This window comes from Gavia stellata, unplaced genomic scaffold, assembly GCF_030936135.1.
Source record: "Gavia stellata isolate bGavSte3 unplaced genomic scaffold, bGavSte3.hap2 HAP2_SCAFFOLD_42, whole genome shotgun sequence".
NCBI classification, from domain to species: domain Eukaryota; kingdom Metazoa; phylum Chordata; class Aves; order Gaviiformes; family Gaviidae; genus Gavia; species Gavia stellata.
In genome coordinates, this window is record NW_026776913.1 from 594,470 (window position 1) to 665,044 (window position 70,575).

Genomic DNA, 70,575 nt, shown 5'->3' on the forward strand with positions numbered 1-70,575 from the left:
GTAGCAACAGCACTCCGGCTACAAATATAAAGCTGAGCACCATGAGGGCTGCTATGGGGAACGTTAACTCCACCCCAGCCAGGGCCAGGACATGGCCAAATCTCCAGGTGTGTCAAGGTCTCTCTGGACTGAAGCTCCAACAGTCCAGCTGTTAAAGCACGTGTGCCAATGGTCATCCTGAGTCGTGGTGCCTCCAACGAGATCAGAACACTACAGATGACAAGAAGACTACTAGTGTAATGGAGCTGCTAACCAAGGTAGAAAGTACCGTGGTAACCATCTCAGAACCACCAAAGGAAGGTCCAAAGTGAAGCCAAGGCAGGGCCAGTGGGGAAACGGTGAAAAGGAGTTGGATTTTACATGGGAGGGGATAAGGAGTAGTAAAGAGCAGGAATTGAGAGGTGGGAAAAGAGTGAAAAGGGAATGAAAGGTGAAGCAAAGGGAATGATCAGGGCTGTTTGGGGATAGCTGTCAAGCAGCCCTGCATCTGAGCAACACTGCCTGGAAACGGACAAGCAAGCTGCAGCTGCTCTGACCATACTAACATCTGACTTACTTCCATGGTGGTCATGTGGAACTGAAAACTTTCCCTACTCTCATCAAGGGAAGACCCAGAGGGGAAGGAACTGCAGCATCATTTAGTTTTCCACTCTTCTGAATGGGACTCCAGGGGGTCTCTGCTCTGACCTCCTGCTCATGGCAGAAGCAGCTATGGAGTCAGACCACGTTGCTTAAGGCTTTATCCAGTGGAGGCTGAAAGCATCCAAGGACAGAGATGGCACAATGTCTCTGGGAAACCTGCTCTGATGCTTGGATGCCCTTATGGAGAAAATGTTTTTCCTTATCTCCAGCCTGACTAGTCCTTATTTCAACACTTGACTATTGTTGATTATCCTCTTGCCAAAGGTCATGGTGACAAGACTGGTTCCATCTCCCTGAAAACATACTCACAGTGACTGGCAGGCTGATATTTCTGAGGCCTTCCCTTCTCCAGGCTGAACAAGGACTTGTCCCTCAGTTCCTCCTCCAATGTAAGTCCTCAAGCCCCTGAGCATCTTGGCGGTCTTCCTCTGAACTCGCTCCCAGCTATCAACATGTTCCTTGCTGTAACGGGTTATTTCTGGCCAATAGCCCAGCAGCCAGACAGCCGCTCACTCCCTCCTCCCCTGCCCCACATGAGGCCCAGAAATTTACATGGTAGTGTACAGATGTTCTAATTTGCTTTCTGTCCTCCAGCACCACCAGGGCCATATACGCAGAGCTGATCCCCAGCCAGGCAGTCCTCAGCCCCTACCACTGCAGGGCGTTAGTCTGTCCCAGGCACAGGACCTGCCATTTGGCCACCTTCTATCCCATGAAGGTTCTGACAGGACGGTCCTCCCACCTCTCCAGTTTCCCCTCTATGGCATCCCTAGGGCACAGCAATGGTCCTCCCAATTTAGGGTCATCGACAAACAAGGTGAGAGTTGCCTCCTCCAAGTCATAGCTACACGTATTAAACTGCCCAGGTCTCAGCAGAGTCCCCTGTGCTGCCCCACAATGCCCCAGTATGTCCCAGTGGCCTCCAGGTAGGGTATGACCCCGTCACCACTGCTCTCTCAGCCTGATCATCCAACTGGTGCTTCACCCTCCTGTTTGTCGACCCATCCAGACTGTAAGAACCTAACTTGGGTAGAAGAATATTGAGGGACACTATGCCACAAGTCTTGCTTAAGCTGAGGTAAACAACATCCACTGTTCTCCCCTCATGCACAAATGCAGCTACATCATCATGAAGGCAATCAAGTCGGTGAGGCATGATTCACCCTTGGTGAGTCCATGCTGACTGCTTTTGGACAAATTCTTCTCTTTCAAGGTCCCAGAAATGTCACCCAAGAGGCCTCTAACTGATGGCACACTCCTCACCAAAGGAGTACACCTGTACTCGGCGCTGGTGAGGCCGTACCTTGAATACTGTGTTCAGTTTTGGGCCCCTCAATACAAGAAGGACATTGAGGTGCTGGAGTGTGTCCAGAGAAGGGCGAGAAAGCTCGTGAGGTGTCTGGAGCATAAGTCTGATGAGGAGCGGCTGAGGGAACTGGGGTTGTTCAGTCTGCAGAAGAGGAGGCTGAGGGGAGACCTCATCGCTCTCTACAATGACCTGAAAGGAGGTTGCAGAGAGGTGGGTGTTGGCCTCTTCTCCCAAGTGACTAGTGACAGGACAAGAGGAAATGGCCTCAAGTTGCACCAGGGGAGGTTTAGACTCCATATTAGAAAAAATTTCTTTACTGAGAGAGTGGTAAGACAATGGAATAAGCTGCCCAGGGAAGTGCTGGAGTCACCATCCTTGGAGGTTTTCAAGGAACGTGTGGACGAGGCATTGTGAGACATGGTTTAATGGGCATGGTGGTGTTTGTAGGTTGATGGTTGGACTTGATGATCTTACAGGTCTTTTCCAACCTTAGTGATTCTGTGATTCTGTGGTTCTGTGAAGTGAGCTTGTACAGCCTGGGGTTCCCTGGGGTGCACTTTTGGCCTCCTTCCAAGAGGGGTGCACCATTGCTTTGTCCTCACTCACAAGAGACCTCTACCAATCCCATGACCTTTCAAAAGGCATATTCCAAGGAAATGCTGACCTTCCCCTGTAACAACAGTACCACTCTTCTGCCTGTCCTACGCTGTATTTCATTTCTCTGATCTTTCATTGACTTTCCCCTGCCCTGATACAAAGACCATTTCTAAAGTCATCGTTTCAGATGCAGACTGCCTGGGCAAAGGCCCTTTCCATTATTCTCCAGTTTTCTCCTTCCCTTTCTCTTTGTTCGTTCTGGTACCTCTCACCTACGCTGCTGCTTTGAGCTTCAGGGACTAAAAGCCGGCCTGTCCTTCAGTAGTCTAATTGTCTCTCTTTAAGAGCCGACTCTTTAATTATGTTGATATTTACTTTTTTGTATCTCCCTATCTAAAGCATTTCTCATGAGATTACCCCTTGTAGAAAGTCAGCCTCATGAGACCTAGCTTGTACTTTACGTGTGGCTAAGGAGTGCATTTCAGTGTTTATGAAACTTTTCCTTGCTTTCCTTCTCTTTGCTTGCAAAGAGGAACATTCCCTCTGTGCCGGTGTGCAGGCAGTTCTCTAAGGAAAGCAGGTGGGAGGTGGTGCAATGGCGCTGTAACATTCAGCTCCCTGAGTCCCAAGAAGTCTGACGGAAGGCAAAGTGAGGCAAGTCCCAGGTGGCCAAGGACAGAAATGGTGGGGCTGGGGAGGTGAGGAGCAAGGGTGTCCGTGCAGTGTCAGGCCTCAAGGGACTGCTTTTCCTCCTCGACACTCTGGGTCAATATCAACTGGAGAATGCTGCTGTCACCTCTTCTTTAAAATGAAAGGAATAACATATAACATTTTAAAAAATATATTTTTTATTAGGGGCACTTTGAAATCTTCCTCTTTAACTGCACTATGAAATGATTCCAATTAGCTGCACAAGTCTTGAAGACTTGAAGAAAGTGGCACGCAGGGAAATAGCTCGTTAGGGCTTTCTGTACTTTAATGAGCCCCACGGTGTATTTGGGCCTGTAGTCCATGAATCTCTGATGATGAGAGGAATCAAACCTCTCAAGAAGTCAAAGGCAGAAGCAAAAGCTAAAGAACCTTGAAGCATTAATGGGCCCCACTGAGGGCCGTTACTGACAGAGCCTCCCCAGGGACTCGTTAGAGCCGATAACTGGAGGCTGTGATTGCAGGGAGGCAAAGGCACTGTGCAGGTGGCTGTAATGCTGAGAAAGCCCTTGGATTGTTAGATGAAGCAGAAAGGCCAAACCCTGAGCCCCAGGCCCTGGGCAGGCAGAGCTGGTCCCTCACGTGTGGCTCAGGGCTCTTCCTGGGGGCAGGGGGATGTGAGGATGAGCAATGCCAAGTGCAGAAAAACAGCGCAACACTTCCCGGCCTCCCCAGAAGGGGCGAGGAAGAACCAAAGTCCAGAGCCTCCGGGTTTCTCCTGGTAGGTGTCAGTAGCAGAGGCAACTGCCATAGCCCAGAGGACAAAGACCTTGGCCCTGTTGGGCTTTGGGGAGGGTTTGGTGTTCTGCTGAGGGTGTCCAGTTAGTGCCAGGGGAGGGGCTCGCTTTGTGGATTAGGGTTTGTGTAGGGCTGTGGGGAGGGTGAGGGTCAAGGCTAGCATTTAATGGCAGGGATACAGGCTGGGAATTGGAGTGAGTAACAGGGTAGGAGGAGGAGTTTCTGGTTTGGGGCTTTGGTTTAGAGGTAAGGTTTGAGGTTAGGGATTAGAGCAGTGGGTTCCTGTCAGGGTGAAGGGTGCCATTTTGGGGTAGGGTTAGGGCTTGAGGTTACTGCTTAGAAAGAGGGTAAAGGCCTCACGTGAACGTTTTCTCAGTCAGTATCACGGTGGCATCAAAATTACCCTAACGCATCTTTCCTCTTCAAAACCTTTCATCTTTGTTGGCCAAACCTCTCTGCCCTCCTCCAAATCTTGTCCCAGCTCCCCCTGACCTCCCCAAATCTGTCATCTTGTTGGGGGCAGCATTGCAATGGCTTTTGAGACCTCAGAGTATCTGTCTCCCCACTGCTGGCTGCTCAGACCTGACCTCACAGCCAGCACCCAAGGGGACACAGCGTGCTGCTGTGCTGGAGAGGCCTCGTCACAGCCTACCCAGCAGCGCTGAAGGCGGGCGATGTCTTCCACCACCCCGAGATACCCTGCCTGCCTACCAGCTCAGGCTCCAGAAGGGCTCCCAGACGTCCTGGGATGCATTTCCCACGTGGGTGATTCAGCTCCAAAGGACAGCAACCACCTCTGTGTGGGTAACTGAATCCAGTAGATTTTCAGGAGAAAACTGGAAACCTCTGCAGAAAAGACCTCAATGTAATAGCTGGAAAAATCTTCCTTTCCAGCATGGCTGGCTTTTCATGAAGTTTCATGATTTTCTTCATAGTTTTTTATTAATAGCAGCAAGGGCAGGTACGGGCAAGCTGATTACACTCCCTCGCTTTCTGTGAGTGGTTTTATGCAGCCCCTCAGCAAAATAAATTTTCTTATCATTTCTTCAATTGGAGAAGCATTGCTCAGAAGAACTTCTGTCTTTATACTGGCACATTTCATCTCTACTTCTGCCTCTCTGTCTTTTCTCCTTCCTCTGCCTTTTCTGTCTCCAAGGAAAAGACTCACTGCATGACAGAATAACTCAGGTTGGAAGAGACTTGACCATTGTCTTGTCCATCTCTCCTGCTCGAGGCAGGAGATGCTCACCCTGATGGCTTTGCCCTAGGTATGTCCCTCAGTGACACTCACCATTCCCACTGTCACTAGACACACACAGAGATCAGTTCAAAATCCATCCCTTGGTCTCTAAGAGGTCATAATGTGACAAGGAGGTTTTTGCTCCCAAATCCGTGGATCAATGGGCCCTTTTGGGCTCTTGTTCTGCTTGACAGCAGCTTTGGAAGAAGAGCCAACCATGCAGGAAGCGTTCAGGGGAGACCCCATTTTACTACAGAGCTAGTGTGAGAGAGTCAGATATGAGCCAGAGTTACACAAATTTTTCTGAGGTGGCCAGATGAGAGAGAGCACATTCCTGCCTCAGGTGTAGTGGGACAAATTCAAACAGTCATGCAGGAAAATGACAGGGAGAAATAACAACAACAAAACCAGCAACAGAGTGAATAAACAAAGCTCTAACACATTACAGGATGCACTGGGAATCATGTGTGAAGGAGATGGCAGGTCTCAGCTGTTGAAAAGTGTCTGTGAAAACCATTTCTTGATGGCATCCTTGAGCTCCTGGTTCCTCATGCTGTAGATGAGGGGGTTCACTGCTGGAGGCACCACTGAGTACAGAATTGCCACCACAAGGTCCAGGGATGGGGAGGAGATGGAGGGGGGCTTCAGGTAGGAAAACATGATGGTGCTGAGGAACAGGGACACCACAGCCACGTGAGGGAGGCACGTGGAAAAGGCTTTGTGCCGTCCCTGCTCAGAGGGGATCCTCAGCACGGCCCTCAAGATCTGCACATAGGACAGCACAATGAAAACAAAACACCCAAAATTAAAACAAGCACTAACCACAAGAAGCCCAACTACCCTGAGGTAGGCGTCTGAGCAGGAGAGCTTGAGGATCTGTGGGATTTCACAGAAGAACTGGTCCACAGCATTACCTTGGCAGAGTGGTAGTGAAAATGTATTGCTGTGTGCAGCACAGCATTGAGCAACCCACTGCCCCAGGCAGCTGCTGCCATGTGGACACAAGCTCTGCTGCCCAGGAGGGTCCCGTAGTGCAGGGGTTTGCAGATGGCAATGTAGCGGTCATAGGCCATGATGGTGAGAAGAGAAAACTCTGCTGCACTGAGAAAGAGAAACAGAAATACCTGGGCAGCACATCCTGAGTAGGAAATGGCCCTGGTGTGCCAGAGGGAATTGGCCATGGCTTTGGGGAGAGTGGTGGAGATGGAGCCCAGGTCGATGAAAGAAAGGTTGAGGAGGAAGAAGTACATGGGGCTGTGGAGGTGGTGGTCGCAGGCTATGGCAGTGATGATGAGGCCATTACCCAGGAGGGCAGCCAGGTAGATGCCCAGGAAGAGGCAGAAGTGCAAGAGCTGCAGCTCCCGCGTACCTGTGAATGCCAGGAGGAGGAACTGGGTGATGGAGCTGCTGTTGGACATTTTCTTCCTCCGGGCATGGGGAACTGTGCAAGGAGAAAAAGGCAGTGACAAGTTGAGAAGGACTTCTCTGACTTCCCCCTCCCTCAGCTGAACGATGAGTGAGTCAGCTCACTCCCCAACCCCACCAACTGAGCGACATGGTGCCTCACAGTTTAAAAAAAAACTGAGGCATCTACCTGCCATGAAGACACACCTGGCGCTGTGTCCCCAGACTTGAAGTCAAAACAGAAGCTGACCTTCACCCTCCACACCAACTCCTGAGATTGAGAGCACCACAGGCAGGTGTGGAAATACATAATATGTCTGTGGTCTGAAAAACTGAAGCAAGGAGAGAAAGGCTGATGGGTATGAAGTGAAGCCTTCCCCTTACCCAGCCGTGCTCTCCACCTCACAGATAGCAACACTGCAGGGCACTTGTTTTTAGCATATTTGTTGTGTATCGACTGTAGGACACATGCACTGGTCCTACGCTGGAGGTCCAGCTGCTGAGGAGGTGAACAACCCTCTGCAAATGTCCTCAGAGTGATCTGGAGCTGTGAGCAGCCCTGACCCACACAGCACCCTCTCAACAGCAGAAGCACCCTGCCATTGCACTGGTCTCTCCTTCCACCCCCAGCTTCTCCCCACAGCGCCGTGGGGAGCTCCCCGGGCAGGCTGAGTGCTGACCCTGGCAGGCGGCAGAGTCCCTGCCCCAGCACCCAGCCCCGGGGGTGCAGGGACCCTGCTCGGAAGGACAGCCCTGGGCACCCCTGGCTGCACACCCACCTTCACACCCTGCAGCCGTCCCTGGCAGAAGGCAGCCCTCATGCCCTGTCCCGCTGATGGTGCAGCAGGGAAGCCCTGCTCTGGGGCACCTCCTCCTCCTCTACACTGGAGAACCTGTGGCAGTTCTTCCTGAAAGCTCTCAGAGTTTGTGGGATGTGCCAGCATTAGGACATCTGCCCATGAACTGTACCTAAATCGCCCTGCACCCAGAGACTTACCGTGTCAAGGGCTGTGAAGATTTCTCCTCCAGTGAGCTCGCCTCTGTCCTCCCACCCCAGACTGCCTTTAAACCCTTCAATGCCTCACTCCTCATCCCTGGGAGAAGGCAGCCGTCATGCCCTGCCACCTCCTCTACACAGGAGTGAGATTCCTGGGGACTATGCCACGTTTATGAGAGCCCTCCACAAACTCCAGCTGCATTGCCCTGCAGCCAGAGACTTACCATGTCAAGGGCTGTGAAGATTTCTCCTACTTTGCGCTCTCAGCATACTCCTCCTCCTGACTGACTTAAACCCTTCGCTGCCTCACTCCTCTCCCCTCGGTGCCTGCAGGCAGTGCCCTCAGCCCTGCTGCGCTCTGCAGAGGAGCTGCTCCTGGGCAGAGCTGTCTCTCGGTAGTGCTGCCCGCTTGCCCTGAGCTCCCTCTGTCCCAGGAGCCCGGCACAGCTCAGCAGCAGAGGACCATCTCAAGGTGTTTTAATGACCCCTCGGGTGGGTTTGGTGCCGAGTCCATGAACCTCAGACAGGGAGAGGAAGTTGAAGAAACCTCTCAAGAAGTCAGTGTCTGATGCAATCTCCACTGTTTCTTGCAGTGTTAATGGGTCCCACGGAGGGACATTGCTGACAAAGCCTCCCCAGGGGCTGCTTAGAGCAGAAAACTCCGGGCAGTGATGACAGGTAGGCAAAGGCAATGTGAAGGAAGAGATTCTGAGTAACCCTGGATGTGTTACCTAAAGGCAAAGGGCCAAGCTCTGACCCCCAGCCCCTGGGAAGTGAGATCCGGTCCCTCACACATTGCTCAGGGCTCTTCCTGGGGCGGTGTGATGTGGGGATGGGCAATGCCCAGGGCAGGACTACGGTAGGATACCTCCCAGGCTCCCAGGTGGGGAAGGGGAGGCAATGAGCCCCGAGTGCTGTAAGGACAAGGTGCTTCCTCATGGGTGTCAGTGGCAGAGACAACAGCCACAGCCGAGGAGGGAAAGAGCTGATCTCTCTTGGGGGCTTTTCTGACTTTCTCCATCCCTCTCTCATCTCCACCATTGGCTGTCCTACGGTCTCCTACACCTGCACCTCTTTCTCTGCAGGCTGTAGACATCCACCCTGCTACCCCACCTGGCTCTCACCTGAGCATCTTCCTTTACTGATATCTCTCCATCCTTCCTCATTGTCCCTTGCAACACAAAGCCTTGGGTTGTTCCAGTCTCCCTCTGGGTGACTTCTTACACCACAGCACTGCCCTTCGAGTGACATTTCTTTTTCCTCGTGTCCAGTCTGGAGCTCTCCAGCTGCACTTTGTGCTATAAGTTCTTTCTCATGCTGTTTCCCACTACGAAGAAAAGATTCATCATCTCTGAAACCACCTTTCCAGCAGTCTCAGGCTACTCCTATACTGCTCTGAGCCTCTCTGCCACTGGGTCAATGCTGCCCAGGTCCCTCAGCCGCCCCACACAGATCATATGCACCCGGTCCCATACCCCATCTTGGCAGACCTGCACTCGACAGTCTCTAGTTCCTCCTGACTTCTCCAAACTGGGGAGCCACCCTCTGGGACACACCCATGTGTGTGGAGCCACACCAGTGCTGAGTCAAGGGGGATGATCTCTCAAGTTGTCTGGGTGGCCCACACTCCTCCTAACACAGCCCCACGTGCAGCTGCCCTTGTTCATAGGGACCATACGCTACTGGTTGTAGTGCATCCCTCGTAGTGCCCAGGCCCTTCTCCTCAGCTGCTCACGTCCCAGCCTGTCCTGATGTATGGGGTTATTCTCCCCCCGCGCCCCACCACTGCAGCTCGGATGCAGAAATGTTGAACCATACAACTGTCACAGAGTTCCTTCTCTTGGGCTTCCCCTCCCTCCACCATCAGGAGTCCCTCATGGCAATCGCTCTCCTGGCTTCGTACCTGGTGATCTTAGGGACAAACCTGCTGATCATTCCCTCATTCTTGCTGAAGGAGACCTCCACAGTCCCACGTACTTTTCCCTCTGTAACCTCTCCTGTTTGGAGTTTTTCATCACCATATCCATCATACCCAAAGCCGTAGGAAACTTGTGCATGGCCAGCAAAGCCATATCCTGCCCAGGCTGCTTAACTCAGTGCTACTTCTACTCCCTTCTGGGCTGCATCTTCACATATGTCCAGCCTTCAAGTCACCACATTTCCTGAAACAAGGCAGTGGCCCTTCTCAACACAGTGCCAACTCCTTTGATGAGTCCCTTTGTTTTCAGGCTCAGGAACCAGCTGATGAAAGATGCTCTCAAGGCAGGTTTCAAAAGAAGTGGGATAATCTTCAGAAACTGCTTTTCCACCTGAGGAGAGGTGTTGTAAGTGGATTTTGAAAGGGGAGAGGGGTGGGGAGGGCAAACACATGATTATGATGCATCTGCAGAAATGAGACCTCTCTTTCTTAGCAGTGTAAGATCTCCTTAATCGAATATCACACCAGACTCTCTTCTGCAACACGTCATCATAAGATGACCCTGCATAGCAATGCCTTTCAAATGACCTACAAGCACTTTACAAACCCTGGTGAATACCACAGTGGCATTTTCTAAGCGTGCAAACCAAGACAGAGAGCAACAAGCAGAGGACTTCATCCCTCCATGGCACACCCAATTCTCAACAAGCTTCACCCTCGTCCGGTTCTCATGCAACTGCGCCTTCCTTCTAAATCTGGTTTCCTGATTATTTTGGTGACAGATCTTTGCTGAACCTCTTAGTCTTTAGGAAATGACAGGACATAGGTGGAACATAATGAAGAGAACAATAACAGCTTAATTTTTCCACCAAGTGGAAAATACATCTCCGTTAACGTCCTGGTCAGAACAAAAACATGCCTGAAATTCAGTCCAGTTGAACTGTTGAGAATGACCTCTCTTCTAATTTGGTCCAGAATCTAGAATATTGGTCAGGAATGTAGTTTGGAGTAACAGTGCACCTGTCTCCAGATCACTCATGTTTGGTGAAATAAATGTCCAGTCCTTGACACAATGCTCCCAGAGCCAATACTTCAGCTAATCCAGCACATTCAGTGGAATTAGCTTGTTCAGACATAGACTTTTATAACTTTAATGTCTAAAAAGATGAGTTCATTCTCTGGCCTCCTTTGATAGCGGGGAAGGATCAGCACTCTAGAAGGTGATATCATCTCCTCCTACAGTGGTCTTCAGGAGAACTGTACATACCATACACTTGGCAGCTTAGTTTTCCCATAGGTAATGCCAAGTGCCCTGAGCCACATACCGGGCAACGTGTGGTCATTTGCAGAAGGGAGGGACTCTTGCTCAGCGGGGCCATCCTTTGAAGACATGAGGGTTACAACTGTGCCTTAAAGTCTCTCCAAAATTAAAAGGAAACCTCTCCTCTTCTCTAATCCCTGTCACAGTGTTGCCATTTAGTGCCAGTGGCTCTTGGCACAGTGGCAGCTATGAAGTGAGACCACGTGTCTTGGTACAGCCCTGTCCTGCCTGTCTTCTCATTCCAGCTCCTCTTTCCTTAGATACCCTTTGTGTGTCCTTGACACTGCTGAACCCAGATACAGGCAGCGTGGTGGTCAGTGCAGTCAGAGCTGTGGGGCATAAGCTAATGGGCACTCACACACCTCAGTGGACAGGCAGAGGTTGGGGCAGAGTGTATGGGGCCAGGGTGCCAAGACATGTCCCTTATGTTCTCAACTCTCTTAATCTCTCGCTGTCTCTTTCTCCATCTTGCTCGTATCTTAGGGATCCATCTCAATCCCTCAGCTCTCTCACAGTTGTCTCTCAGCCCATGTCTCTCACATACATGGGATGTGATTTACAGCGAGCAGTGAATCTGAGGCACCCTCCCCATGGAAGCACCTTCAGGACCAAGGCACCCCAGTGTAGGTGGGGTGAATCACTGAGTAAAAGGGCTCCTCCATTCCAGGAGCTCTCTGGGCTGTCTAGGTGACTGCCTCGGCCATCTCCAAGTCACGATAAAGATATGAAGTTTGAGACAGGGAATCATCAGGGACTTGTGCCAAATTGGGGAGCCACCCACTGGGACACACCCATGTGTGTGGAGCCTTCCCATTTGGACTCACACTGGTATCCTACATCTGCATCAGAGCTGCAGTCCTGAGGATCCCAACCATCATGGGGAGGCAGAAGGCCTTCTCCACCCGCTCCTCTCACCTCATCGTGGTGACTGTTTTCTATGGCACCCTCATCCTTGTCTATATGACACCCAGGACAGCCTCCCTGAGGCAGCTCCATAAAGTCCTCTCCTTTTTCTACACCATCCTCACGCCCCTGGTCAATCCACTCCTCTGCAGCCTGCGGAACAGGGAGGTCGAGGGGGCTCTTGGAAATGCACTCAGAAAAACTGTGGCCTACCTCGACAGCTCACACTAGTTGTGATCCACCAGGAATAAACAGGTGGTGGATCTCTTCTGATCAAGTGGGGACCACTCGTAAGTGCCTCTTTTGTGTACCAGGTATATCTTTAGAAGTGCAGAATCTTGGGACTGGTTGTGGAATGAGAAGCGGGAGAAGGGAATTTGTGTCTTAAAGAAATATAGGTCTGGTCTTGAAGAGTGTAAAAAACTTGCCTGGCTTTCTTCCTTCTTTAAAGTAAAGCCAGTTGTGATCCTGCAAGTGGGAGCTGTTGAAATGCCGGACCTGCCCAGGAGTGGGAGGAAACTGACTCTAAGCATGCTGTTTTCTCTTCTGTCACCCAGCCAGGCTGAGGTGTGGCATTCCTGCATGTCTGGGATTCCTCCGGGCATCTCCCTATTGGCAGGGAGAAGTGGGCAGCTGGATCAAGCCCTTCCACTGGACATGTCTAAATCCAACTAGGGGAATCCCATCCCTTTGTTCTCTGGGCTTCCTAGCAGAGGACAACTGTGAAAGCTACTCTGATAGGGTCAGCCCCTCTGAAAAAAAAATAAAGTAGATCCTTGCGCAGAGGAAAGATGCACAAGTTGGGTCTCAGTTTCCCCATTTTTTAACACAGAGATCATTACTTCCCCCTTCTTTCCTTCTCTTATTCCGACTCCCCTCCACCAATGTAATTACTTATTTGTTTCCCACTGTCTGACTTAGATACTGCAAACCCAGTCCTCCTGTTTTCTTCTTTCTTGCAAAAGAGAGCAAGGTCAGCTCATGGGGCATGACTGAGCACAGACACCCCCAGCAGCAGGCTCTCCCCATTTCCTAGGCTGAGGCAAGCGCACAAGGTGGGAATGTCTCCATCATCTCTGATTTGCGCAAGGGCCTTCAGCCCTGACATACTCCCACAACACACTTGTTCCTCCTCCACCCACAGACAGAAATTCCTTCCCACTTCCAGGCTCAGGTCTTGGCTGCAAGAATTTGCTGCACTTCAGAAGAGGCCTTGAGCTTCTTGGCTCTTCTTGGTGCTTAAGGCAATCTTCCGGGCTCCCTCCAGATTTCATGGGGGGACTTCTTGTCTCTAACAAGGACTTCATGACAAGTTTATATGAAATGTTTGTTTTTCTGTCATTCCTGTGTGTGGAAAGAGTAGACACAGAGAAGGAGGATATACACCAAAAGGGATGCGAGTGAAGTGCCAGTAAGAACCAGGGGAGCTCCCCCCATGCCTGTGGCTTCCTGGCAAGGAGTCTGTCCTGAGAAGGGCATCCAGCCTCTACCCCACTCTGGAGTGGGGAATCAGCAGCACTCGTGCCTCCTGGGGGACACAAAAGATGACTTTTCAAGGGCACCTTTCCTCTGAACTGCTTTAGATTTGTCCTTGAGGATGAGGTATAGTGGCTGACAATGCAAATAGTGATTTAACTGGCATTGCCCAGAGTGGTCATCAGAGATGCAAACTGCTATGCTGCAGATAATTATATTTAGGCAGATTAATGCTGGGGGTTTGGTTTGGTGTGGTTTCTACTTTTTTTTAGCTACTGATACTCTTAGGGAAATCACACAAGCACCTGAAGGATTATTGAAGGTTTTCTGAGAGAAGCCCCAGCAGATTAGCATCTCAAGCAATGGGGTGCCAGAGGGCAAGGGAAGGATGGTTTGGGCACTGACCTGGGATTTGGGAAACGGAAATGAGTTCTCCTCTCCTTGACACCCTGCCCTTTTCAGTGAGGGCTGTGAAAAACTCTGCCAACTAGGTCGGAATGCACAGCCGTGTCAAGGAACTTCTGTCTAACTGCAGCAATGTGGTCCTGACAGCTCAGGAGTTGAGCTTCCATTTGAGTCCAAACCGCGACAATTCACACTGCCTCCGTCTTCACTATGACACTGGGTGTTGTGTGACACAACTGTCCCGGATCTCCAGGCAGGATGGGCAAAAGTTTGATAGCTGAACCAGAACTTTTCCTCTTCCTGGAAATGTCAATGCCACAGGCTCGAGCCAAGAGGCCCAAGAAAGAAAACTTCCCAGAGGGTCAATTCATGAAAACGTCCCCCAGGCTGTGGGACTTGCTCTTGACTGACAGAGAATTTGTGAGTGTGGACAAATTTGTGAGTCTTCACCTATTTTTCCCTCTCTCTTTGTAACTTGGCTCTCAGCATTTCTGTATTGAATCTGCTTTGCCACTTTGAAAATGTGTCTTTGAGAAACTAGCTCGGGATATTTTTATTACCTTTTTTTTAGCCCAAATGAATATGCAGCATTGAAGTGGGTTTCCATATATGGAGCAGTTTTGCACAATGTCTGCTCCAAGAGGAGAAATATCTCAGCCTGCATCTGGAAATGAATGAAGCTGTGGGTGGTAAATGTGCTTCTTCAGACGATATGTGGTATGCATGCAAGAGAAAATGTTGTGAAGGTGAATGGGCATGAAAGAAATGGAAAACTGCCCATCCAATGGAGCTCTGCAAGAGGAGGATGGAGCTGTACATAACATGGCATGATCCAAGTGGGATCAGCATGGAGAGAAGACATTTGTAGGGAAGGTGTTGCAATGGAGTACCTTGACGTCACCCAACTGAAAAAGAGAGATTGGAGAGTGCGCTGAAGTGATGGGCAGAAGCATCCTGGGCTAAAAGACCTTGGCTAAGAAAAGGTTGGAGGGATTTGGGTTGCAGAGATTTGAGGTAGTCCTTCCAAGATCTAAGCAGGCTGACCTTTGGAGACAAGTGAAAATAAGGAAGCTCTCAAGGATGTTTTGCCATTTGTTGTACTCTTTGCTCTCTCTTATCATTTAAAGATACAGTATTGCCCTTAAGTAATCCATGCTCCATATCTTTTTTCTCTGCTTTTTTGAGGAGGGGGAGGTGGAAGAGAAGAATAGTTTCTTTTTTAACCAAAGGCAGCCAAAGGGCAGATCCCAGGTTAGCGAAAAGGTACAAAGGAAGGCAGAATTTTGATGTGGTGTACACTGGCACAAGAGGATTACCTGCATTTCCATTCTCTGAAGTCCTAACTGGGCGACTGAAACCGTGGAAGCTCACAGCTCCCTTCATCTGCCCTGCATTTCAGCATGTAAAATTAAGCTAACTGAGTCATAAAGTTGGTTTTGATTCTCTTCACAGCCTAAAGCACAGCATGGGGCAGGAGACAGGCAGGACACCTAAAGAGGACTCACACTCCTCTGCACAAATGCTTAGGTGCTTGCAGGAACCACAGGAGGCATGGCATACCGATTCCAGGGTTCAACGACCTGGTCAAATGCCTTGTCTCCTTCTCTGTAATGGTGGCATCGATGCGTGGCACTCATGTGCGGACTCTGTACAAGGATCATAGAATCATTGATTCATAGAATGGTTTAGGTTGGAAAAGACCTTTAAGACCATCAAGTCCAACCATAAACTTAACCCTGCTAAGCCCACCACTAAACCATGTCCCTAAGCGCCTCATCCACACATCTTTTAAAAACCTCCAGCTATCGTGACTCAACCACGTCCCATGGCAGCCTGTTCCACTGTCTGACAACCTTTTCAGTGAAGAAATTTTTCCTAATATTCAGTCCAAACTTCCCCTGGCACAACTTGTGGCTGTTTCCTCTTCTCCTATCACTTGTCACTTGGGAGAAGAGACCAGCACCCACCTCTCTACAGGGGGACAATCACTTCCCTAGTCCTGCCGGCCACACTGTTTCTGATACAAGCCAGGATGCAGTTGGCTGTCATAGCAATGTTGGCCAACATATGAAAGTTTCTTTTCCATAGGTATTCAGAGGGATCCTTCTTGTGCTCGGAAGAGGCTGTCCTGCAAGGCCTATCACATTTCCTGAGCTCCTTCCCCCTTCAGAGCTGCTTCCCACGGCACCACCTGGATCAGTCTCCCCATACATCAAAGTGTTCTTCTCTGGAGTCCACCAGCCTGTGCTCTGCTGCTGGCCTTCCTTTGACACCTGGCACCCCACTATTTCCTTGTTTGCCAGTACTGGCTCCAGGTGAGCATCCCCCTTACTGTCCCACCTGGCAGCTCTGTTAGGAACTTGTCCCAGGAGCCTCCAGGCTGCTGGCATCCTGTCGCTTTGCCTGGCCAGGGAATGCCAGGGCACTTACAGTCCCCCACAGGAACCTGCTCCTTAACCTGGAGACTTCCTCGGCTTGCTGAGAGAGGACTTTTGCTGTTTCCTCTCCCTGACCAGGTAGGATATGACTGCCAAGACCATGTCACCCTTACTGACTTCTCTTCTCATCCTCACTCAGAGAAGCTGGCCCAGCCTGTGGCCCATCTCATAGAGGAGCTCCATATATCCTAGCTGCTCCTTCACACAGCGTGCTTCCCCCCAATACTTGTCCTCCCTGTCACCTTCTCCATCAGAGCCTGTATCCCTCCACTGCAGCACCCCAGCTCAGCAAGCTGTGCCACCACTTCTCATTTAATCCCAAACCATCACAGTAGAGTGACAAGTCCTGGGGCTTCAGCTCCTCCTGCCTGTGCTCCAGCTCCCCCTGGCCATGCACATTTGGGCTACAGCACCTCAGCCATGGCACTGGGTGGAGCGCAGACTTCTCAGAGGGAAACCTGATCACTGATCCTGACCATAAGACCATTGTGAATCGAGCAGTTAGTACTGTGCTGCGCTGTGCTGCGTGTATAGCGTGGCCTCCGCACCTGTACTGTGCTGCAGAGATCCCTTGGGCACAGGACAACCTCGGCAGCTCCTTGTCACAGTGCAGCCTGCGGGCAGCTCCCACTCGGTACCGGCCATCATGGCACCTGCATGGCCTTGTCTCTGTCTGACAATGCAGCAGGAAGGTCTCATGAGAACATCATTTCTGACTGACTGTGGGGAAGAGGAATAGAGTAGTTTCCTCGTAAGGGAATACGGTAAGAGTTTGAAGGACCAAAACGGGAGACTGTCTTCTCTGGATGGGGTCTGCATGGCGTGCTGCACATGCTGGGAGTCCCATCTGATGCTACACCACCTAGGCATCCCACCACCTAACTGGGTAAAAGATTACCTATACTATTCTCTCATTATAATCCTTGACCTTACTGCATTTTAAGTACCTTCCTTACTGGGATCATAATGGATCTACTGGTGAAGAGCTCTCCAGCACACTCCAATGGACTGGTAGGTGTGCAGTTTGCTCAGGTAACCCCCGGCTTCATCCCCATTCACAGCTGGTTGTTCTCCTCCAGAGCCCTGCCTCAAAGCACAAAGGCCTGGGAGACCTTGCTGGTGGAAACTGAGGCAAAGGGGACACAGAGCATCTCAGATCTATCTACAGCTACTCTTACTAAACTTAGCAGTGGTCCACAGTCTCTCTGTTTCTTCCTTAACTCTTCCTGAAGTACCAACAGGTCATCTTGGTGCCCTTGAATTCCCTTTTGAGTGTCAATTGAGTTTTGATATGGACCATTGCTGTGCTTGGAGGATGCGGTCCATGAAGACAAGATGTGTGCAGGCACACTGAGAAAAGGATTGTTCTGTTCCTGGACTGTATCATCAAGGGAGTGAGTACAGATCCCTGTGTGATGTGCTTTGTGTTCACGCAATACCTGCAGCTATTGGGCAGAGAAGGGACAGACGTTGCCTCTCTGATGACATCTGATGACCAATACCTCTGAGTGATGGCAACAGCAATGGCACACAGCAACCAAATTGCATTGTGTGCAATGCCGCCTGCGGTGTCTTGTCACACACCCACCCTGAATGGGAATTGCTTTCCTGTTGGTCCTGTGATTTTCTTGCCAGCCCTGGCATCTCATGTAGCTCTGTGGGCCTGGATTTGACCATTACATTGAGCAGCTGCCTTGAATTCTGTACCACAATGTGGGGATGAACACGAGACAGCTGCCAATACAGTCAGTGAAGATCTAGTAAACCCAACACCTGGAGGAGAGGAAGAAAGAGACTGAGCTCTCCCTGTGGCATACGACTCCATTCCATCATCTGAATATCTCTATAGGCTGACCTGAACATAACGAGTAGGGACAGGTTCAGTTGCCCTTAATTTGGGCAGCAGCTGTCCTTTCAGTTGGCCAAAGGAAATTCCCAAGAGCCTCCAAGAAGATGCCCCAGATGTTGGCCTGTCTCTACATCAGCCTGCACGTATCTTCAATCTGTCTCTATTACCGGCACATATCTTTGACCACCTCTGGCACCTCAGATGTCACCAGACAACTGCATCTGAACAGCTCACTCCTGGCCTCCAGCTCCATTAATTACCATGGGAGCTGAGAGCAGGAGCTCACATGCAGGTGCCTATTGTGTGTCCACCTGAAGGGGGGCAGGAGGAATCCCACCTGCTGTGGGTCTGTGGTGTGCATGGGAGGGAGCTGAGTGCCCTTCCAGCCCCAGCACTCCAAACCCAGGATGAGATGCCTTGTCGGGCTCAGCTGCATCCCTTCCCTCAGCAGGGGTAAAGGAGATCCCTGCCTGTCCCTGTCTGGCTGTCCTGTCTAAAGATGGGCCAAGAAAAGTTGATATTTAGGCGTGACTCTGTCTCTCAGCAGGGAAATGTCAGTGCTGGGAAGAAGTGTCTCTCCCCAGCTGCGGGAGGGAACCTCAGTGATTGCTCCAGCCTGTTTCACAGCAGGTTCCCCTGGAGCCCCAGGGACCCCTGGGGGGAGCCCCGAGGGGCAGAGAAAGTGCCGCCTTGGGCTGCTCCTCTGCTGCTGAGCTGTGCCGGGCTCCTGGGATGGAGGGAGCTCATGGCAAGCGGGCAGCGCTGAGGAGAGACAGCTCTGCCCAGGAGCAGCTCCTCTGCAGAGCGCAGCAGGGCTGAGGGCACTGCCTGCAGGCACCGAGGGGAGAGGATCAAGGCAGAGAGAGGTTAAAGGCAGTCTGGGGTGGGAGGACAGAGGCGAGCTCACTGGAGGAGAAATCTTCACAGCCCTTGACATGGTAAGTCTCTGGCTGCAGGGCAATTTAGGTACAGTTCACGGGCTGATCTCCTAATGATGGCACATCCCACAAACTATGAGAGCTTTCAGGAAGAAGTGCCGCAGGTTCTCCAGTGTAGAGGAGGAGGAGGTGCTCCAGAGCAGGGCTTCCCTGCTGCACCATCAGCAGGACAGGGCATGAGGGCTGCCTTCTGCCAGGGACGGCTGCAGGGTGTGAAGGTGGGTGTGCAGCCAGGGGTGCCCAGGGCTGTCCTTCCGAGCAGGGTCCCTGCACCCCCGGGGCTGGGTGCTGGGGCAGGGACTCTGCCGCCTGCCAGGGTCAGCACTCAGCCTGCCCGGGGAGCTCCCCACGGCGCTGTGGGGAGAAGCTGGGGGTGGAAGGAGAGAGCAGTGCAATGGCAGGGTGCTTCTGCTGTTGAGAGGGTGCTGTGTGGGTCAGGGCTGCTCACAGCTCCACATCACTGCAGGATCTTCCCAGGAGACTTTTCAGGAAGCACAGCAAGGCAGGGGCTGCCTGAAAGGGAAGGATCCTGGTCTTTCACTCTTCTCCTCTGGGTTGTCTGGGTGGGCAATGGGACATAGCAATTAATCTCTCATTTCCGGAGGAGGCACTGAAATTCCAAGTCTGTTCCTCTTAGAGGTGAATAAAGCGGGGAGTATTGGAAATCACCATGCCGTGGTCACAGACAGCATCAGTGTCACTTTTCCAGCCTCGCCAGGGCTGGTCTGATGTTCCCCTCAGAGCCTGCACACCCAGAGATGCCCCTGGGCAGTGTCCTGCTGCAGGGAGGGCTCTGCAGGGCAGAGCTGAGCAGGCAGCGGGTGGGATGGGCTCTGTGAGCACTGCCAGGGAGGAGACACAGGGGACAGAGAACCAGCTCCTGGCAGGGACAGCTGCAGGCAGCAGAGACAGGGACGGGGTTGGGAGGACACTGCAAACAAGCACAGGGGGAGGGTGCGCTCAGGCAGCTCTCTTTCTGTGTTTCCCTGCAGATGTCTGCTGGGCACTGTCTGCGGGGCAATGAGCTGACTCTCTCTGTAGAACCTCCCATCGGAGGGACCCCCGAGTCTCTGCTTTGCCTGTCCTGCAGGGCTTGCAGGCTGCCCCCCAGAAAGGCGCAGCTCTGCTGTGGGATCCTTGGGAGTGCGGAGCCTTTCCTTGGGGGTCGGCACTCTCCTTGCAGAGTCAGTAGCTTCTCTCTGTGAGGGGTCGTGTCCTGCCATCTCCATCACACCTCCACCTCTGGGCTGGGCTGGAGAAGAGTTTGCAGAGCTGTCCTGTGAAACAGGACTCCTCTGCTCTCATCAGAGTCCAGGTTTAGGGGTTTTTTAAAAGATTAATTTGTGTGTGAAGGCATCTTCAAGGTGGCAAAATGAAAACACAGGGCAGATGGGAAAAGGGCTGATGGACACTGCAGCTCTGTGAAAAAACATAGACAAAATTGTAAGAAAGTCATGTTAAGCCTCTCTGCCACAGCCCACGTTCTCCCATGAGTCATGAGTGCAGATATTGAACTTTTCCATGAAAGATGGATTACATCTGACATCCCCTGTGAACATCAGAGTTGTCACAAACCAGCTCCCATGTACCCACTGCAGCAGAGCAAAGCTGACTCCTCAGCAGCAGAAGGGCAGAGCTCCTGCTGCTCACAGCACACTCAGCCAGCACAAACTGGAGAAAGGAAATGCATTCCAACTGCGGGGGGATTTCTATGAAAAATTGACTGGATTTTCTTCGAGAAATCTGTCCTAAATTTTTCCTGTCTTTTCCTTCTTTGGACAGAACTTAAGACCAGGAAACAGCCAATGTCCAACAGCAGCTCCATCACCCAGTTCCTCCTCCTGGCATTCGCAGACACGCAGGAGCTGCAGCTCTTGCACTTCTTCCTCTTCCTGGGCATCTACCTGGCTGCCCTCCTGGGAAATGGCCTCATCATCACCACCATAGCCTGCGACCACCACCTCCACAGCCCCATGTACTTCTTCCTCCTCAACCTCTCCCTCCTCGACCTGGGCTCCATCTTCACCACTCTCCCCAAAGCCATGGCCAATGCCCTCTGGGACACCAGGGCCATTTCCTATGCAGCATGTGCTGCCCAAGTATTCCTACTTGTATTTTTTATGTCAGCAGATTTTTATTTTCTCACCATCATGGCCTACGACTGCTACATTGCCATCTGCAAACCCCTGCACTACGGGACCCTCCTGGGCAGCAGAGCTTGTGTGAAAATGGCAGCAGCTGCCTGGGGCAGTGTTTTTTTCTATGCTGTGCTGCACACGGCCAATACATTTTCACTACCGCTCTGCCAAGGCAATGCCTTGGACCAGTTCTTCTGTGAAATCCCACAGATCCTCAAGCTCTCCTGCTCAGACGCCTACCTCAGGGAAGTTGGGCTTCTTGTGGTTAGTGCTTGCTTTGCTTTTGGGTGTTTTGTTTTCATCGTTCTGTCCTATGTGCAGATCTTGAGGGCTGTGCTGAGGATCCCCTCTGAGCAGGGACGGCACAAAGCCTTTTCCACGTGCCTCCCTCATCTGGCCGTGGTCTCCCTTTTTATCAGCACTGGAGTGTTTGCCTACCTGAAGCCCCCCTCCATCTCTTCCCCATCCCTGGACCTAGTGGTGTCATTTCTGTACTCGGTGGTGCCTCCAGCAGTGAACCCCCTCATCTACAGCATGAGGAACCAGGAGCTCAAGGATGCCCTAAGGAAACTGATGACTTGTTGCTTTTAAGAAGCAGCAATGATCTGCCCATGTTCTACTGCATATCCCTTGTCTCGTAACTCATTACATGCCCAGACTCTCTTTGGTAGGTTTTTTTCTTTGGTTTCTTTGGGTTTTAGCTTTTCTTGGTTGTATTAATGCTGTCCACAAAAAGGAAGTCATTCTTTATCCTATTTCTATTTCAGTATCTGCCTGTCCTGTGTGACCCAGAGACTTTGTGTAAATTGGGAGCTGTGTCTTTAAACAAAATAAAGGACCCTGCTCCGGGTGGTTTGTCTGAGATCCTTTCTCTGAGATCTTCTCTGGAGCCGTGGGGCAGTGTCTGAGTGCTGAAGGTGAAGGGGGCAGTAGGCACCCGGAGCTGGGTCTGCCTCCCAGCATGACCAGCATGACCCTGCGGACTCACCCCATGGCCCTGGGCTCCACAGCCTGGGGAGGGGGTGCAGGAGTGGCTGGCCAGGCCAGCCTAGATGTGCTCGCTAGGGAAAAGGCTCTGTGGGGAGATGGGATGTGTGAGCAGAAGAGCAGGGCACTGTGTGTGTGCAGGGGAGACATGGAAAGAGAAACCCTTTGCTGAGGGTGGCAGCTGGGGGCATGCTGCCCTGTCCCTGGGGCAAAAGGACCTTCCTGAGCATCCCCTGGGCCAATTCTCTCATGCTGTCCTGGGCAGCAAGTTTGGCACCTGGGGCTGCAAGCTGCCTGCAGCGGAGATCTCCTCAGCGTGCCGGCTGGATGGACATTCTCACTGGCCTCCATTTCTTGCTGTGGGACCAGTCAGAGACATGAAGGACCAGCAGAGCAGGGTCTGGCCTGTGCCCGTGTTCTCTGGACACCCCGGGCAGCTGCCCCAGGGCAGTCGTCACACACCAGCCAATAACCACCACCATGTCCAGCACTGGCCTCTCAGCCCAGCTCGGAGAGGTTGCTTGTCCCTCCACAGAGGGACACCGAATGACCAGGTCAGAAGTCCAGGTTTGCATTGTACAGACGAGACGTAAGCATGCACATGGTGTGCGTGTGGGGAGATGAACCCGAGTGAGCACAAATGCCATCAGCTCTTCCTGCGGGTGCCATGAAGGCCTCTGGGACAGACAGTGTCTCAAGGTCACTTCTCACTTCGAGAGTAACATCCCCTGGGAAAGCACCTGGATGCAGCACTGGGATGTGCTTCATTGAACGGACGTCCCCGTGTCCATTCCTCATGCCGTGGAGCATCTCAGACGAGTGCAGAGCACGGTGATACACCGCAGGGCTGAGGTGCCTCCCAGCCTCTGGGAGCAGCAGCAGGAGGTCAGAGAGACACTGTGACTGCTGCAGTGCACTGCCTCTGCACGTGCAAGGCAAGGACTCCTCTCTCTGATCATCCGTGTGTGTACAAGGAGTGCACGAGTCCAGCTGAGACATGGGCACCTGGCAGAGCTCTGACATTTCTGTGTGTCTGTCCAGGAACAAATCCCCACCGTCCCAGCGACTTTCATCTCAGCTGCCTTGGACAGGCTCATTGCAAGTGCTCCTGACTGCTACGTCACCCTTGCCTGTGATTCTGGATTGCGACCTCAAAAGTGCCGGATCAATCAGAAATTTTCTGGGGGCCTAGGAAAAAGCAGACATCAAACCCCTCTTCAAGAAGGGCAGGAATGAGACTTGGGAGAATTACAGGCTCGTCTGCCTACCTCCGTCCCTGGAAAGGTGATGGGGCATATCTTTCTGCAGCCTTTTCCAGGCACATGAAGGGCAAGAAAGGCATTGCTGAACCAAAATGCTCTGGGGGAAAGAAGTGCATGTTGTGTACCTGGAATTTTGAAAGCCCTTGGACACGGTCTCCCGTGGTGTCCTTATAGCCAGATCGGTGCTAGCTGGGCTGAAGAGGTGGTTGTTATAAGGGATGGGAAGTTGGCTGGATAATCAGGCCCAAATGTCATCAGTGCTACCAAGTCCTCCTGGAAGCCAGTCACTGTTGGCATCCCTCAGTGATCAGCACTTGGGCCAACACTGTGGAAAATCTTTATTATCCCCCTGTATGATGTGATGGCATGCACTTTTAGCTCCTTTGTGGATGACACAAAGCTGTGCAGAGGCCTTGAGGAACCTCATCTAGTTCACTCTGCCTTGAGCAGGAGGGTCAGACAAGATGATGTTCAGGGATCTCTTCTAATCTAAGTTATTCAATGATTCAGTGAATCTTTCCTTTGGAGAGATTTCTGAAGACAGACTAGAGGAAGAAGGAAAAAAAAAAGGAGAGTCAGGAAGTACAAAATGCATCAACATAAGTACAACAGTTCTTGTGGAGAATGTTTCTCTACTCAAATCGTTGGTGGGAAAGATATTGGATAAATTTGATGAAATAAGCATATTTTCATCTGGTCAGGTCCTGGGCCACAAGGAGAGTGCTGGACGGGTGTGACATTATGAGGTCAGTTGTGTCTCAGAAACTCATCATCGAGTAGGAAGCGTATGGCGGTGAAGGGGACTGTGGGGTCAGTTCTGTCTCTGGAGGTGATAGGCCAGCAGCAGGAACATGGCTGGGAAAGTAGCTCTGCCGAGTAGCCCGTGGGCCCTATCCAGGAAGAGGGCTTGGGTACGGGTTGTCATGTCCATTCTGCCTGAGCACATGATGGGACCGTAGCAGACACACGGCTTGGTCCTGTCTCTCTGAGCAACTGAAAGGCCAGCAGCAGCCATGTGGTTTAGACGATCGTGGTGAGGTCACTTCTCTCTGGTCAGCTGAAAGGCCACAAGAAGGCTGATGGGACGGGTCCCATGCTGGAAAGGCAGTTTCTGAGGTGGTAGAGCTTTCCTTGGTAGTGGGAAGACATGTTCTCATGGCACCGGGGCCTCGTTGCCTCCATTCAGCCAATGGGGATGGTGGAAGTTGTTGTGCCATCCTTGTCCTTGACTTGGCCTTGCACACACCACGTCCCATGGTCCAAGTAAGAGCCCTGAGCCGTGCGTGAGGGACAGGGTCCCCCTTCCCATGGGCCGGGGGTCAGGGCTTGGCCTTTCTGGTGCATAAAGCAAACCAAGGCTTGACTCAGCATCAGAGCCACCTGCATAGTGCCTTTGCCTACCTGCAATCACAGCCTCCAATTATCGGCTCTAACGAGTCCCTGGGGAGGCTTTGTCAGTAATGGCCCTCAGTGGGGCCCAGTAATGCTTCAGAGTAGTTTAGGTTTGTCTTCTGCCTTTGTCTCCTTGAAGGGATTGTTCAGTCTCTTCTCAGTACCTGAGGCTCCTGGAGTCAGCACTACATACACCATGGGGCTCATTAAAATGCAGAAAGCGCTAACGAGCTATGCCTCTTCTATAGTTTTCTTCAGGTCTTCAACATTTGTATAGCCAATTAGAGAGGTAGGCACCTACCCTGAAGTAGCATAGCTAGCTCATCCTTTTCAATGAGCAATCTGAAGATGTGATCGGAGAATTCTCCAGTTGATATGGATGCAGAGTGTCTCCTAAAGAGGTGTGGACAGGTAGGAAAAGCAGTCCCCTGAGGCCAGACAGGGTATGGACAACTTTGCTCCTCACCTCTCCAACCCTGCCATTGCTCCTGTTGACCACCAGGGACTTGCATCACTTTTCTTTACATCAGACTTCTCCACCAAAGTCTGCAGCTGAATATTACAGCTGCTTTGCAGCAATTCCTACCTGCTCTCCGTGGAGAACTGCATGGAAACAGGGTTCTTTAATTGGGGGAAAGATAAAAGAAGAAAAAGTAAAACAGAAGAGAACTTAATCCACAATAAACACAATTCTCAGCTGTATGGTTACTTTTAGCAGCTTCCAACGAGGTTCACCACCCCAATTGAAGAGTTGTCTATGGAAAGTATGAGGGAGAGTACTGAAAGACAATGACGCTTTACCTCCCTGGGGCTCAAAGCAGGGTGATAGGTGAGAGGGATCTGAATGATCAAAGAGTAAGAGGAGGAAAACCTCTGGAGAGCAATGGAAAGTGCGCATGTCCAGATTGGCTTCTGGAGAGATGACTTCAGACATGGGGATTTTGATCAGGAAAGGCAGAAACACCTGGAAGGTTAGGGAGATTAAATACGCAGCATGATAGACAGAGTACTGGCAATGCAAGCACAGGGCAAGATCAGGATTTCTTCTCCCGCAATAAATACACAGTCTCAAAAGTCACATTTTGGCAGGATAGAAATTACATTGACATTTTATTGAAAGTACTGAAACATTGCAGCTGGTAAAAACGTGCTGGGGTTTTTTCCTTTCTTTTTTTAAAGTATTGAGAGCAGTTCCCAGGTTTTCAGGCAGAGCTCCGGGGTCTGACCATAAGCAGCCAGTGCCACCTCGAGAGCTGTATCTGAGGTACTTGCCGGGGCATGTAAAGGACCACTTCCCCTCCTGGTCCAGACCTATGGCCTTACCAGTACCAGAGCCCCAAGACCCCACAGTTTCTCCAGGCGATGCTTTGGACCTCCTGCTCCCTCCAGGAGTCAACTCCCAGAGCCCCGGCGCTCTCTGGCATGCGGACCAGACTTAACGTCTCTCTGGTACCTGACTCCCAGGCCCCTTATCCTACTCACTGGCTACTCCAGCCTTATGTTGGCTAGCAGTTGCACACACTGACACGCACATCCACATGATATGCAGGCACTCGGGTCTCTCCAGTTGATTCCCCACAGTCACGTGAGCCCCTCTGACTTGTGGTCCCCCCTCCAGGGGCTGGCACTCACACCTCCACACGCACAAAGAGCAGAGATCCCCCTCACCCCAGCAAGTAGTGAAATGGAGTTTAACAAGAAGGCAGGACAGGCTGGGGCCATCAGTTGCAGGGCATGGCCGGACAAGTGTACTTACCAGCAACCTCCTTCATTGTGACCAATCATTTTTAGCCCTATTCCATCCCCAAACAACCTCAATTCCTTCCTTTCCCTGCCTTTGTTCCTTTCCTCGAAATCCCATCGGAAGTCTTCATTATGTGACATTGGAACCGGGTTTGCAGTTCCACTTTCAAGAAGACAAAGACAAAAAGTATGAGTAAAAGCATGATCATTCAATTGCAGTAGCTGAATCTACTCATGACCCCTCCAGTAAGGGGAAGCCCCGGGACCTGGCAGGGGAGCAGCAGGGGATTACCAGGCACAGCCGAGTGTCTGTCCATGGTCGAGGCTTCAGCAAGGGGTCGGTCTCAAAGGGTTTTTCCTAGGAAGCAGGGAGGGTAGGCTGTACGTGCACACCATGAATTGTGATAAGTTCTATAGCTGTGTGGAGTCAACAAGATGTGTGTCTACTTTAGCAAGTGTCTTTGCCTCATAAGCACAAGTTCGCTTAATTTCTGGCCATGTAGTAACTGCAATGGCATCAGCATCTTCAATAGCATCTCCATCAGCAATTGCATCTGAAACTGTATTTCCAACTCCAGTGGCATCTGCACCAGCATTGGCAATGTTATCCACGATGGTGTCTGCATCCGCAATGATGGCTGCATTGGAGAGCTGTAGCTGACAGGACAGTTGCACACACAGCATTCCAGATGCAGATACCTTTGCAGATGCCGTGGCAGATTCTTTCCCACTGCAGATGCAGAGGCCATTGCAGATACTGATCCCGTTGCAGCTATCCATAGCATCACACACCCCCATGCAGATACCAACACCATTACAGATGCACACACAGCACAGCGGGCATTATCCCCCCTCCTCAGCACCGCTCAGAACACATATACAGAATACCACACTGCGTACGGGGTCTCAGGAAGAAGTGACCTCTTGCTGGCCTCTGTCCTCTACTGGCCTCTGACTCCGGTTCCCACAGGCCCTGCCCTCCTCCTGCCTCCCCAAGGGGCCAAGGAGCTCAGAACTGGGAGAAAGCGGGCACAACGCTGCTAAAGAAACCTTCTGCTGGGGATTCGCAAGATGAGTCCTGCATGGACAGGAGGGACTGTCATCTCTGTGAGGGCAAAAATACCCTCCTGACCACTGCAACAGCCTCACTCACAGCCAACACTGCATTGGTTTGACAGGGACAAAAGAAATCCATTCATTGCCTCCAACATGGAAACAGCTTCAACATGGACCTGACTAGAGTTGTCCCCACCCTCTTGCAGAAGGGGATAAGGAGCCACAGAGAGAATCAGAGAATCACAGTGTGATAGGGGTTGGAATGGACCTCTGGACTCGTCTAGTCCAACTCCCTCACCAAAGGAGGTTCACCTAGAGCGGGTTGCACAGGAATGCTTCCAGGCGAGTTTTGAATATCTCCAGAGAAGGAGACTCCGCAACCTCTCTAGGCAGCTTGTTCCAGTGCTCTGACACCCTCAAAGGAAAGAAGTTCCTCCTCATGTGTAGTCGGAACTTCCTATGACCATGTTTGTGCCCATTACCTCTTGTCCTGTCACTGGGCACCACTGAAAAAAGACTGGCCCCATCCTCCTGGCACCCACCCCTTAACTATTTCTAAGCATTGATAAGATCCTCCCTCAGTCTTCTCTTCTCCAGACTGAAAAGACCCAAGTCCCTCAGCCTTTCCTCCTAAGAAAGATGTTCCACTCCCCTAATCATCTTTGTAGCCCTTTGCTGGACCCTCTCCAGCAGCTCCCTGTCCTTCTTGAACCAGGGAGCCCAGAACTGGACACAGTTCTCCAGATGCGGCCTCACTAGAGCAGAGTAGAGGGGGAGGATAACCTCCCTCGTCCTGCTAGCCACACTCTTCTGGATGCAGCCCAGGATGCCATTGGCCTTCTTGGCTACAAGGGCACATTGGTGGCTCATAGTCATCCTGTTGTCCCCCAGGACTCCCAGGTCCCTTTCCACAGAGCTGCTCTCCAGCAGCTCAGCCCCTAACCTGTGCTGACGCAGGGGGTTATTCCGCCCCCGGTGCAGTGCCCTACACTTGCCTTTGCTGAATTTCATCAGGTTCCTCTCTGCCCAACTCTCCAGCCTGTCCATGTCACGCTGAATGGCAGCACAGCCTTCCGCTGTTTCCGCCACTCCTCCCAGTTTTGTGTCATCAGCAAACTTGCTGAGGGCACCCTCTATCCCTTCATCCAGGTCATTGCTGAATATATTGAACAGGACTGGACCCAGTCCTGACCCCTGGGGAACACCACTTGTTACAGACCTCCAACTAGACTCTGGGCCACTAATCACAACCCTCGGAGCTCTATCTATCAGCTAGTTTCCAATCCACCCCACTGTCCGTTCATCTAACCCACACTTCCTAAGCTTGCCTCTGAGGATGATGTGGGAGACGGTGTCGAAAGCCTTGCTGAAGCCAAGGCAGACAACATCCACTGCCCTCCCCACATCTATCCATCCAGTCATGCCATCGTAGAAGGCTATCAGATTGGTCAGACAAGACTTTGCTTGGTGAATCCACGTTGACGACTTCTGATAACCTTCTTTTCCTCCTGGTGCTTTGAGATGACGCCCAGAATGAGCGGCACAGGGAATAAACAGGAAGAATTAGAGACCTGTGTGCGGTCGCAAGGCCAAAAGGGGACTGGTGGGGGACATGAAGGTTGGGGGCACCCTCGGCTGTACTGGGCCACAGCTTCTAGTTCCTCTTGTTTATTCTGCATGCTGCACGCATTAGTATAAACACATTTCAAATGTGCTCCAGTGTACTCAGCACATCGTGGAGCAGACTGAAGGACCTCGCTAGAACACCATCCCTCAAGCACTGGTGTGCCACCCCCAGGTTTATCTCTAGCGAGCCTGGTTTGATCCCTTTCTGTAGGAGATCAGTACGCCAGTGACCTTGAGCTGATAAACTCATCTATAAACTAAGGTCATTGGAAGAAAGCCAGGAGGTAAAAAGGGAACTTAACATGGTAGAGAATAAACAAAGGAGTAAATAGCCTGTGTAGCCACAGCCAATGAAATATTGCGTGATAACAGGTATAAGCCAATCAAAGAAGCAGAAGAGGCGCATGCATCGCGCGTGCATCACGTATGATCAGTTGAGAAGGTATAAAAGGAAATGTTGCAAAACAATAAACATCTCCTTTTACCATCGTCTATGGAGTCCGTTTTTCATTCCCTCAAATGGTGACCCCGATATGGAGGTGGAAACGCGGAAGGAAGAGTCCGGAGGGAACCCCAGCTGAACGAATCAAGCTGGCAGCTGGACTGCGGCTTTAATCCCGGGACATCACCTCAAATGACAGGTGAGCAGCTGGGCAGAAATCATGGGAGCTAACATATCAGGCGAGGAAGAGGCTATAGTGAAGTTGTTAATGAGTGAAGTTGTTAATGCAGCTCCTAGCGAAAAGAAGAATGAAGTATGATGCATTTTGTGGAGGAATGGCTTAGTAACAAGGGACACGATCTGATTCCCGTGAGCAACCCAGTCTCTGATGAGGGGGAAGGCTCAGAGGAAACAGTTTACTGTCCTTGAAAGCCTGTTGTGATAAGAGACAGTGGAATGGTAAACAAGAAGAAGGAGCTACATCTGCGAAGAGGAGAAGTGCTCTTGTGCGTGCACAAGAGCACTGTACCAATCTCACTCGCCGCCTTGGCGCGTGAACAGAGGCTGTAAGCCAATCATACAACTGTTGCGGACGCGTGTTCTTGGCATCTGTCTATATATACTCTGTAAGCTTGAATAAAGGGGAGAACGACTATATTCATATTGAGATTTCATCGTTACTCCGGGTGGTTCTCCCTCTCCAACATCTGGTAGCAGAGGATGGTTCAGTTCGACTGAGGTCTCCGAGACTGCGGTAAGCAGCTAGAGGAGGGGAGTGGGAAACCACGGCTGAGGGAGGTGCTGCTCGGGCACAAGAAGTGGGGCAGACACCACTGTGTGAGGTCGCTCCTCACCCCTCAGGCGCAGCAATGGAAATAGAAGCTGCGGCCACCTTGCTTGCTGGAATCCTCTCCAAGAGAGGGATTGAAGCACCTGTAAAGCGGCTGGTTAAGTTAATTAGGTTGGAACAGCGATGGGGTCATTTTTCTGACACGCACATGCTGTTTTCTGTCTCGGAATGGCGGGACTTTGGAGGGACAATGTGGCAAAAAACGATGGAGGGGAACGAAAAAGATGAGAAAGAAATAAGGACGGTCCGATGAGCAGTCGGCGAAAAGAGGCGGCAGTGCTCAAGTTTCTCTGCCATATACTCTCTACGAGAGGACTGAGTTATGACCTGTCTACCTCCAAGGCGCTGGAAGGGATCCAGGAGGCGGTCAAATTCTCCACTCCGTGGAGGTTCATCTCAGAGACTTTGACGGAAATGCAGCAGAGCGACGTGCTGCTGCTGCGGCGTTCATGACTACCAACCCTACAGGACTGTCTTTTGGTGCGCCACCCACGGAACCCGCCAGCCAAACCCAGCTGGACAGACGTGGCCTCCGGCAGCGCGGCGGTGCCGGTGCGGGTGCGGGGCCGCCGTACCGGGCGTGCAGCGCGGCGGAGGCGGGAGGCCGCCATGGGCCCGGCCCTCCCCGCTGGTGCGCGGCCCCGCTGCCCAGGGATGCACAATCAAACCGCAGCACATCGATCCGCCGGTGCTCGCTGAACGGAGCGCGGCGGCTCGCTGGTGAAATTGGACTAAAAAAAAAAAGAAAAAAGAGAGAGAGAAAAAAAAAAGAAAAGAAAAAGAGAGAAAAAAAGAGAGAGAGAAAAAAAAGAGAGAGGAAAAAAAAAGAGAGAAAAAAAAAAAGTCTGCCGCGGAACCCCTTGCAGGACGTGGAAAAAGTGGAAGTGAGCAGTTCTAAGCCAAAACGGAGAAATAATACGCATGCGGAAGTGCCTCCTCAGAAAACTCTAACGGAGGAGGGACCCGAGCCACCTACTGAGCTCATCGATTTGGGACAAGCAAATGTTGCTCGGTCCCTCACAAAGACTTCGCAAATGTTGATGGGCTCTGGTCCTTTTGTGCGTCCAACAGCTAGCGCAAAAGGCTTTATTAGGCATTCGGGAAGAAAAAATCCGCGCCAGCACGTGGCGCGAATTAGGGAGCAGGGAGGGGGTAAACATCTGTCTGCCGCAGCCCGGGCCCGGCTGTGCCGCCGCCGCCGCGCGTGTGCCTGTGCTGCGTGCGCCCGGTGCCCCCTCCCCCCCCGCCCTCCCTCCCTCCCCCCGGCCCCCCCGCCCTCCCTCCCCCGAAAAAAAAAAACCTCAATTCAGAAGTTGCAGCATTCTCAACCCCCCCCAGTCTCCTCAGCACTCAAGAGAAGCATCACCTTAGTGCTTCTGAACACAAACAGGCAGAAGCAATAGATAAAGTTAGTTATAAAGGGTTTACCGCTCAAAATTTTAGTTGACAAAATAGACTTATAGAAAGCAATTTGTATTAAGAGGTTTGAAAAGTAACTGAAGTGTTTTCTCCAGGAGAAATTAAGAACAAATCTATCAGGAGCTTATGTGAAACAAAGAATGAACCAGTCTGTCAAGTATTCATCCCAAACTTCAAGTTTTCCTACAAATTTCAGACATCACAAATCTTGGTTTCTTCCAGCAACAGGTACGAAGGACAGGCTTGGCCTGTTTCAAGGATCCACACATCCTCTAAGCTTAAGTTTAGACAGTTCCTGCTCGTGTATCATTACATGGATGATGTTTTAGTTGCTGGGAAAGATTTAGATGTTGAAAAAACATTGCAAGATTTGACAGTTACGGTAGAAAGAAAAGGTTTAGAAATTGCACCTGAAAAGGTTCAAAAGGGTCCTCCATGGCATTATTTGGGTTGGATCATCACACAAAGTACTGTGAGGCCACAGAAAATACAGCTGACCACGCAGATAACAACATTAACAGATGTGCAGAAATTATTGGGGGACATTCGGAGTAATGGCATTTGTCTTCCCAAGTAACCGTTATGCGTGATGGAGCCCTGCTTTCCTGGAGATGGCTGAACACCTGCCTGCCGACGGGAAGTGGTGAGTGAATTCCTTGTTTTGCTTTGCTTGCCTGCATGGCTTTTGCTTTACCTATTAAACTGTCTTTATCTCAGCCCACAAGTTTTCTCACTTTTACCCTTCCGATTCTCTCCCCCATCCCACTGGAGGGGGAGTGAACGAGCGGCTGTGTGGTGCTTAGTTGCCAGCTGGGCTTAAACCACAACAGTCCATCCAATGGGTACCTTCCATTGTTGGCATTACCAATGATGACCTGGAACCTTTAATGCCTCTGTTAGGGACTTCTGCATCTGCTGATGCATTGAGAACTTTATCGATGCAGCAACAGCAAGCTTTGCAAAAGATAACCGAGAAATTAGTCAGCGGGGTGTCGCAACGATTTATTACAGAACTACCTATGCACTTACTTATTGTTAATTCCAGTAAACGTAGGAACCATGTTTTAGGTCTCCTAATCCAGCAATCACCAAAAAGTGTCATAATATTAGAATGGCTTTTCTTGTCATATCAGCCTAAGACAACAGTGTGTACTAGAATAGAACTGCTTGCAAATATCATCATAAAGGGAAGGCGTCGCAGTATTGATTTAACAGGGCAGGATCCAGAATGAAATTATATTCCTGTTAAGCAATCCTATTTAGATTGGCTTTTGTCCTCTTCTGATATTTTACAACACGCTTTTGCAGAATATACTGGTCAGATTACTAATGCTTACCCAACCACAAGACTTTTACCGTTGTTACAGGACCAAGCGTTTGAAGAATCTCCGCAATGATCAGAAACATCTGTCCCAGGGCTTACTGTTTTTACCGATGCAGGAAAGAAGTCAAAACGAGCCGCTATTACTTGGTGTCTTCAGGGACAATGGCATTCCCAATTGCTTACAGGTTATCCGCAAGATTCGTTGCAAACGTTGGAGCTGAAGGCCGAGGTTTGGGCTTTTCAGAATTGGACAACTTAACCTGTTAACATCGTGTCTGATTCCTTGTATGTAGTGGGTACTGTTTAAAAAGATTGAGCGATCTATGGTACATGAGGTGAAAAACCCAGTATTATACCAGTTGTTGTTACAGATGTTGCATTTGTTAAATCAGCGAACCAATCCTTATTTTATTGCGCATATTCGCAGCCATCAGTTTGACTCTGGTCTGGCCATTGGCAATAACAGAGCAGATGACTTAATTGCCGCAGCTTGGGAAAATCGCCAAACTAACCTGTTTGAGCAAGCCCGGAGTTCCCATGAATTTTTTCACCAATCGGCTAAAGTTTTAGCAAGACAATTTAATCTTTCTATTTCTGATGCCCGTGGCATTGTGCAATCATGTCCAGACTGCCAAATTACAGGTCTGGGATTGGGTTTAGGAGTCAATCCTCGTGGATTGCATGCTTTACAATTCTGGCAGATGGACGTCACTCATATTGTCTGGTAAGAAATGGACATCCTGTGAACACTCCAAGCACTGAAAATCTGTACTTAACTTGTATGTAGGCCTCTGGACTCAGAGGTTATGAGCGGACAATGATATGGGCTGAAAGGTTACTTTCGGGCAACATGAATGCTCTGTGAGAAAAGGGAGGAAATCATGATAAAGACAGAACTTCAGACAGGATTTAGGCGGGAGCCACGTTCCCATGGACAGCTAGCTTTAACCAATGATAGAATGCTTAGAGTCGCGTGCTTGCTTGCTGAAAACCAATCATAATGCCGACGGCGCGTGTAATGCGATAACAGAATGTATATTAACTGAGCTATCTGCGCAATAAAGTTGGCATCAACCTGATCATATAGGTCGTCGTGTTGTTGTCCGTGACTTCCGCGTCAACACCAATGCACGCAGCATGGGCAGCAAACAGGAGGAGCTGGAAGCCATTGTGCAGCGGGACAGCTATGACGTAGTCGCCATCACAGAAACATGGTGGGATGACTTGCATGACTGGAGTGCTGCGATGGAGGGCTATAAACTCTTCAGGAGGGATAGGCAAGGAAGGAGAGGCGGTGGGGTGGCTCTGTACGTCAAGGAGTGCTTTGATTGTATAGAGCTCGATGATTGTGATGACAGGGTTGAATGCTTATGGGTAAGGATGAGGGCGAAGGCGGATATCCTGCTGGGGTCTGTTATAGACCACCCAACCAGGGCGAAGAAGCCGATGAAACGTTCTACAAGCGACTGGAGAAGTCTCACAGTCACAAGCCCTTGTTCTTGTGGGGGACTTCAACTTACCAGATGTCTGCTGGAAATACAACACAGCAGAGAGGAAACAGTCCTGGAGGTTTCTGGAGTGTGTGGAAGATAACTTCCTGATACAGCTGGTAAGTGAGCCTACCAGGGGAGGTGCCCTGCTTGACCTGCTGTTACAAACAGAGAGGGTCTGGTGGGAGAAGTGAAGGTCGGAGGCCGTCTTGGGCTTAGCGACCATGAAATGATAGAATTCTCAATTCTTGGCCAAGTGAGGAGGGCAGTCAGTAGTACCACTACAACGGACTTGCGGAGGGCAGACTTCGGCCTGTTCAGGACACTGGTTGAGAGGGTCCCTTGGGAGACAGTCCTGAAGGGCAAAGGAGCCCAGGAAGGCTGGACCTTCTTCAAGAAGGAAATCTTGAAGGCGCAGGAGCAGGCAGTCCCCATGTGCCATAAGAAGAGCCAGAAGGGAAGACGACCGGCCTGGCTGAACAAGGAGCTTTCTGGAAAAATTTATTTACTGAGAAAGTGGTGAAGCGTTGGAACAGGCTGCCTAGGGAAGTGGTGGAGTCACCATCACTGGAGGTGTTCAAAAAACAAGTAGACGTGGCACTGCGGGACATGGTTTACTGGGTGTGGTGGTTTTGGGTACATGGTTGGACTTGATGATCTTACAGGTCTTTTCCAACCTTAATGATTCTGTGATTCTTCAAGAAGGACAAGCTGCTGCTGAGAATGTCCCTGGGGGAGGAAAGCTTGTGATCCAGCCACACTGTGGACATCATGCTGGGGGCTGACCAGCTAGATAGCGTCCACGCCAAGAAGGACTGGGCGTCCCCAGGACAAGGAGCTGAGCATGAGCCAGCAATGCACCCCTGCAGCAAAGGCCAACAGCCTCCTGGGCTGCATTAGGGAGAACATTGCTGGCAGATGGAGGGAGGTGGTCTTTCCCCTCTCCTCTGCACTGGTGAAACCACAAATGGTTTAAGGGACTACAGCATCTTCCACAGGAGGAAAGGCTGAGAGATCTAGGACTGTTCAGTCTGGAGAAGAACAGGCTCAGAGGGGCCTTATTGGAGCACATAAATTCCTGATGGGAGGGAATGAAGACAAGGGAGCCAAACTGCCTTATTGAGAGCAGCCCTGCGAGAAGGACTTGGGGCTACTGGGGAATGAAAAGCTGGACATGAGCCGGCAATGTGCGCTCACAGCCCAGAAGGCCAACCATATCCTGGGCTGCATCAAAAGAAGTGAGGCCAGCAGGTCGAGGGAGGTGATTCTGCCCCTCTACTCTGCGCTGGTGAGACCCCACCTGGAGTCCTGCATCCAGCTCTGGAGCCCTCAGCACAGGAAAGACACAGACCTGTTGGAGCGGTTCTAGAGGAGGCCACAAAAATGATCATATGGATGGAACACCTCTCCTATGAAGGAAGGCTGTTTAGCCTGGAGAAGAGAAGGCTCCGGCGAGACCTTATCGCAGCATTTCGACGCTTAAAGAGGACTTATAAGAAAGATGGGGACAAACATTTTAGCAGGGCCTGTTGCGATAGGACAAGGGCTAATGGTTTTAAACTAAGAGAGGATAGAATTAGACCAGCTATAAGGAAGAAATCTTTTATGACGAGGATGGTGAAACAGGTTGTTCAGAGAGGTGGTAGATGCCCCATCCCTGGAAACATTCCAGGTCAGGTTGGACGGGGCTCTGAGCAACCTGATCTTGTGGAAGACATCCCTGCTCATTGCAGGGGGGTTGGACTAGATGACCTCTAAAGGTCCCTCCAACCCAAACTATTCTATGATTCTGGGATTCTATGAAACTCTCCTCGGTAGTTCCCAATGAACAAGACAAGGGGTGGTGGACAAAGATTAAAACCACATAAAATTCCATCTGAATGCAAAAAAACACATTTTGATTGGGAGGGTGGTCAAACACTGGAACAGATTGCCCAGAGAAGTGGTGGCATCTCCATCCTTGGAGATCTTCCAAACCCACCTAGACAATGTCCTGAGCAACCTGCTCCAGCTGACCCTGCCTCAACTGGGGGTTAAACTAGATGATCTCCAGAGGCCCCTCCCAACCTCAACTATGCCGTGAGGATGAAGGAAAAAAGTAAGACAGAAAGAAGTGAACAGCACATAGCCTTGACCAGAACTACAGTGGGATCCTGTGGAGAGGATGCATGCTGGAGCAGAGGAGAAGTGTGAGGAAGAAGGAGTGGCTGAGACGAACTGTTATGTATGGATTGACCCTTCCCATTGCCCACCCGCCCTGCGCCTTTCAGGGTTGGGGTGGGTAGAAGAATTGGGAATGAAGGAGTAATGCAAACCTGGGAAAAAGGAGCGGGGTGGGGAAATGTTCTTTAATATTTCTGTTAGATCTTCTCACTATCCAAATCTCTTTTAATTGACAATAAATTAAATTTCTCTTCCCCAAGCCAGCTCTTCTTTGCCGGTGACAGGAATTAGTAAGCGATATCCCTGTCTTTACTTTGACCCATGAGCTAGTCCATCTTATTTTCTCCCTTGGCCCTATTGAGTAGGGGGAGGGACTGAGCAGCTGGGTTGGTGTCTGGCTGCTGGTCAAAGTCAACCCACCACAGGACCGCGTCTGCACTACTGTGTTTAGTATGGGGCTCCCCAGCACAAGAAGCACCCTGACAGGCTGGAGCGAGTCCTGCAGAGGCCAGAAGAATGGTTGGGGCCTGGAGCACGCGATGGAGAAGGAGAGGCTGAGAGAGAGGTTTTTGAGAAATCCCTCAGAGCCAAACAGGGGAGCAAGGACGCAGGCCAGTTGGTGGGTCATCAGTCGATGGAGATTTTCAATATTTGTCGAGACAAGGCCATGAGCACCTGATGTAGCTGGAGCTGTCTGAGAATGGACTGGGCTGAGAGTCCAGCTGTGGCAAGAGCTGTGGGACTCAGTGTGTAGTAAATGTCAGTGGGAACCTGGTTTCCTTTCTGTTAATAATGGCAGTGGAGTTGGGTATCACCGAGCCTCGGAGGAGGACAGAGGTGACCACACAGCAAAGGTTCCTCCTCAGGGCTCTGCTGTATGGGCAGAGACGGAAATGGTGGGAGTGTGGGACTGATTTGGGACAATTTTCCAGTGGAACTGTAGAGTCCTTGTTTGTGGGTACCTCGACTTAGTGCTTTGCTTTTGGGGCACGTTCCCTTTGAGGGAGTTACACCTTCTGAGTCTCCAGTCATTCCAACCCCAGGGCACAGCGTGAGTCCCCATGTTCTCCTGACACCTCTGATATATGCTAGGAGTACTGTCATATATGTAGCAAGCTGAGGAGATAATGGGGAGCTCATGGACCATCTGCACCACCACTGGCCATCAAGAAGAGAGCTTTTAAAACCAGAACTTTTTTTTTTTTCCAATGGAACCCAACCTTACCATGAGCTTAACCCCAAAAACACTGAGAACAAAAGGAGAACAGAAACTTTTAAAGAGAAACTCTATGGATATTCTCTTGGAAGCAACTCCACCAGCCTTCAGGCACTGCACCTGGGAGATCCCCTTTTACCGAAAAGCTGCCATTGGACAGGCCACCGCTGATACAGTGTTGTGCAAGGGTGACCCATGACACCACCAACACTCAACACAAGGAGTATAAACCAAGAAAATTTTTCATGAGTAGAATTATCACAAGAGGAAAAAGCCGACTTGTGGCCTAAGAAAATCTCTGGGAAATGTGGAGAGGAGGGGAGGCAGGTTATTTTCTGTGAAACAGCATCCATGGGGTCAGGTTCCATAAGGCATTCTTGAGCTCCTGGTTCCTCATGCTGTAGATGAGGGGGTTCACTGCTGGAGGCACCACCGAGTACAGAACTGCCACCACCGGGTCCAGGGATGGGGAGGAGATGGAGGGGGGCTTCAGGTAGGAAAACACTGCAGTGATGAGAAATAGGGAAACCACAGCCAGGTGAGGGAGGCACGTGGAAAAGGCTTTGTGCTGTCCCTGCTCAGAGGGGATCCTCAGAACGGCCCTCAAGATCTGCACATAGGACAGCACAATGAAAACAAAAACCCCAAGGACTAAACAGGCAGTAACCACAAGAAGCCCAATTTCCGTGAGGTAGGCTTCTGAGCAGGAGAGCTTGATGATCTGTGGAATTTCACAGAAGAACTGGTCCACGGCATTGCCTTTGCAGAGAGGTAGTGAAAATGTATTGGCTGTGTGAAGAAGGGAATTGAGAAACCCACTGCCCCAGGCAGCTGCTGCCATGTGGACACAAGCTCTGCTGCCCAGGAGGGTCCCGTAGTGCAGGGGTTTGCAGATGGCAATGTAGCGGTCATAAGACATGACAGTGAGAAGATACAGTTCTGCTGACATGAAAAAGACAAACAGAAAGACTTGGGCAGCACATCCTGCAAAGGAGATGACCCTGGTGTCCCAGAGGGAATTGGCCATGGCTTTGGGGACAGTGGTGGAGAGGGAGCCCAGGTCGAGGAGGGAGAGGTTGAGGAGGAAGAAGTACATGGGGCTGTGGAGGTGGTGGTCACAGGCTATGGCGGTGATGATGAGGCCATTGCCCAGGAGGGCAGCCAGGTAGATGCCCAGGAAGAGGAAGAAGTGCAAGAGCTGCAGCTCCCTTGTATCTGCGAATGCCAGGAGGATGAACTCAGTGATGGAGCTTCTGTTGGACATTTACTGTTTCTTGGTCTGGGGTTCTGTCCAAAGAAGAAAAAGACAGGAAAAAAGTTAGGACAGATTTCTCTGAGAAAAGCTTCTCCATTTTTCACAGAAATCCCCCCCAGTTGGAATGCATTTCCTTTCTCTAGTTTGTGCTGGCTGAGCGTGCTGTGAGGAGCAGGAGCTCTGCCCTTCTGCTGCTGAGGAGTCAGCTTTGCTCTGCTGCAGTGGGTACATGGGAGCTGGTTTGTGACAGCTCCGATGATCACAGTGGATGTCAGATATAATCCACCTTTCATGGAAAAGTTCAATATCTGCACTCATGACTGAGAGGAACGTGCCCTGAGGAAGAGGGGCTTAGCATGTCTTTTTGACAATATTGTCTGTGGTTTTTTTTTTACACCATCACATCTGGCGGGTGTTTTTTTTAGGGGTAGAAATCCTCTTTTTTATGACTGAAAATGTGAAGAGTCTTGAGATGGGACAGGCAAAAGGTCTCAGCTCTTTGTAATTTAATGCAGAGTCAGGAGAGCTGCAGTGTCTATCAGTTCTTTTCCCATCCACCTTGTCCTTTCACTTGTGCTGCCTTGAAGATGACTTCACACACAAATTACTCTTTTAAAAAAACCCTAAAACATGGACTCTGATGAGACCAGAGTAGTCCTGTTTCAAAGGACAGCTCTGAAAACGCTTCTCTAGCCCAGCCCAGAGGTGGAGGTGTGATGGAGAGGGCAGGATACAACCCCTCACAGAGAGGGGCAACTGACTCTGTGTGTGCAGTGAGCAAAAGAACTGCTCAGAGAAGTGCTAACAAGAACTGGGCTGTTTGTGCCTTCTCCAGAAGAGAGAAATAAATTGCCATCACCCACTGCCCACCCAAGAACCAATCGGAGAAATGTCAAAGCACAGACTCCTGCCCTTGCAGGTAAATGCTGCCTTTACCTCCCTCTTCAGAACAACCCTCTGCACATATCCTCAGAGTGATCTGGAGCTGTGATCAGCCCTGACCCACACAGCACCCTCTCAACAGCAGAAGGACCCTGCCATTGCACTGGTCTCTCCTTCCACCCCCAGCTTCTCCCCACAGCGCCGTGGGGAGCTCCCCGGGCAGGCTGAGTGCTGACCCTGGCAGGCAGCAGAGTCCCTGCCCCAGCACCCAGCCCCGGGGGTGCAGGGACCCTGCTCGGAAGGACAGCCCTGGGCACCCCTGGCTGCACACCCACCTTCACACCCTGCAGCCGTCCCTGGCAGAAGGCAGCCCTCATGCCCTGTCCCTCTGATGGTGCAGCAGGGAAGCCCTGCTCTGGAGCACCTCCTGCTCCTCTATACAGGAGTGACATTCCTGGGTACCATGCCAGCTTTCCGAGAGCCCTCCATGAACTATAGCTGCATTGCCCTGCAGCCAGAGACTTACCGTGTCAAGGGCTGTGAAGATTTCTCCTCCAGTGAGCTCGCCTCTGTCCTCCCACCCCAGACTGCCTTTAACCTCTCTCTGCCTTGATCCTCTCCCCTCGGTGCCTGCAGGCAGTGCCCTCAGCCCTGCTGCGCTCTGCAGAGGAGCTGCTCCTGGGCAGAGCTGTCTCTCCTCAGTGATGCCCGCTTGCCATGAGCTCCCTCTGTCCCAGGAGCCCGGCACAGCTCAGCAGCAGAGGAGCAGCTCAAGGTGTTTTAATTACCCCTCGGGTGGGTTTGGTGCCCAGTCCATAAACCTCAGACACGGAGAGGGAGTTGAAGAAACCTCTCAAGAAGTCAGTGTCTGATGCAATCTCCACTGTTTCTTGCAGTGTTAATGGGTCCCACGGAGGGACATTGCTGACAAAGCCTCCCCAGGGGCTGCTTAGAGCAGAAAACTCCAGGCAGTGATGACAGGTAGGCAAAGGCAATGTGAAGGAAGAGATTCTGAGGAACCCTGGATGTGTTACCTAAAGGCAAAGGGCCAAGCTCTGACCCCCAGCCCCTGGGAAGGGAGATCCGGTCCCTCACACATTGCTCAGGGCTCTTCCTGGGGCGGTGTGATGTGGGGATGGGCAATGCCCAGGGCAGGACTACAGTACGATACCTCCCAGGCTCCCAGGTGGGGAAGGGGAGGCAATGAGCCCCGAGTGCTGTAAGGACAAGGTGCTTCCTCATGGGTGTCAGTGGCAGAGACAACAGCCACAGCCGAGGAGGGAAAGAGCTGATCTCTGTTGGGGGCTTTTCTGACTTTCTCCATCCCTCTCTCATCTCCACCGTTGGCTGTCCTACGGTCTCCCACACCTGCACCTCTCTCTGCAGGCTGTAGACATCCACCCTGCTACCCCACCTGGGTCTCACCTGAGCATCTTCCTTTACTGATATCTCTCCATCCTTCCTCGTTGTCCCTTGCAACACAAAGCCTTGGGTTGATCCAGTCTCCTTCTGGGTGACTTCTTACACCACAGCACTGCCCTTCGAGTGACATTTCTCTTTCCTTGTGTCCAGTCTGGACCTCTCCAGCTGCACTTTGTTCTATAAGTTCTTTCTCATGCCATTTCCCACTATGAAGAAAAGCACCATCATCTCTGAAACCACCTTTCCAGCAGTCTCAGGCTAATCCTATACTGCTCTGAGCCTCTCTGCCACTGGGTCAGTGCTACCCAGGTCCCTCAGCCGCCCCACACAGATCATATTCACCCAGTCCCGTACCCCATCTTGGCAGACCTGCACTCGACACTCTCTAGTTCCTCCTGACTTCTCCAAATTGGGGAGCCACCCTCTGGGACACACCCATGTGTGTGGAGCCACACCAGTGCTGAGTCAAGGGGGATGATCACTCAAGTTGTCTGGGTGGCCCACACTCCTCCTAACACAGCCCCACGTGCAGCTGCCCTTGTTCATAGGGACCATACGCTACCGGTTGTAGGGCATCCCTCGTAGTGCCCAGGCCCTTCTCCTCAGCTGCTCACGTCCCAGCCTGTCCTAATGCATGGGGTTATTCTCCACATATCCTCCACCACTGCAGCTCGGATGCAGAAATGTTGAACCATACAACTGTCACAGAGTTCCTTCTCTTGGGCTTCCCCTCCCTCCACCATCAGGAGCCCCTCATGGCAATCGCTCTCCTGGCTTCACACCTGGTGATCTTAGGGACAAACCTGCCGATCATTCCATCATTCTGTCTGAAGGAGACCTCCACAGTCCCATGTACTTTTCCCTCTGTAACCTCTCCTGTTTGGAGGTTTTCATCACCATATCCATCATACCCAAAGCCGTAGGAAACTTGTGCATGGCCATCAAAGCCATGTCCTGCCCAGGCTGCTTAACTCAGTGCTACTTCTGCTCCCTTCTGGGCTGCGTCTTCATGTATGTCCAGCCTTCAAGTCACCTCATTTCCTGAAACAAGGCAGTGGCCCTTCTCAACACAGTGCCAACTCCTTGGATGAGTCCCTTTGTTTTCAGCCTCAGGAACCAGCTGATGAAAGATGCTCTCAAGGCAGGTTTCAAGAGAAGTGGGATAATCTTCAGAAACCACTTTTCCACCTGAGGAGAGGTGTTGTAAGTGGATTTTGAAAGGGGAGAGGGGTGGGGAGGGCAAACACATGGTTATGATGCATCTGCAGAAATGAGACCTCTCTTTCTTAGCAGTGTAAGATCTCCTTAATCGAATATCACACCAGACTCTCTTCTGCAACACGACATCATAAGACGACCCTACATAGCAATGCCTTTCAAATGACCTACAAGCACTTTACAAACCCTGGTGAATACCACAGTGGCATTTTCTAAGCGTGCAAACCAAGACAGAGAGCAACAAGCAGAGGACTTCATCCCTCCATGGCACACCCAATTCTCAACAAGCTTCACCCTCGTCCGGTTCTCATGCAACTTCGTCTTCCTCCTAAATATGGTTTACCAATTATTTTGGTGGCAAATCTTTGCTGAACCTCTTAGTCTTTAGGAAATGACAGAAAATAGGTGGAACACAATAAGAGAAGAATGACGGCTTTATTTCTCTGCAAAGTAACACTTACATCTTTGTTAACCTCCTGGTCAGAACAAAAACATGCCTGAAATTCAGTCCAGTTTAACTGTTGAGAATGACCTCTCTTCTAATTTGGTCAACAATCTAGAACATTGGTCAGGAATGTAGGTTTGAGTAAGAGTGCACCTGTCTACAGATCACTCATGTTTGGTGAAATAAATGTCCAGTCCTTGACACAATGCTCCCTGAGCCAATACTTCAGCTAATCCAGCACATTCAGAGGAATTAGCTTGTTCAGACATAGACTTTTATAACTTTAATGTCTAAAAAGATGAGTTCATTCTCTGGCCTCCTTTGATAGCGGGGAAGGATCAGCACTCTAGAGGGTGATATCATCTCCTCCTACAGTGGTCTTCAGGAGAACTGTACTTAGCATAGACTTGGCAGCTTCGTTTTCCCATAGGTCATTTGCACAAGGGAGGGACTCTTGCTCAGCGGGGCCTTCCTTTGAAGACATGAGGGTTACAATTGTACCTTAAAGTCTCTCCAAAATTAAAGGGAAACCTCTCCTCTTCTCTAATCCCTGCCACAGTGTTGCCATTTTGTGCCAGTGGCTCTTGGCACAGTGGCAGCTATGAAGGGAGACCATGTGTCTTGGTACAGTCCTGTCCTGCCTGTCTTCTCATTCCAGCTCCTCTTTCCTTAGATACCCTCTCTGTGTGCTTGACACTGCTGAACCCAGATACAGGCAGCGTGGTGGTCAGTGCAGTCAGAGCTGTGGGGCATAAGCTAATGGGCACTCACACACCTCAGTGGACAGGCAGAGGTTGGGGCAGAGTGTATGGGGCCAGGGTGCCAAGACATGTCCCTTATGTTCTCAACTCTCTTAATCTCTCGCTGTCTCTTTCTCCATCTTGCTCGTATCTTAGGGATCCATCTCAATCCCTCAGCTCTCTCACAGTTGTCGCTCAGCCATCTACATGGGATGTGATTTAGAGCGAGCAGGGAATCTGAGGCACCCTCCCCATGGAAGCACCTTCAGGACCAGGGCACCCCAGTGTAGGTGGGGTGAATGACTGGGCTCCTCCATTCCAGGAGCTCTCTGGGCTGTCTAGGTGACTGCCTCGGCCATCTCCAACTCACGGTAAAGATAGGAAGTTTGAGACAGGGAATCATCAGGGACTTGTGCCAAACTGGGGAGCCACCCACTGGGACACACCCATGTGTGTGGAGCCTTCCCATTTGGACTCACACTTGTATCCTACATCTGCATCAGAGCTGCAGTCCTGAGGATCCCAACCACCATGGGGAGGCAGAAGGCCTTCTCCACCTGCTCCTCTCACCTCATCGTGGTGACTGTTTTCTATGGCACCATCGTCCTTGTCTATATGACACCAGGACAGCCTCCCTGAGGCAGCTCCATAAAGTCCTCTCCTTTTTCTACACCATCCTCACGCCCCTGGTCAATCCACTCCTGTACAGCCTGCGGAACAGGGAGGTCAAGGGGGCTCTTGGGAATGCACTCAGAAAAACTGTGGCCTGCATTGAGAGCTCATACATGTTGTGATCCACTAGGAATAAACAGGTGGTGGATCTCTTTTGATCAAGTGGGGACCACTCGTAAGTGCCTCTTTTGTGTACCAGGTATATCTTTAGAAGTGCAGAATCTTGGGACTGGTTGTGGAATGAGAAGCGGGAGAAGGGAATTTGTGTCTTAAAGAAATATAGGTCTGGTCTTGAAGAGTGTAAAAAACTTGCCTGGCTTTCTTCCTTCTTTAAAGTAAAGCCAGTTGTGATCCTGCAAGTGGGAGCTGTTGAAATGCCACACCTGCCCAGGAGTGGGAGGAAACTGACCCTAAGCATGCTGTTTTCTCTTCTGTCACCCAGCCAGGCTGAGGCGTGGCATTCCTGCATGTCTGGGATTCCTCCTGGCATCTCCGTATTGGCAGGGAGAAGTGGGCAGCTGGATCAAGCCCTTCCACTGGACATGTCTAAATCCAACTAGGTGAATCCCATCCCTCTTGTTCTCTGGGCTTCCTAGCAGAGGACAACTGTGAAAGCTACTCTGATAGAGTCAGCTCCTCTAAAAAAAAAAAAAGTAGATCCTTGCGCAGAGGAAAGATGCACAAGTTGGGTCTCAGTTTCCCCATCTTTTAACACAGAAATAATTAATTCCCCCTTCTTTCCTTCTCATATTCTGACTCCCCTCCAACAATGTAATTGCTTATTTGTGTCCCACTGTCTGACTTAGATACTGCAAACCGAGTCCTCCTGTTTTCTTCTTCCTTGCAAAAGAGAGCAAGGTCAGCTCATGGGGCATGACTGAGCACAGACACCCCCAGCAGCAGGCTCTCCCCATTTCCTAGGCTGAGGCAAGCGCACAAGGTGGGAATGTCTCCATCATCTCTGATTTGCGCAAGGGCCTTCAGCCCTGACATACTCCCACAACACACTTGTTCCTCCTCCACCCACAGACAGAAATTCCTTCCCACTTCCAGGCTCAGGTCTTGGTTGCAAGAATTTGCTGCACTTCAGAAGAGGCCTTGAGCTTCTTGGCTCTTCTTGGTGCTTAAGGCAATCTTCCGGGCTCCCTCCAGATTTCATGGGGGGACTTCTTGTCTCTAACAAGGACTTTGTGACAAGTTTTTATGAAATGTTTGTTCTTCTGTCATTCCTGTGTGTGGAAAGAGTAGACACAGAGAAGGAGGATATACACCAAAAGGGATGCGAGTGAAGTGCCAGTAAGAACCAGGTGAGCTCCCCCCATGCCTGTGGCTTCCTGGCAAGGAGTCTGTCCTGAGAAGGGCATCCAGCCTCTGCCACTCTGGAGTGGGGAATGAGCAGCGCTCCTGTCTCCTGGGGGACACAAAAGATGACTTTTCAAGGGCACCTTTCCTCTGAACTGCTTTAGATTTGTCCTTGAGGATGAGGAATAATGGCCAACAGTGCAAATAGTGATTTAACTGGCATTGCCCAGAGTGGTCATCAGAGATGCAAACTGCTATGCTGCAGATAATTATATTAAGGCAGATTAATGTTGCGGGTTTGGTTTTGTTTTGTTTCTTCTTTTTTGATACTGATACTCTTAGGGAAATCACACAAGCACCTGAAGGATTATTGAAGGTTTTCTGAGAGAAGCCCCAGCAGATTAGCATCTCAAGCAATGGGGTGCCGGAGGGCAAGGGAAGGATGGTTTGGGCACTGCCCTGGGATTTGGGAAACGGAAATGAGTTCTCCTCTCCTTGACATGCTGCCTTTCTCAGTGAGGGCTGTGAAAAACTCTGCCAACTAGGTCGGAACTCACAGCCGTGTCAGGGAACTTCTGTCTAACTGCAGGAATGTGGTCCTCACAGCTCAGGCGTTGAGTTTCCATTGGAGTCCAAACCGCGACAATTCACACTGCCTCCGTCTTCACTATGACACTGGGTGTTGTGTGACACAACTCTCCTGGATCTCCAGGCAGGATGGGCAAAAGTTTGATAGCTGAACCAGAACTTTTCCTCTTCCTGGAAATGTCAATGCCACAGGCTCGAGCCAAGAGGCCCAAGAAACAAAACTTCCCAGAGGGTCAAGTAATGAAAACGTCCCCCAGGCTGTGGGACTTGCTCTTGACTGACAGAGAATTTGTGAGTCTGGACAAATTTGTGAGTCTTCACCTATTTTTCCCTCTCTCTTTGTAACTTGGCTCTCAGCATTTACATATTGAAACTGCTTTGCCACTTTGAAAATGTGTCTTTGAGAAACTAGCTCGGGATATTTTTATTACCTTTTTTTTAGCCCAAATGAATATGCAGCATTGAAGTGGGTTTCCATATATGGAGCAGTTTTGCACAATGTCTGCTCAAAGAGGAGAAATATCTCAGCCTGCAGTGGGTAAAGAGTGAAGCTGTGGGGGGTAAATGTGCTGCTTTAGACAATATGTGGTATGCATGCAAGAGAAAATGTTGTGAAAGTGAATGGTCATGAAGGAAATGGAAAACTGCCCATCTAATGGAGTTCTGCAAGAGGAGGATGGAGCCGTACGTAACATGGCATGATCCAAGTGGAATCAGCATGGAGAGAAGACTTTTGTAGGGAAGGCGTTGCAATGGAGTACCTTGACGTCACCCAGCTGGAAAAGAGAGATTGGACAGTGCGCTGAAGTGACGGGCAGAAGTGTCCTGGGCTAAAGGACCTTGGCTAAGAGAAGGTTGGAGGGATTTGAGTTGCAGAGATTTGAGGTCGTCCTTTCAAGACCTAATCAGGCTGAGCTTTGGAGACAAGTGAAAATAAGGAAGCTCTCAAGGATGTTTTGGAATTCGTTGTACTATCTTTGCTCTCTCTTATCATTTAAAGATTACAGTATTGCCCTTAAGTAATCCATGCTCCATATCTTTTTTCTCTGCTTTTTTGAGGAGGGGGAGGTGGAAGAGAAGAATAGATTATTTTTTAACCAAAGGCAGCCAAAGGGCAGATCCCAGGTTAGCGAAAAGGTACAAAGGAAGGCAAAATTTTGATGTGGTGTACACTGGCACAAGAAGATTACCTGCAATTCCGTTCTCTGAAGTCCTAACTGGGTGGCTGTGAGCCTGGAAGCTCAGAGCTCCCTTCATCTGCCCTGCATTTCAGCATGTAAAATTAAGCTAACTGAGTCATAATGTTGGTTTTGATTCTCTTCACAGCCTAAGGCACAGCATGGGGCAGGAGACAGGCAGGACACCTAAAGAGGACTCACACTTCTCTGGACAAAAGCTTAGGTGCTTGCGGGAACCTCAGGAGGCATGGCATACCGATTCCAGGGTTCAACGACCTGGTCAAATGCCTTGTCTCCTTCTCTGTAATGGTGGCATCGATGCGTCACACATGTGCGGACTCTGTACAAGGATCATAGAATCATCGATTCATAGAATGGTTTAGGTTGGAAACAACCTTAAAGATCATCAAGTCCAACTGTAAACCTAACCCTGCTAAGTCCACCACTAAACCATGTCCCTAAGCACCTCATCCACATGTCTTTTAAAAACCTCCAGTGATGCTGACTCAACCACGTCCTTGGGCAGCCTGTTCCAGTGTCTGAGAGCCCTTTCGGTAAAGAGACTTTTCCTAATATCCAGTCTGAACTTCCCCTGGCACAACCTGTGGCTGTTTCCTCTTGTCCTATCACTTGTCACTTGGGAGAAGAGACCCCCACCCACCTCTCTACAGGGGGACAATCACTTCCCTAGTCCTGCCAGCCACACTGTTTCTGATACAAGCCAGGATGCAGTTGGCCATCAGAGCAATGTTGGCCAAAATATGAATGTTTCTTTTCCATAGGTATTCAGAGAGATCCTTCTTGTGCTCGGGAGAGGCTGTCCTGCAAGGCCTATCACACTTCCTGAGCTCCTTCCGCCTTCAGAGCTGCTTCCCACGGCACCACCTGGATCAGTCCCCCCTGTATATCAAAGTCTTTGTCTCTGGAGTCCACCAGCCTGTGCTCTGCTGCTGGCCTTCCTTTGACACCTGGGACCCCAATATTTCCTTGTTTGCCAGTACCGCCTCCAGGTGAGCATCCCCCTTGTTGTCCCTACCTGGCAGCTCTGTTCGGAACTTGTCCCAGGAGCCTCCAGGCTGCCGGCATCCTGTCGCTTTGCCTGGCCAGGGAATGCCAGGGCACTTACAGTCCCCCACAGGAACCTGCTGCTTAACCTGGAGACTTCCTCGGCTTGCTGAGAGAGGACTATTGCTGTTTCCTCTCCCTGACCAAGTAGGTTATGAGTGCCAAGACCATGTCACCCTTACTGACTTCTCTTCTCATCCTCACTCACAGAAGCTGGCCCAACCTGTTGCCCATCTCATAGAGGAGCTCCATATATCCTAGCTGCTCCTTCACACAGGGTGCTTCCCCCCAATTCTCGTCCTCCCTGTCACCTTCTCCATCAGAGCCTGTATCCCTGCACTGCAGCACCCCAGCTCAGCAAGCTGTGCCACCACTTCTCATTTAATCCCAAACCATCACAGTAGAGTGACACGTCCTGGGGCTTCAGCTCCTCCTGCCTGTGCTCCAGCTCCCCCTGGCCATGCACCTTTGGGCTGCAGCACCTCAGCCGTGGTACCGGGGTGGAGTGCAGACTTCTCACAGGGAAACCTGATCACTGATCCTCACCAGAAGACCATTGTGAATCGAACAGTTAGTGCTGTGCTGCGCTGTGCTGCGTGTACAGCGTGGCCTCCACACCTGTACTGTGCTGCAGAGATCCCTTGGGCACAGGACAACCTCAGCAGCTCCTTGTCACAGTGCAGCCTGCGGGCAGCTCCACTCGGTACCGGCCATCATGGCACCTGCATGGCCTTGTCTCTGTCTGACAATGCAGCAGGAAGGTCTCCTGAGAACATCATTTCTGACTGACTGTGGAGAAGAGGAATAGAGTCATTTCCTCCTAAGAGTATACAGTAAGAGTTTGATTGACCAAAACAGGAGAATCTCTTCTCTGGACAGGCTCTGCATGGCGTGCAGCACATGGCTGGGAGTCCCATTCGATGCTACAACACCTAGGCATCCCACCACCTAACTGGATCAAAGATTACCTATAGTATTCTCTCCTTATAATCCTCGACCTAACTGCATTTTAAATGATACTTCACAGTGTCTGAGTACCTTCCTTACTGGGATCATCATGGACCAGGTTCTACTGGTGAAGAACTCTCCCAGCACACTTGGATGCAGCCCCTACAGTCCAATGGACTGGTAGGTGTGCAGTTTGCTCAGGTAACCCCTGGCTTCATCCCCATTCACAGCTGGTTGTTCTCCTCCAGAGCCCTGCCTCAAAGCACAAAGGCCTGGGAGACCTTTAATGGTGGAAACTGAGGCAAAGGGGACACAGAGCATCTCAGATCCATCTACACCTACTCTTACTAAACTTAGCAGTGGTCCACAGTCTCTCTGTCTCTTCCTTAAGTTTCCTGAAGTAGCAACAGGTCATCTTGGTGCCCTTGAATTCCCTTTTGAGTGTCAATTGAGTTTTGATATGGACCATTGCTGTGCTTGGAGGATGCGGTCCATGAAGACAAGAAGTGTGCAGGCACACTGAGAAAAGGATTGTTCTGTTCTGGGACTGTATCATCAAGGGAGTGAGTACAGATCCCTGTGTGATGCTTTGTGTTCACGCAATGCCTGCAGCTATTGGGCAGAGAAGGGGCAGACGTTGCCTCTCTTATGACATCTGATGACCGATGCCTCTGAGTGATGGCAACATTCAATGGCACACAGCCACCAAATTGCATTGTCTGTAATGCCACCTGCAGTGTCTTGTCACACACCCACCCTGAATGGGAATTGCTTTCCTGTTGGTCCTGTGATTTTCTTGCCAGCCCTGGCATCTCATGTAGCTCTGTGGGCCTGGATTTCAACATTACATTGAGCAGCTGCCTTGAATTCTGTACCACAATTTGGGGATGAACATGAGACAGCTGCCAATACAGTCAGTGAAGATCTAGTAAACCCAACACCTGGAGGAGAGGAAGAAAGAGACTGAGCTCTCCCTATGGCATAAGACTCCATTCCATCCTATGAATATCTCTATAGGCTGACCTGAACATAACGAGTAGGGACAGGTTCAGTTGCCCTTAATTTGGGCAGCAGCTGTCCTTTCAGTTGGCCAAAGGAAATTCCCAAGAGCCTCCAAGAAGATGCCCCAGATGTTGGCCTGTCTCTACATCAGCCTGCACGTACCTTCAATCTGTCTCTATTAGCGGCACATATCTTTGACCACCTCTGGCACCTCAGATGTCACCAGACAACTGCATCTGAACAGCTCACTCCTGGCCTCCAGCTCCATTAATTACCATGGGAGCTGAGAGCAGGAGCTCACATGCAGGTGCCTATTGTGTGTCCACCTGAAGGGGGGCAGGAGGAATCCCACCTGCTGTGGGTCTGTGGTGTGCATGGGAGGGAGCTGAGTGCCCTTCCAGCCCCAGCACTCCAAACCCAGGATGAGATGCCTTGTCGGGCTCAGCTGCATCCCTTCCCTCAGCAGGGGTAAAGGAGATCCCTGCCTGTCCCTGTCTGGCTGTCCTGTCTAAAGATGGGCCAAGAAAAGTTGATATTTAGGCGTGACTCTGTCTCTCAGCAGGGAAATGACAGTGCTGGGAAGAAGTGTCTCTCCCCAGCTGCGGGAGGGAACCTCAGTGATTGCTCCAGCCTGTTTCACAGCAGGTTCCCCTGGAGCCCCAGGGACCCCTGGGGGGAGCCCCGAGGGGCAGAGAAAGTGCCGCCTTGGGCTGCTCCTCTGCTGCTGAGCTGGGCCGGGCTCCTGGGATGGAGGGAGCTCATGGCAAGCGGGCAGCGCTGAGGAGAGACAGCTCTGCCCAGGAGCAGCTCCTCTGCAGAGCACAGCAGGGCTGAGGGCACTGCCTGCAGGCACCGAGGGGAAGAGAAGCGAGGCAAGGAGAGATTAAAGCCAGTCTGGAATGGGAGGATGCTGAGAGCTCACTTGGAAAGATGTTTTCACAGCCCTTGACACGGTAAGTATCTGGCTGAAGGGGAATGGATTTGCGGTTCCTACATGACTCTCCAAAAGCTTTTACACCCCACAGACTATGGGATCTTTTGGGAGGGTTTTCCTCTGGAGGAGGAAAATGTGCTCCAGAGCAGGTATTTCCTGCTGCACCATCAGAGGGACAGGACTGCCTTCTCCCAGGGATGATATCAGGGATGTGAACTCGGATTCTTCGTTCTTGCTGTCAGGCTCTCTGGGGATGGGAGTTTCATCTGCAGAGTCACACACTGATCTTGTGCGTCCTTCCATGCAAGTGTGTCCATGGGAACAATGGTCCCAGCTTTCCTCACACCTGTGAGGCTGTGGACAGTGCAGTCTGTGGGGCTGGGGAATGAGCTATTTTTCCCTTAGTGAGACTCCATCATGAAAAACATAGGTATCTCCTTGAGGTATCCTTCATGCTGTGAGCTGCCCTCCAGGATGCAAATCTGTCCCATAGCATCTTTGTATTATCTGAAAGCACCATGGATAAGCACAGAGATGTTATGACCAAGGAAATGCTGTTGGGTTGGTGAAATAAGCCGTGTGTGTCCTTGGCTAGAAATGGGTTGCTGAGACGTCGAGAAAGAGTGAGACATTTAATGGTCTGCAGTGGATCCCTCCGCTCTCAGCAGTGTCTGGGGGCTTTTCACAGAAACAAAGCAGTGGGATCGCCCTCAGTCTCAGAAAGACGCAAACCCAGGGCATCTCAGACTGACGGACAGACCAGCTCCCCTCACTCTGCTCTAACCCAAAGGCAATCCTCTTGCTTTCACTCTGTTCTCACTGCATGCAACAGAAATACTGAGGGTTTCTGACATCCCAAAACCATCCTCAAACAAGATGGGGGAATTTAAAAACAAAGAGAAAACTTTCAGTCTGCTTTCTGCCAACCTCGTTCCTTAGCACTGGGAATGCAGATGCTGACAAGCTCTTCTGCATTAGGGGTGGTTTCATCTGACATATTTGAACACCAGGACTGGCCCCTGCTTCCACCATTCCCGTGAACTCACTGCTGCAGAACAGGGCTGAAACCTCAGCAGCCCACTTCTCACAGCATATTCAGGCAGCACCAAACCAGCGCTTCAGCCATGGAGCTGAAGGAAGGTCTCCTAGAAAAGTAAATCAGGGGAGCAGGGTGTGTAGCAAGGGGAGGGTCTGAAGGAAATTGCTTTGGTTTTGCTCAGAAAAGTCTCCCCTAGCTTCTCAATGACTTTTCTTCCTTGCACAGGTCCCCATGCCCAGAGGCAGCAAATGTCCAACAGCAGCTCCATCACCCAGTTCCTCCTCCTGGCATTCGCAGACACGTGGGAGCTGCAGCTCTTGCACTTCTGCCTCTTCCTGGGCATCTACCTGGCTGCCCTCCTGGGCAATGGCCTCATCATCACCGCCATAGCCTGCGACCACCACCTCCACAGCCCCATGTACTTCTTCCTCCTCAACCTCTCCCTCCTCGACCTGGGCTCCATCTCCACCACTGTCCCCAAAGCCATGGCCAATTCCCTCTGGGACAAAAGGGCCGTCTCCTACTCAGGATGTGCTGCCCAAGTATTCCTGCTTGTATTTTTTATGTCAGCAGATTTTTATCTTCTCACCATCATGGCCTACGACCGCTACATTGCCATCTGCAAACCCCTGCACTACGGGACCCTCCTGGGCAGCAGAGCTTGTGTGAAAATGGCAGCAGCTGCCTGGGGCAGTGTTTTTTTCTATGCTGTGCTGCACACAACCAATACATTTTCATTACCATTCTGCCAAGGCAATGCTGTGGACCAGTTCTTTTGTGAAATCCCACAGATCCTCAAGCTCTCCTGCTCAGACACATACCTCAGGGAAGTTGGGTTTATTGTGGTTAGTGCTTGTTTCAGTTTTGGGTGTTTTGTTTTCATTGTGCTGTCCTACGTGCAGATCTTGAGGGCTGTGCTGAGGATCCCCTCTGAGCAGGGACGGCACAAAGCCTTTTCCACATGCTTCCCTCACCTAGTTGTGGTCTCCCTGTTTCTCAGCACATCATGTTTTTCTACCTGAAGCCCCTCTCCACCTCTTCCCCATCCCTGGACCTTGTGATGGCAATTCTGTACTCGGTGATGCCTCCAGCAGTGAACCCCCTCACCTACAGCATGAGGAACCAGGAGCTCAAGGATGTAGTGTGGAAACTGATCCAATGGACCTTACTCCATCAACAATAATCTGCCTCCTTCTCTGCAGAGTGCCCAGATCTTAGGCAAGAGTTTAGGCCAGGCTCTGTTTTTTTTTCCCTTTCAGAATCATACTTAGAGGTAATTGCTTGGGCTCATGCCCTGTCCCTGAGGCACAGTCCTGTGGTGTCTGATCCTTGCAGAACACTGGGTCACCTCTGACCCCTGTAACAGCATCTCTGCAATAAAGGGGGATCTCCCCAGTTCAGTGCCGGAAGGCTGGGCTCTCCTTAAAAAGCTGCGGCCAAAGCTTATTTTCTCCTTCCCTTCTCCCTGTGTTCAGGGGGAGAACCTCACAGTAGCACTGGGATTTTCTGAGCCTGGTCAGATGCGTGAGCTCCCTGAGGAGCCCCAGAGCCCGGGCTCTCGTGCTGTCCTGGGGAGCGGGGCTGGTGGGGAGGCAGAGTGGGACAAAGGCAGTCGGGGTGGGAGATCACCTGCAGGGTGAATGCAGGAGAGCCAGAGGGAGACTGGCCTCTGCTTCCTCGTGCCCATGGGCCATCTCCAGCCCTGGTGCTGCTGGGCAGTTTGAGCCCCTTCAGAGAGGCTGCGGCTGTGGGGTGAGTGCCCAAAGCTCTGCGGCACCCTGTGGCGGGCACTGCTGTGGGGCCAGCCCAGACTGGGCTGCTCTGCTGGGCTGGGGAGAGGGCAGGGGAGGTGTGGAGAGCCGAGGAGTGGCTGGGCTGGGCTGCCAAGTGCTCAGGAGGGGAAAACACCAATGTTAGCTGAGCTGTGTGACCATACAGGGTAAGGACACAGTCGAGTGGGCTTGTGATGCAGAGCCAGGTCTCGTGGAGAAGGAAGCAAGGCATCAAAGGTGTGGGAGAGAGGAGCTGCTCTGTGCCATTTCCCTTGGACACCTCAGCGAAGCTGCCCCAAGCACTTGCAACAAAGCATCCCCGCACATCAGCCATTTCAGTCCCTGGCCATACACCCAGCCCTGGGGAGGGATTTCTGCTGCATGGCCATCTCCTCCCTCCTGGTGGTCTCTGTGCCTGTATCAGGGCATGGCCAGCTCTGTGCCATCTCTCTTCTGGCCCAAGCCCTCCAGACCCCACAGCACAGCTGTCTGCTAACACATGCATGGGACACACCGGAGGTGGTGCAGGGGCAGGCACTGATGGCGGGCTGCCAAATGGAGGGGGTTACTGGAGGAGGAGGCATGGAGGGCTGCCGCGGGGACTGTGCTGGTGGGAATGTTTCCCCACCCTTGAATGCACGTTGGTCCATGCAGTGCCTGCACTGCGGATCTGTGGGGCCATGTGGGGCAGTGGGGCTTGGACAGCCCAGCTGAAGAGCTGAAGAGCTACACGGCGCCCAGCCCAGTGTCAACCCACAGGCACTGTACCAGTCCCTTTCTCCCTCCTTCCCTCCCTCCCTCTCTTCCTTCCTTCTTTCCTTCTTTCCCCCTTTTCCTCCTTTCTTCCTTCTCTTCTTCCCTTCATTGCACCCATCTTTGGAAAAGGACAGAAGTCCAACTCAGGGAACCACAGGCTTTGGTGAGGAGTGTGTTAGTGAATGAAGCCTCTTTGGGGGACATTTCTGGCTGCCTAAGGGAGAATAAGGTGACTGAGAACGATCAGCACGTAATGTAATTTAGGGTAAATCACGCCTCACCAGGCAGACTACCTCCAGGATAAATTAGCTGTATTTGTGAATAAGAGGTAAAAGCAGATGCCATTTACCTCAACTTCAGCAAGACTTTTGACCTGGTGTGCCTCAATAACCTTGTACCCAAGTTAGGACGTTAGAGTCTGGACGGGTAGACAAGCAGGTGGGTAAAAGACCAGCTGGGTGACTGGGCTGAGAGGGTAGTGGCGAAGGCATCATACCCTGCCTGGAGGCCAGGGAAGGTGGGGCAGCACAGGGGTCTCTCCTGGGCCTGGTGCAGTTTATAAGGTGCTCTTTCATAAGGTGATCTGGAGAACGCAACCTTCATCACATTTCTCGCGGACACCAGACTGGGAGGACCAGGGATGCCTTAGGGATGCCATTCAGAGAAACCCAGGCAGGTGGAAGGACTGTCGTGTCAGACCCCTGATGAAATTCAACAAAAACTAGCACAAGGTCCTGCACCTGGGGTAGCCAGCCCACTGCAGTGACATGGGCTGGGGTATGAAAGACCCTGGTGGTCCTGGGGATAGAAGGCAAAAAGACTTCTAGCAGTGTGCCCTGCTAGTGAGGAAGTGTCCTGGGCATTGCGGAGAGAAGCCTTGCCAAAAGATTGTGGCAAGTGACTGTCTCCCCCTGCTCACCACCCATTAGACCACATGCAGAATAGAGTGTCAAGTTTTGGGCCCTCACCTCCAGAAAGACTTTTGCACTGGGTCTCACCGGGTTGACATTAACTTTCCTCATCACAGCCCATACAGTGCTGTCCTTTGCCCTTGCGGCTAGAACAGCGTTGATAGCGCAACAGTGTGTTGGCTATTGCTGAGCAGTGCTCGCACAGCATCAAGGCTGTGTCTCCAAGCCCCGCCAAGAGCCAGTAAGCTGGGGGTGGGCAAGAGGCAGGGCAGGGTCCTTCTGCTGTCAAGAGGGTTCTGCCGGGGTCAGGGCTGCTCACAGACCTAGACCACCACCAGGACATTGGCAGAGGCAACATTTCAAGAGGAAGATCGAAGCAGGGGCTACCCTAAAGATGAAGACCTTTTCAGGGCCTGTCATCTCAGCTTTCTTCTAAGGGAAAGGGAAAAGGGGCTGTCAAGTTTGAATAAGTCACTGAGACTCTAAACCGTTATACTGCCAGAATTCCTATAAAGTGTCTTCAGCCGCTCCTCTACCTACACACAGCACCAGCATTGCCTTTGCTTGAGACTTAAGGTTTGTTTTGATTTGCTCCTTAGGACCTGCAAACAGGGAGATGCCTCTGGGCAGTGCCCTGCTGCCAGAAGGTGTCTTCAGGGCAGAACCGAGCAGAGAGCCGGTGGGATGAACTGACTGGGAAGAGACTTGGAGACAGAGAAACAGCTCCCAGCAGGGACAACTCCAAGTAGCAGAGAGCCATGCCACCCCTCCGCATCCCTCTCTGCTCAGCTGCACGGGGAAAGAGAACAGTTTGGAGACATGGAATTTGAAACTGGACTCTTCGTGCTCACGGAAGTCCACTTTCTTCTTCAAGTATGTTGTTAAAGACATCAACCTGCAACAGGTGTAAGCACAGGGCACCTGCATGCTTACCAGCAGGTCACTCGTGGGCAGATCAGTTCTCCTGACTCTGCACTAGGGCACAGGGAGACCTTTTTTTCCTCAGGGCTTGTCAGTGTTCAGGCTGAGAGCAATGTGAAAGGTGGCGATTTCTGCCCCGTCAAAGAAAGTGCCCTCACGCAGCAGCACAAACCTGTGATCATAAAAAGGAGCAGAATGAAGTTACGCCAAAGAAAGATGAGAAATTTAGGGGGAGGGGGGATTTTTTGGGAAACAAGCACAGGATTGGCTCCAAGAAGTTTGCCCTAACTTGTCAATGTCTTCTCCTCTTTCAACAGTGCCTCATGCCTGGAGTGAAGCAATGTCCAACATCAGCTCCATCACCCAGTTCCTCCTCCTGGCATTCACAGACACGCGGGAGCTGCAGCTCTTGCACTTCTGCCTCTTCCTGGGCCTCTACCTGGCTGCCCTCCTGGGCAATGGCCTCATCATCACCGCCATAGTCTGCGACCACCACTTCCACAGTCCCATGTACTTCTTCCTCCTTAACCTCTCCCTCCTCGACCTCGGCTCCATCTCTACCACTGTTCCCAAAGCCATGGCCAATTCCCTCTGGGACACCAGGGCCATTTCCTATGCAGGATGTGCTGCCCAAGTCTTTCTGTTTGTCTTTTTCATGTCAGCAGTGTTTTATCTTCTCACTTTCATGTCCTAAGACTGCTACATTGCCATCTGCAAACCCCTGCACTACGGGTCCCTCCTGGGCAGCAGAGCTTGTGTCCACATGGCAGCAGCTGCCTGGGGCAGTGGGTTGCTCAATGCTGTGCTGCACACAGCCAATACATTGTCACTACCACTCTGCCAAGGCAATGCCTTGGACCAGTTCTTCTGTGAAATCCCACAGATTGTAAATCTCTCCTGCTCAGATGCTTACCTCAGGGAAGTTGGTCTTCTTGTTTTTACTTTATTTTTTTCTTTTCTTTGTTTTCTTTTCATTGTGCTGTCCTACGTGCAGATCTTGAGGGCTGTGCTGAGGATCCCCTCTGAGCAGGGACCGCATAAAGCCTTTTCCACGTGCCTCCCTCACCTGGCTGTGGTCTCCCTCTTAATTTGCACGGGCATGTTTGCCTACCTGAAGCCCCCCTCCATCTCCTCCCCATCCCTGAACCTGCTGGTGTCGTTTCTGTACTCGGTGGTGCCTCCAGCAGTGAACCCCCTCATCTACAGCATGAGGAACCAGGAGCTCAAGGATGCAGTGTGGAAACTGATGACTGGATGATTTTCAAAAGCCATAAACTGATTATCATCTTCTGCAAATCACTCCTAATGTGACTCGTTACAGGCCAAGCCCATCTTCTGTAGTTTTTGGTGGCTTTCGTTGTGGGTTTGGGGTTTATTTGCTTTGTCTTACTTTGCACAATGTTGTCCATAAAGAATTGTCATTATTTGTGCCATTTGTAATTATATGTCTATCCAACTTTTGTGTTACCCAGGGTCTGTGTAAATAAGGAGCCATGCTGTCTGTGTGTTTAAACAAAACTAAGAACCCCTCAGTGACTTCTTTGAGATCCTTCCTTTGAGGCATTCTCTGGAGCTACAGGGTGAGTACGGGTGTGCAGAGGTGGAGAGGAAAAGAATCCCAGCACGGCAGCACTGCCAGGGAGCACCAGTGCCTGGTGTCTCCAGACCTGCTCACTTCCCACTTCTACTCTCTTCTTCTCAGCCCTTGAATTGGTGTAAGGCCTGAGTGCTCTGGCAGCTTGGGCACAGTCCTGCCATGTGGTAGTCCTGTGAAAACAGGGAGGGACAGGGAACGAGCACTTCTGTGACAGAGCTGGCCTCCACAACAACGTTTCCATAAAGAAAGGTGATCTTCTCAGGGCACAGCCTGAAGGCTTAGGACTTGTTCCAAGGCTGCTCTCAAGAACATGCCCAAGAAAGCGGCCCCACTGATGAAAACTCCAGCGAACAGCTCAAGTGTGTGAGTGGGCAGGGTGGGGGCACACAGCAGGGTCATCGCACAGCCGGGCTCCTGCGAGAGACATGAAGGACCAGCAGAGCAGGGTCTGGCCTGTGCTCGTGTTTGCTGGACACCCCGGGCACCTGCCCCAGGGCAGTCGTCACACACCAGCCAATAACCACCACCATTTCCAGCACTGGCCTCTCACCCCAGCTGTTTAATAACAGTTTAATAAGTGAAATGAGGCAAAATGAAATAATAATGATAATAATAATAAAAATTGTAATGAAAAGGAAAATAACAGCAACAACAAACAAGAAAGGCAAGTGGTGCAAATGAAAACAATTGCTCACCACCCTCTGACCAATGCCCAGCCCAAGCAGCGGTCCCCCAGCCAGCTTTTCCCCTAGTTTCTATACTGAGCATGACATCACATGGTATGGAAAATCCCTTTGGTCAGTTGGGGTCAGCTGTCCTAGATGTGTCCCCTCCCAACTTCTTGTGCACCCCCAGCCTACTCGCTGGCGGGGTGGGGTGAGAAGCAGAAAAGCCCCGTACTAGCTACTATGAAGAAAATTGACTCTATCCCAGCCAAAACCAGCACATTCTTCACCCCTTATTCCATACCATTTATGTCATACTCAGGTAGCACACCATCCAATACATTCTCCTTACCTACCATCACCCTTCCCATCCTTTCCTATAGTACACAGATATCATTCCCTTAGTCTATGGACCACCCCTGTGAAATGCCTGTAAAGTGCCCACAGATATCCACAAATGTCCACAAAATGTCCATTGAGTTCATTTAGTCCGTGACTTTGGGCTCCATCTGTTAATGGTGGTCACTCAGGAGAGAAGAGGTGTTGTATCGCGTGGAGTTATTGGGCACCACAGCCAGCTCAGGTCAGGTCACTGCTGCACTTGCACTGCTTCTTGTAAGGCTTGTCCTTCATTGGTTCAGGTGGTTCCTGCTGTAGTAATTTCTGTAACATGTAACTCAAATCATGGATCAGTTTCACCCAGAATTAAATCATCTTGAGGTACGCACTGGAGTCCACCATCCTTCTGCATTACCCACCAAGTGCACCCAGGTCCTTGAGCAAAAATAACCCGGCGAATAGGTTTACCTTTTCCTGAGGAAGGAATAACCCAGACTGTTTTTCCCAGCAAGTTCCTTGTATGTACTACGGGAATCTTATCTCCTTCCACAGTGCACAGGGCTTTTGATTGGGCAGGGCCAGGTCGACTGGCAGAGCCTCTAGTGTTAACTAGCCAAGTGGCTTCTGCTGAATGTGTATCCCAATGCTTAAATGTCCCAGCACCCATTGCTTTCAGTGTTGTTTTTAACAGTGCGTTGTATCGTTCCATTTTCCCAGAGGCTGGTGCATGGTAGGGGATGTGATACACCCAGTCAATGCCATGCTCCTTGGCCCAGGTGTTAATGAGGTTGTTTCGGAAATGAGTCCCATTGTCGGATTCAATTCTTTTAGGGGTGCCGTGTCGCCATAAAACTTGCTTTTCAAGGCCCAAGATGTTCCGGGCAGTGGCATGGGTCACAGGGTATGTTTCCATCCATCCGGTAGTTGCTTCCACCATTGTAAGCACATGCTGCTTCCCGTGGGGGGTTCGTGGTAGTGTGATATAATCAACCTGCCAGGCTTCCCCGTATTGATATTTCAGCCATCGTCCTCTATACCAAAAAGGCTTTAGCTGCTTAGTGTGTTTGATTATGGCACATGTTTCACATTCATGGATAACCTGTGCAATGGCATCAATGGTCAAGTCCACCCCTCGACCACGAGCCCATTTGTATGTTGCATCCCTTCCTAAATGTCCTGATGTGTCATGGGCCCATCGAGCTACAAATAGCTCACCCTTATGTTCCCAATCCAGATCCACCTCAGCCGCTTCAATTCTAGCAGCTTGGTCCACCCGCTCATTGTTTCGATGTTCTTCAGTGGCACGACTCTTGGGTATGTGAGCATCTACATGACGTACTTTTACAACCAGGTTCTCTACCCGAGCAGCAATATCTTGCCATAATTCAGCAGCCCAGATGGGCTTACCTCTGCGCTGCCAGTTGCTCTGCTTCCATTGCTGTAGCCACCCCCACAGGGCATTTGCCACCATCCATGAGTCCGTATAGAGATAAAGTACTGGCCATTTCCCTCGTTCAGCAATATCTAAAGCCAGCTGAATGGCTTTCACCTCTGCAAACTGACTTGATTCACCTTGTCCTTCAGCAGTTTCTGCAACTTGTCGCGTAGGACTCCACACAGCAGCTTTCCACCTTCGATGTTTTCCCACAATACGACAGGATCCATCTGTAAACAGGGCATATTGCTTCTCAGTCTCTGATAATTCATTATACAGAGGGGCCTCTTCAGCACGAGTCACCTCCTCTGGTGACAGTCTGAAGTTTCGGCCCTCTGGCCAGTCCATGATCACTTCCAGGATTCCCGGGCGGTCGGGGTTTCCCATCCGAGCTCGTTGCGTTATCAGTGCAACCCACTTACTCCATGTAGCATCAGTTGCGTGATGCGTAGAGGGGATCTTCCCTTTGAACATCCAGCCCAGCACAGGCAATCGAGGGGCCAAAAGGAGCTGTGCTTCAGTACCAACTACTTCCGAAGCAGCTCGAATTCCTTCATATGCTGCTAATATTTCTTTTTCAGTTGGAGTGTAACGGGCTTCAGATCCCCTATATCCCTGGCTCCAAAACCCTAGAGGCCGACCTCGAGTCTCCCCAGGTGCTTTCTGCCAGAGGCTCCAGGTGGGGCCGTTATCCCCGGCTGAGGTGTAAAGTACATTTTTCACATCTTGTCCTGTCCGGACTGGCCCAAGCTGCACGGACTATCTCCCATTTAATTTGTTCAAAGGCTTGCTGCTGTTCAGGGCCCCATTCAAAGTCGTTCTTCTTCCAGGTCACTCGATAGAGAGGGCTTACGATCAGACTTTAACCTGGAATATGCATTCTCCAGAAACCCACAACACCTAAGAAAGCTTGTGTTTCCTTTTTGTTAGTTGGTGGAGACATGGCTGTTATTTTATTGATCACATCCATTGGGATATGGAGACGCCCATCCTGCCATTTTATTCCTAAAAACCGAATTTCCTCTGCAGGCCCTTTGACCTTACTTTGTTTTATAGCAAAACCAGCTTTCAGGAGAATCTGGATTATTCTTCTCCCCTTCTCAAACACTTCCTCCGCTGTGTTGCCCCACACAATGATGTCATCAATATACTGCAGGTGTTCCGGAGCTTCGCCTTGTTCCAGTGCACTCTGTATCAGCCCATGACAAATGGTAGGACTATGTTTCCACCCCTGGGGCAGTCGATTCCAGGTGTACTGGATACCCCTCCATGTGAAAGCAAACTGTGGCCTGCACTCTGCTGCCAGAGGGATCGAGAAAAACGCATTGGCGATATCTATTGTTGCATACCATTTGGCAGCCTTTGACTCCAGTTCATATTGAAGTTCTAGCATGTCTGGTACGGCAGCACTCAGCGGTGGTGTGACTTCGTTCAGGCCTCGATAGTCCACTGTTAACTGCCACTCTCCGTTAGATTTTTGCACGGGCCATAGGGGACTCTTAAAGGGTGAATGAGTCTTACTGATCACTCCTTGACTTTCCAGTTGACGGATCAACTTATGGATGGGAACCAGGGAGTCTCGATTGGTGTGATATTGTTGCCGCTCACTCACTCCCCCCTGGTGGGGTGGGGGAGAGAACCAGAAGAGTAAAGGTGAGAAAACTCGTGGGCTGAGATAAAAACAGTTTAATAGGTAGAGCAAAAAACACTGTGTGGAGAAGCAAAGCAAAAGAAGGAATTCATTCACCACTTCCCGTCGGCAGGCATGTGTTCAGCTATCTGCAGGGAAGCAGGGCTCCATCATGCATAGCGGTTGCTCGGGAAGACAAATGCCATTACTCCAAATGTCCCCACCTTCCTTCTTCCTCACCCAGCTTGACATACTGAGCATGATGTCATATGGTATGGAATATCCCTTTGGTCAGTTGGGGTCAGCTGTCCCGGCTGTGTCCCCTCCCAACTTCCCGTGCACCCCCAGCCCACTCGCTGGTGGGGTGGGGTGAGGAGCAGAAAAGGCCTTGGTGCTGTGTGAGCCCTGCTCAGCAGTAACTAAACCATCCCTGCTTTATCAACATTGTTTCCAGCCCAAATCCAAAACACAGCCCCATACAATCCAAAACACAGCCCCATACTAGCTGCTATGAGGAAAGTTAACCCTATCCCAGCCAAAACCAGCACAGCTGGTCACCAGAGAGAGGAGATCAGCATCTCCCCCTCCGCTGCCCTCCTTGAGGAAGTTGCAGACTGCGATGAGCTCACCCCTCAGCCTTCTCTTCTCCAAGCTGAAACAAATCAAGTGACCTCAGCCACTGCTCCTAATTATGCCCTCGAGACCTTTCACCACCTTGGTTGCCCTTCCCTTGACACACTTTAATACTTTGGTGTCCTTCTTCTACTGAGGTGCCCCAAACGGCACACAGCACTTGAGGTGGGGCCGTACCAGTGCAGTGCGGAGTGGGACAATCACCTCCCTCCACCAGCTAGCGATGCTGTGCTTGATGCACCCCAGGACACGGGTGGCCCTTTTGACTGCCATGGCACACTATTGACTCCTATTCAATTTGCCCTGAACCCAAAAACCCCAGATCTCTTTCTGCAGGGCTGCTCTTCAGCCTCTCCTCCCCCAGTTTGTATGTATAACTCGGATTACTGCATCCCAGGTGGAGAATCCAGCTCTTGCTCCTGTTAAATTTGATGTGGTTGGCGATTGCCCAGCTCTCCAGTCTATCCAGTTCTCTCTATAAGGCCTCTCCACCCTCAATCAAATCCAGACCTCCTCCTATTTCACCATCATCTGCAAACTTACTGAATTTATTGTATTACTGTATTCAGGAAGTCATGGTACGTGGTTAAATCTGCTGGGAAACAGGCACAGGCATAGGACAGTGTAGGAAAGCCTGTGGTGGGGACAGCTGAGAGTCTTGGTGGGTCTGGGACCTCTCAACAACACAAGTGGGGTCCTTGTCCTCTTCCCTGTCACTTCTGCCTCTTCCAAGAAGGTCACCATTTCCTTACAGCCCCAGTGCTTTCTTGCCTCCTCATCCTTCATAGAGGCTGGGAGCTGTGCGACCGCTGTCCTGCACTTGTCATTGCGCACCCCACATCCCACTGCTCATAGGAAGAGCCCTGAGCATCCAGTGAGGGACAGGATGCCTTTTGCAAGGTGATGGGGGTCAGGACTAGGTCATCCTCCCTAGAGAAAGACATCAAGGGCCTGCTTGGCATCAGAGCCACCCCCACATTTCATTTGCCACCTCTTATCCATCACCTCTGACTTCCTGTTTCACCAGCCCCCAGGGATGGTCACCTTGTCCAGCGTTCCCTCCGTGGTCTCCAGTGATGGCTCTCGGTTGGGCTCACTAATACCTTCAGAAACCTGGAGGTTTGCTTCTCCTTTTCCTTCTCTAGAGGCCTGATCAATCTTTCAGGATCTGCAGTTCAGGAACTTGGCTCCAGACGGCACTCGAACATTAAAAAAAGCCCTAACAAGCCAATTTTCCTGATTTTCTGTTTTTATGTGGTTCATTTGACAGCTTTCAGGAGTGTATTCAAAGTGAAAAGAGTTCATCATTCACCAACAGGAAGAAAGAATTTATTCTTTTCCCACTTCCCTTTATTTTTCTGCATAAACCTCAAGTGATAGCAGCAATCTGCAACTGATACTGAAAGAGAGCATATCCTAACTGACGAGGAATATATAGGGAAGTCACTACCCTTTATGGCAGAAACTATATGGGCAGTCTTGGTACCTTCCACCAACTCCACCATTTCTATCTTCAACCACGTGCGCCTTACAGCAGTGCTGTAAAAACAGAGTCTTCTCAACTAAAGTCTGCAGCTGCGTGTTTCAGCCCCTTGGCACCAATTCCCACTGTTTCACCTGGAGAAAGAGCTGCACACAGGCACAGAAGGAAGTTTCTTACTTGCCAACAAACAAAACCAAAGGTAGACATAGTTCAATACAACATAGAAGACATTCCTCACCTGTATATTAAGGTCATGTTACCTCCTCATAAGTCCACTTTCCACAGTGGATAGCCTTAGACTGATGCAAAACACATCATTGTGTGAACCACACATTCCAAGAGCACCCAAAACACTTTCTGTCCCCTCCCAAGCCCTTGCCCACCTCCCCAGGCCTTTGCAGGGGAGGGAGGTTGGAGAGGTAGCCTTGATGCTGTACCAGCACTGCTAAGCAAGAGCCAAAACAGCGGTGTGGTAGCAACAGCACTCCGGCTACAAATACAAAGCTGAGCACCATGAGGGCTGCTATGGGGAAAGTTAACTCCACCCCAGCCAGGTCCAGGACATGGCCAAATCTCCAGGTGTGTCAAGGTCTCTCTGGACTGAAGCTCCAACAGTCCAGCTGTTAAAGCACGTGTGCCAATGGTCATCCTGAGTCGTGGTGCCTCCAACGAGATCAGAACACTACAGATGACAAGAAGACTGCTAGTGTAATGGAGCTGCTAACCAAGGTAGAAAGTACCGTGGTAACCATCTCAGAACCACCAAAGGAAGGTCCAAAGTGAAGCCAAGGCAGGGCCAGTGGGGAAACGGTGAAAAGGAGTTGGATTTTACATGGGAAGGGATAAGGATGATTGAAGAGTAGGGCTTGAGAGGTGGGAAAAGAGTGAAAAGGGGAATGAAAGGTGAAGCAAAGGGAATGATCAGGGCTGTTTGGGGATAGCTGTCAAGCAGCCCTGCATCTGAGCAACACTGCCTGGAAACGGACAAGCAAGCTGCAGCTGCTCTGACCATACTAACATCTGACTTACTTCCATGGTGGTCATGTGGAACTGAAAACTTTCCCTACTCTCATCAAGGGAAGACCCAGAGGGGAAGGAACTGCAGCATCATTTAGTTTTCCACTCTTCTGAATGGGACTCCAGGGGGTCTCTGCTCTGACCTCCTGCTCATGGCAGAAGCAGCTATGGAGTCAGACCATGTTGCTTAAGGCTTTATCCAGTGAAGGCTGAAAGCATCCAAGGACAGAGATGGCACAATGTCTCTGGGAAACCTGCTCTGATGCTTGGATGCCCTCATGGAGAAAATGTTTTTCCTTATCTCCAGCCTGACTAGTCCTTATTTCAACACTTGACTATTGTTGATTATCCTCCTGCCAAAGGTCACGGTGACAAGACTGGTTCCATCTCCCTGAAAACATCCCCACAGTGACTGGCAGGCTGATATTCCTGAGGCCTTCCCTTCTCCAGGCTGAACAAGGACTTGTCCCTCAGTTCCTCCTCCAATGTAAGTCCTCAAGCCCCTGAGCATCTTGGCGGTCTTCCTCTGAACTCGCTCCCAGCTATCAACATGTTCCTTGCTGTAATGGGTTATTTCTGGCCAATAGCCCAGCAGCCACACAGCCGCTCACTCCCTCCTCCCCTGCCCCACATGAGGCCCAGAAATTTACATGGTAGTATACAGATGTTCTAATTTGCTTTCTGTCCTCCAGCACCACCAGGGCCATTTATGCAGAGCTGATCCCCAGCCAGGCAGTCCTCAGCCCCTACCACTGCAGGGCGTTAGTCTGTCCCAGGCACAGGACCTGCCATTTGGCCACCTTCTATCCCATGAAGGTTCTGACAGGACGGTCCTTCCACCTCTCCAGTTTCCCCTCTATGGCATCCCTAGGGCACAGCAATGGTCCTCCCAATTTAGGGTCATCGACAAACAAGGTGAGAGTTACCTCCTCCAAGTCATAGATAAATGTATTAAACTGCGCAGGTCTCAGTCCCCTGTGCTGCCCCACATTGCCCCAGTATGTCCCAGTGGCCTCCAGGTAGGGTATGACCCCGTCACCACTGCTCTCTCAGCCTGATCATCCAACTGATGTTTCACCCATCTGTTTGTCAACCCATCCAGACTGTAAGAACCTAACTTGGGTAGAAGAATATTGAGGGAGACCATGCCACAAGTCTTGCTTAAGCTGAGGTAAACAACATCCACTGTTCTCCCCTCATGCACAAATGCAGCTACTTCATCATGAAGGCAATCAAGTCGGTGAGGCATGATTCACCCTTGATAAGTCTATGCTGACTGCTTTTGGACAAATTCTTCTCTTTCAAGGTGCCAGAAATGTCACCCAAGGGGCCTCTAACTGATGGCACACTCCTCACCAAATGAGTACACCTGTACTCGGCGCTGGTGAGGCCGTACCTTGAATACTGTGTTCAGTTTTGGGCCCCTCAATACAAGAAGGACATTGAGGTGCTGGAGTGTGTCCAGAGAAGGGCGAGAAAGCTCCTGAGGTGTCTGGAGCACAAGTCTTATGAGGAGCGGCTGAGGGAACTGGGGTTGTTCAGTCTGCAGAAGAGGAGGCTGAGGGGAGACCTCATCGCTCTCTACAATTACCTGAAAGGGCGTTTCAGAGAGGTGGGTGTTGGCCTCTTCTCCCAAGTGACTAGTGACAGGACAAGAGGAAATGGCCTCAAGTTGCACCAGGGGAGGTTTAGACTCGATATTAGAAAAAATTTCTTTACTGAGAGAGTGGTAAGGCAATGGAATAAGCTGCCCAAGGAAGTGCTGGAGTCACCATCCTTGGAGGTTTTCAAGGAACGTGTGGATGAGGCATTGTGAGACATGGTTTAATGGGCATGGTGGTGTTTGTAGGTTGATGGTTGGACTTGATGATCTTACAGGTCTTTTCCAACCTTAGTGATTCTGTGATTCTGTGATTCTGTGAAGTGAGCTTGTACAGCCTGGGGTTCCCTGGGCTGCACTTTTGGCGTTCTTTCCAAGAGGGGTGCACCATTGCTTTGTCCTCACTCACAAGAGATCTCTACCAATCCCATGACCTTTCAAAAGACATATTCCAAGGAAATGCTGACCTTCCCCTGTAACTTCAGGACCACTCTTCTGCCTGTCCTACGCTGTATTTCATTTCTCTGATCTTTCATAGACATTCCCCTGCCCTGATACAAAGACCATTTCTAAAGTCGTCGTTTCAGATGCAGACTGCCTGGGCAAAGGCCCTTTCCATTATTCTCCAGTTTTCTCCTTCCCTTTCTCTTTGTTCGTTCTGGTACCTCTCACCTATGCTGCTGCTTTGAGCTTCAGGGACTAAAAGCCGGCCTGTCCTTCAGTAGTCTTATTGTCTCTCTTTAAGAGCCAACTCTTTAATTACGTTGATATTTACTTTTTTGTATCTCCCTATCTAAAGCATTTCTCATGAGATTATCCCTTGTAGAAAGTCAGCCTCATGAGACCTAGCTTGTACTTTACGTGTGGCTGAGGAGTGCGTTTTAATGTTTATGAAACTTTTCCATGCTTTCCTTCTCTTTGCTTGCAAAGAGGAACATTCCCTCTGTGCCGGTGTGCAGGCAGTTCTCTAAGGAAAGCAGGTGGGAGGTGGTGCAATGGCGCTGTAACATTCAGCTCCCAGAGTCCCGAGAAGTCTGATCGAAGGCAAAGTGAGGCAAGTCCCAGGTGGCCAAGGACAGAAATGGTGGGGTTGGGGAGGTGAGGAGCAAGGGTGTCCATGCAGTGTCAGGCCTCAAGGGACTGCTTTTCCTCCCCAACACTCTGGGTCAATATCAACTGGAGAATGCTGCTGTCACCTCTTCTTTAAAATGAAAGGAATAACATATAACATTTTAAAAAATGTATTTTTTATTAGGGGCACTTTGAAATCTTCCTCTTTAACTGCACTATGAAATGATTCCAATTAGCTGCACAAGTCTTGAAGACTTGAAGAAAGTGTCATGCAGGGAAATAGCTCCGTAGGGCTTTCTGTGTTTTAATGAGCCCCACGGTGTATTTGGGCCTGTAGTCCATGAATCTCTGATGATGAGAGTGATCAAGCCTCTCAAGAAGTCAAAGGCAGAAGCAAAAGCTAAAGAACCTTGAAGCATTACTGGGTCCCACTGAGGGCCATTACTGACAGAGCCTCCCCAGGGACTCATTAGAGCCGATAACTGGAGGCTGTGATTGCAGGGAGGCAAAGGCACTGTGCAGGTGGCTGTAATGCTGAGAAAGCCCTTGGATTGTTAGATGAAGCAGAAAGGCCAAACCCTGAGCCCCAGGCCCTGGGCAGGCAGAGCTGGTCCCTCACGTGTGGCTCAGGGCTGAGGGTGTCCAGTTAGTGCCAGGGGAGGGGCTCGCTTTGTGGATTAGGGTTTGTGTAGGGCTGTGGGGAGGGTGAGGGTCAAGGCTAGCATTTAATGGCAGGGATACAGGCTGGGAATTGGAGTGAGAAACAGGGTAGGAGGAGGAGTTTCTGGTTTGGGGCTTTGGTTTAGAGGTAAGGTTTGAGGTTAGGGATTAGAGCAGTGGGTTCCTGTCAGGGTGAAGGGTGCCATATCAGGGTAGGGTTAGGGCTTCAGGTTACTGCTTAGAAAGAGGGTAAAGGCCTCACATGAATGTTTTCTCAGTCAGTATCACGGTGGCATCAAAATTACCCTAACGCATCTTTCCTCTTCAAAACCTTTCATCTCTCTTGGCCAAACCTCTCTGCCCTCCTCCAAATCTTGTCCCAGCTCCCCCTGACCTCCCCAAATCTGTCATCTTGTTGGGGGCAGCATTGCAATGGCTTTCGAGACCTCAGAGTATCTGTATTCCCACCGCTGGCTGCTCAGACCTGACCTCACAGCCAGCACCCAAGGGGACACAGCGTGCTGCTGTGCTGGAGAGGCCTCGTCACAGCGCTGCCCAGAGGCGCTGAAGGCAGGCGATGTCTTCCACCACCCCGAGGTACTCTGCCTGCCTACCAGCTCAGGCTCCAGAAGGGCTCCCAGATGTCATGGGATTCATTTCCCACGTGGGTGCTTCAGCTCCAAAGGACAGCGACCACCTCTGTGTGGGTAACTGAATCCAGTAGATTTTCAGGAGAAAACTGGAAACCTCTGCAGAAAAGAACTCGATGTAATACCTGGAAAAATCTTCCTTTCCAGCATGGCTGGCTTTTCATGAAGTTTCATGATTTTCTTCATAGTTTTTTATTAATAGCAGCAAGGGCAGGTACGGGCAAGCTGATTACACTCCCTCGCTTTCTGTGAGTGGTTTTATGCAGCCCCTCACCAAAATAAATTTTCTTATCATTTCTTCAATTGGAGAAGCATTGCTCAGAAGAACTTCTGTCTTTATACTGGCACATTTCATCTCTACTTCTGCCTCTCTGTCTTTTCTCCTTCCTCTGCCTTTTCTATCTCCAAGGAAAAGACTCACTGCATGACAGAATAACTCAGGTTGGAAGAGACTTGACCATTGTCTTGTCCATCTCTCCTGCTCGAGGCAGGAGATGCTCACCCTGATGGCTCAGCCCTGGGTATGTCCCTCAGTGACACTCACCATCCCCACTGTCACTAGACACACCCAGAGATCAGTTCAAAATCCATCCCTTGGTCTCTAAGAGGTCATAATGTGACAAGGAGGTTTTTGCTCCCATATCCGTGGATCAATGGGCCCTTTTGGACTCTTGTTCTGCTTGATAGCAGCTTTGGAAGAAGAGCCAACCATGCAGGAAGCGTTCAGGGGAGACCCCATTTTACTACAGAGCTA

General features: G+C 50.8%; 2 protein-coding genes and 1 pseudogene across 2 annotated transcripts; 1 reads left to right on the forward strand and 2 right to left on the reverse strand.

Moving 5' to 3' along the window:
* Positions 1-5,720: 5,720 nt before the first annotated feature.
* Positions 5,721-6,652, reverse strand: LOC132321418 (olfactory receptor 14A16-like; annotated as a pseudogene).
* Positions 6,653-20,682: 14,030 nt separating this feature from the next.
* On the forward strand, positions 20,683-21,612 carry LOC132321520 (olfactory receptor 14C36-like). The gene has a single exon (XM_059835017.1). The coding sequence runs from the start codon at positions 20,689-20,691 to the stop codon at positions 21,610-21,612; it is 924 nt and encodes a 307-aa protein (XP_059691000.1). The 5' UTR covers positions 20,683-20,688.
* Positions 21,613-26,816: 5,204 nt separating this feature from the next.
* Positions 26,817-39,255, reverse strand: LOC132321419 (olfactory receptor 14I1-like). The gene is made up of 2 exons (XM_059834916.1): positions 38,878-39,255; positions 26,817-27,062 (listed from the first exon to the last, which is right to left on the reverse strand). The coding sequence occupies exons 1-2, from the start codon at positions 39,253-39,255 to the stop codon at positions 26,817-26,819; spliced, it is 624 nt and encodes a 207-aa protein (XP_059690899.1).
* Positions 39,256-70,575: the final 31,320 nt, after the last annotated feature.

Excerpts from the sequence above, each read along its gene's own strand:
- LOC132321419 (XM_059834916.1), bottom strand. The coding sequence starts at position 39,255 with ATGTCCAACAGAAGCTCCATCACTGAGTTCATCCTCCTGGCATTCGCA. Across the intron at positions 27,063-38,877 it reads GCTACATTGCCATCTGCAAA|CTACAGCTCTCCAATGCAGC; the intron begins CCCCTGCACTAC and ends CTGTCCTGTCAG.
- LOC132321520 (XM_059835017.1), top strand. The coding sequence starts at position 20,689 with ATGTCCAACAGCAGCTCCATCACCCAGTTCCTCCTCCTGGCATTCGCA.